Raw genomic sequence first — 62040 nt, 5'->3', positions numbered from 1 at the left:
ACAAAGGACTCAACAGAGATTTGCAAAGCACCACAAAAAGCATGTTCAAAGCAGATGACACAGGCTGTAAAAAAACTGCTGGAAAATGCCCAGGTGTTTGGAGGAACTGAAATGTCTTTCGGGTCCTTACATCTGAAAACACGCTCATATACTCAAACCAGCCAGGCACTTGCTCAGCAGAATGCCTTAGGAGAAGGAAATAACGGGAGCTATAAACCAAGCATCTCAGCACCCATTAGGGATGCAGCAGCTAGGGAGCAGGTGGACAAACTGCAGTAGACCCAAGAAACTTTAAACGAAGCCCTAGCAAGAATTTGCTACCAAATACCCACAGTTCAGTGAATACGTTTCACCTGGCAAAAAGGAGAATTTTCCCCATACTAAGAGCCAAAAAAAAAAAAAGAAAGTTGGCCACTGGTGCTGGAAGGAGAGCTGCTGTGGCCACGGAGGCTGACATGAATAATGCCGGGAAGCATTTCGGGAGGCAGCCATCCCTGCCTGGGTGGTCTCAGACAACCAGCCCTGGTTTATTCCTGCTGTCTTGCTGGCTGCAAAATTAACAGTATTTTGCTTGCCACCTTAGCAAACCTCAGTATTCTCAAAGCTTGGGTGATGTGCTTTCTGCCATAGCAGATTTGCTTTGCTGATCTAAGGATCTGTTCCAGCCCTGGGTCTAGTGTTTCAGTTTCACGTCATCACTCCCTCATCGCAAACCAGGAGGCAATGCTGAATCAGGAGTGCGCTCCACGAAAACTTCTTAAAGAAAGCTACAAAAAGCAAAGAAAATATGTGGCGTTCCATTCTTGAAATGATGCTATAAACTACCTTTCCAGTCTGCCGGTGCAATGCTTCCTGCCTGATGTCAGCAAACTCCTGTACTTTGGTGCTTACAGTCCCAACATCATTATACCTGCCAGTGTGGAAAGGAGTTGCAGGCATAAAGGAAGAAAAATGTGCAAAGGATGAAGGCTGCAGCAACTGGCAAGCAATAAACCTCGCTAAACTATAAGTGGGAAATTCTGCCAAGATTGGGCTATTTCTTATTTTTAGTTAAATAAAGTTTTCTCATATTATTTTTTTCTTCAGCTATACAAAATCTAGTATGGGGTATGAGGTCAAAGAGATGCACCTGAAATCAGATGGGATCCCACAAGTAATGCAATGCTTGGATTCCCACATATTAGCTGCAATATTTCCAGCACACTGATTTTTATTTCAGACATCAAAAGAAATGAACAGGCATTAAAAAAAAGAGAAGAGGGAAGGAATTCAAAGTCAAGGATGGTGATTTGCTATATAAGATAAAAGAAGGGATGGTGAAGTAACTCATGATTTTACCTTTTAAGTTGCATCTGAACCTCCATTAATCAATTCTGCCATGAACTCCAGTTTTAGTCGGGTTTGCTATATATTCTGTGAGATTTTGTCCTTTCCTGCCAGCATACCAGCCACTGGGAGAGAATTTACTATTAGAGTACTACAGAACTGGCTCTATTATAGTGTTTATCAGTGAGGGTCAAGCTAAGTTTGGGGATTTTACATTTGCCAGCGGTGAGGAGTGTTGGGCCAGTCACCTTGAAACTGTCACAGAGCCTTCTAGAAGAGGCCAGTGGCATTTTATGTATGTGCTGAAAAAATGGCAAAATGCACTGAGCCTTCACTTCATTAGTCAGTAAATTACAACAGATGGTTTTAAAATTACTTCATCAGCAGTGAGTTTTTGTTGTCTGCAGAGATCCATGCCATCACCTCGCTTCGAAGACAAAGCAGACAGTGAGTGTTTTATTATTATCACGTCTTTGCCGATTTCTGCCAGTCAGAGGGAATGAGGAGGGCGGGATGTAAAACGGGGAACTGGCCGTGGGAGAGGATTGTAGAAGATCATCACCTTTGGTTTCTAGGAAACTCATGTTTTTTTATTAAAGGCCCCTTGTTTCTGTGCAGGAGCTCGTGTATCATGTAGCTTTAAATGTGCAGGAGACCTGTGGCAGCTCGTCAGGAAGGGCTGTTGCTTTTTTGGGGTTATTCTCCTCCCTGTGTGTTCGTGAAACGTTCACCTCCTGCTGCAAAGAGCGGGGTTTGTTCCTGTCCCTGCGGCGTGCGTGTGCCGTTCCTTTGCGGATGGCTGTGCTGGAGGTTGCTGTGATACAAAGACAGCTCTGCTTTGCAATGCTCCTTTCTTTAAATCTGGGAAATAGCTCAACGGCCACGAGAAGCAGTTGTTTAGAAGGCAAGGGGAACGCCCCAGTTTTGCTATCTGACTGGGTTAATTACTGACGTTACAAGGAGAGGGTTGTGATCAGTTTGGAATGTCTAAGAATTGCCACTGACTGTTTAGAAAAGCAGATCATGGTGTGAGAAGCAAACGGACAGAACACTGCAGCTGGAATTAGCAGATTTAAGCTATTGAGGCTGCAAGAGGATTCATTGAAAGAGTTCGCTGATTTTATGGAATAAAGACCTCTGTCAGATATACATCCTGAAGACACATATTTTCTCATTAGGCAGTACTTGCAGTGTATTGCATGAGGTATTTATTATTTTGCTTTATATTGTTATTTGTCAGGGCTTTGGATCATGTAAAACATGCTCGAGTACCACATTCTCCTTGGCTCCTGGACTCTCAATATCCAGACAGCATTGGCTGGGCTGTATCTATTCCCCCAAAAGGCACACAGGAGACATTGTACTATATTAAAGCACTTAAATGTACAACCCAAATGAACATATTTTGGTTATCAGACAAGCTAACAGCTATAAAAGCAGAGTTAATGTAATTAAACAAAATGTCAGAGTTAAAATAATATATAAACTCACAGTGAATGTAGTAGAATGTGAAGACAACTTCTGCACAGGGCGGTGATGTACTGTGACTGTGTCTAGGACTTAGTCTCTACTGTCAAGAAGAAATAAATCCTGAATGTAGCTGCAGAGCTGCCAGGGAAATAGGAAAGAGATGCTAGAACAGTTTCCACAGGGTCTGGCAATAAATAGTAAGAGGGTTAGAGAAATTACAGAGAAGTCCAATATTTTACTGCAAGTTTAAGGGTGCAGGAGGGGAAGAGTACACATGACAGAAGGTCATGTCCCATGCACAGACAACATGGCAGGATGTCTCTGATTTGCTCAAGAGCTTTAAACAGTTGAGTCCCACTCAGCTCTTCCTCTTTTTCTGCATGAGCACCAAATCCAAGAGACATCACCATGGGAGGTTTTCAGTTTCATCCATTTCATAGTCTGGTTGATGCCCATATATGAAAATTATTAGGAATATGAGCTGTTGCTCTCCACATCCAGCTGGTGAGTAACAGTGGTGGGATTTTTATTTCGGGGAAGTATTAGCCTTTCCTCATGAGCCAGCTCAATTCCAGCCTGTGCCTCTAATGTTTTCATCAGAGGTTCAGATACGAGATGGATCTGGTGCCTTTGCCATTCCGGAGACGCTCGTTATGGTTTTAGGCAGCTGCTAGCAAGATAATGCATGTGCAGCAAAGGTTTTCATAGAGCTATCAGGGAAATACAGGGAAAACCTGATTTGTTAAAGAACCTGATTTAATCCAAGTCTTCTCTTTGTAAACCTCTCAGCAGTGCTGTCATTTGGAATAATAGTCTAAAGCAAGTCTTTCTCTGATGCCAGGAGGGAAACCAAAATGCATTTTTCCTAATGATAGAGTCATCTCCTTTGTGAATCAGTGAAGACAGGTTGTAGTTCCATCCCTTGGGAAGCAAAGACATAGCCTTTTTTTTTGGTCACTGAAATTGACAGCCTTGCCACACATTATTGTGTTTTTCCAATTTGGACTCAGGAAGACTAAAGTAAACCAGAATAAATCTGGAGAAGAACAACATTGTTTTTCCCTTTTTTTTTTTCCTCCATTTTTTTCCCCCTCATTCTTTCTTAGGAGCATTTCTCATGTTCTGTAGAAAAAGCAAGGTGTAGCAGAGAGCTAGCGTTGCTTCACCTTCAAACAGTTGAAGGCCTTTTTGTGGCCAGCCTGTACTGCTGTGCTGAGCACTCATACACAGCAGTTAGCTGCTTCTGAATGGCATTTGAGCATTGCAGAAGAGTTAGTTTATGGTATATTTCTTTAGATCAAATTTGAGCCCCCAAAGAGACTATTAAAAAACTTAAACCCCAAACATGCCAAGGTTTACAATAAATAATGGAAACAACTAAAAAGGAAAGCAGAACAACATGAAGGTTTCCCTTACATGTCTGTAAATTAATGCTCCCGAATCCCAAAGACTGACCAGATGTGCTGTCCAAAAGGCAGATCTCTGCAGTCTGACCCCAAATTTTGAACACATCAAAGCCTAAAGCTGTTGTACAACTGGCAATAAAAACAACTGACTTTGGTGTGGTCTCATTTTCAGGCCAACAGCAAAGAAAATAAACACTGAAGAGTAAAGGACAAATTTTAAACTGTCTTTGATTAATCTAAACTGGCTTCAAAAATATAAGCAAGCAACTACGCTAATTGGAAATATATGGCACTGAGTCGTCCATTAGGGTAAGCTGGCACAACTGCAAAACAATAGGATGCTGCTGCCACGTTTGACACCAGAAGGCAATGTGCTTGTGGTATTTTACCCTGGTGACACACGGAAGGTTGCGAGCCAGCCATGTTAAGGAGATATTCTGTGCTTCATATGGTGCAGGTTGCATCTGCTCCTGTTTTCACTTCTCGTGCACAATGTACAAACGCTGCAGATCCAGTCCCTGTTCAGTCACGTCGATGAGTCCATGGCCATGGTATGGAGGCACCGGCAGAGCTGCTGGCATTGGTGCTTGGAGAAGAAAATTACAGCTATGATTTTTATTATCGCTTTACCACAGCCTCTTTTCCTATGATTCATATTGCCTTAAGAGATTAGCTTTCTTTACCATTTAACCTTTCTCAATATTGCTGCCTGAACCAAATTTATGTCTAGGATAAAGCTATGTCCTCTTTTTATTGAATCCAGGTACTTTTCATAATGAAAGTAAGGTCATGTGATCTTTGATTGTGGTATTTTGAATTCTTTATTGAAAATGTATATTATATATTTTTATGACATTAATTGTCTCAAAATAAATGACAACATAAAAAATAATTATTGTCTCTGTTTGGCTCATTATCTCTCTGAATACGATTTGCTTTCAGAGAGCTGGAAACTCATCTGACTCATGTACATTTAGATATTTGGGAGTACTGCCTCATGGCAAAATTTAGGACTGAAGAGAGAGGGCTCATTTCATGAGTATGGTACTGTATTTTTTTTTTACTCGCTTGCAAGTTCCCTGGGTAAATTGGATTCTCATTTATATGGGATGTTATTCCACCTTCATCACCGGAGAGGATCTGAGTGCCTCCCAGCTAAGCGTTATGTGATCCAGCTAACATCTGCCATGTTCATTCTCTCTTTCATCCTTACCCAAGCGTGTGCATGTTTTGTTGTTGGTTTTAGATCTACATGCTGCCATGTGTCTGTGTTACAGAAAGTCAGATGTGCATCAAACAGTCTCCTAAATAACTTGCATATTGGTCCTGCAAGACCCCACTGGTTTATGGCCTGAGATTCAGAAAACTGCAATAGGGGTATGAAGCTATTGTGATCTTGCAAGACAGAAATAATTATAAAATCCATCAGGATTTCATTATCTTTATGTATATTTATATATCATCCCAGCATCTTGGAGATCTTTAACCATGAATTAGACCATTTGTACTAGAAGCTGTACAGTCTGTACTTTCAAATCATTTACAATCTAATTATAAGACAACAGATCTTGTCTTTTGATACATTAAACCATCCTATTATAGAAGAAGGATGCAATTGCCTATTCAATCTCATAGACAAGTTCTGAATGTCAGCAGAGCTACATTTCTGTTAGTTCTTACAACTAATTCCTATCTGGTTATTATTTTAGTATTGTTTTTATTATTCTGTAAAATAATAATGTGCTGTACAAACATACAGAGCTATGCTCAAAAGGTATTTTAAAACTCTTTCTGGTGCATGACAGGGAGTTCAGGTGCTGTTCAGATTCCAGGTCAAGCCCTATTTAGGGCTTCATGAAAGAAACCATCTGATGAGGTTTTTGCAGTGGAATATGGAAGCACTTGAAAGACAAGTCCAGTGTTAGAGGACGATTGACTTTTATTGACTTCCTGCACCATCTAGTGGGGATTAAAATTAATTGCTCTCATTTTATGAAGACTCTAAGCTGTTCAGGATGCCCCTGGCTTCCTTTCCCTGACAATGAGAAGAGCATTGGAGGAGCCAGTTCTCATCATCCTTTTCACAACAGGACCAGGCTTCATTGGGATCACCAGTGCCACCCAAGACAGTGGGTAGCTGGAGTACATTGCATCCAGTGACATGTAAAAGTAAATCCACTTAAATTAAGGCCAAGAGGACCACTGGGAAGGGCAGACCTCAGGAAGCGTTACTGCTGTGTCATTGAGCTGTGGGCGTATGCGGGACCTCACAGTCAGGCAGGTCCTCTGGTCATGGGAAGCAGGGCACAATGAAGTCGTAGAGGAAATAGTTGCACACTATTCAGAATGGCTCAGTTGTGGTTGGGGTGTTGGGATGAATTTCAAGAGGTCTGAGTGTGATTCCTCCCTCTCTTTCATGACCTGGTTGGAGTTACAGCTCTGAGGTTGTCCTGAGTAACTAGGACTTAGGAGTAACACAAACATCAAACATGAAGTTTTTCAGGTCGCTCAGCAAACCACAGAGGAGGAGCCAAGATCTGATCCTGTGGGTGGAAGCAAAAATCACTGCTGTAACCTTAATATAAGGCATTTCCTTGAACATAATTTGCTTAATTTTCAGTGAACAGGATGACATTAGGTGATTACACTCCTAATTTTCTGTTCAGGAAACAGCAGCCAGCTTTTTCTGTTGCTGGGCAACACAAGTATGCTTTGAAATTTGCTTAAATCAGTGAGTTATAAACATTTTTAAATAGACATTATATCACTACAGAGGCAACCCTAATTGCTATAAACAACCAGAAGGCTGGAAAATCCCTTGTAAGGAACATAGTTTATGAATTTAAAAATTGCCCAGGCTAACTGAAAAAAAGGAATTTACAGAAAAGCTTGGAGATGGCGAGAGAGATCTCCTCCCCTGAGAAAGAGTGCTGATTATTTTCACATGATTGTGTTCCTGGTGCAATCCTCATTCAGTCAACCCATTACACTTCCCTTCTTAGAGTCTGTTTGTTGGCTGTGGTCATCTGTGGACACGTGTATCATTAGAGCTGTGATGAAAAGCATACCATGCCTGGGCAATCGGTGTGTCATAGGCTGGAAATTGGTTTGTGGAAATTGTTCTTCACTGCAGATGTTCTCCCCTTCAAGACCAGGGCTTATCATGACCTGTCATTTTGACAGGTTTTAGTCTGAGTAATAGAGACCAAGTGGATTTGAAATGCTGCCCTTATGGTTTGACAGATCTTCCTTTGTGTTGACTTGAATAAGGTCCCAAGGAGTTAGTTGGTCCATGAGGAGCTGAGCCCTACAGAGGCATCTGCTCCAGATCTTCCTCCTCCTTCAGAAGGTCCCAGCTGCCACGCTCTTCGAACACCAACAATATGACCGTTTAAAAATAGTATTTTCTTTAAAGAGCTCACATGGCCATGTGCCAGAGCAAATTCCTTCCTTAAAGATGCTGCTGCATTCACACTGATAACTACAACATTGGTTAGCCCAAAATAATTCTCAAGCTGATCAAGAAAGCTGTATTGCTCTCCTACCCCAGAAGGCAAAGGGTCTCCCACTAGAGAAGGTACATTTCTCTGTGGCTGGGATGCTGGAGCTGCAATGCATGTTTTTGGAATGCCTGTCTCATGGGTCCTGCCAATAAAACCTAACGACACCTTCGCTGAGGGGGTCTTGCTCGTTTGGTATTGGCAGCTGTCTGTTAACACAACCCTAAGGCTGGTGTCCCCTGCCTGGCAAGGACGCATGGTTTCCTGGTCTCAGTAGTCTCCAAGTGTCTCAGAAAGCTGTCCTGCAACACCTCATCTTAGGACAAAGAATCTAGTTTTCATAGGCATTTGTGAACATTCATATTTGGATTTACTGAAAAGAAAAAAGGAATGTCAGCAGTTTTGGGTGAATCTTCTATGGTATTCACTTTTTTGTTTGTTTGTTTTTGTTTGCTGAAATATTCTTTAATTATGCATGCTATTTCAAAAGATCTGGCAGAATTGCAAACAGAAATGAATGCGGATACTGTGCTGAGCATGTAAAAATGGAAACTCCATGAATATCTCTGTTAAAAAATTGTTTTTAAAGACTTGGTTTACTCTTATTTATTTAATCAGTTAATCCAGGTGATGAGAGGCTGAAAGAGCTGGCTAGAAATGCCCCCTCTTGCTTTCCCTCACGCCTCAGCCCTGATCACCTTTTCTGATTAGATGTCTGAGCCTCTTTGAGGAATAATGTCATGTGGTTTATGCCAAACTCTCAGATGTTTTTGCTGCTAAGGCTGTTGACCACAAGGAGATGTGACAAAGCTCATCTCTAGGCATGATCCCAGTAAGCACTGTAACTACTTGCTAACCCAAAAAGTAATTAACATGAAAGATCCCAAACCTGCCCTGTTTATACTTTGTGCTTGAACTTGGGAGATTTCTTGGCATTTTTGTTGTTCATTGCTTTCCACAGTAACATTGTCTGTGTAGCCTTAATGTGTCTGTCCAGCTGATACCTACAGACTTTGCTTTCTTTGCTTCTCATTTTGATTCTGATCACAAATGCAGAAAAAAAAGCCATTCTGAAACTTGGATGGGTGTTAACAACTAATGGGACCCCAACAAATCGTCTGAAATACAAAGGTGGGTCAGATGAATGGTTCATATAAAAGTAACTCCCGGTGAACCATCAGGTGGGAATTAAAATTTAATTTAGAATGTACTATCACTGCTGCGGTGGTGGTGGTGGTGGTGGTGGTGATTTACTTGATTGACTGCTGGTTTCTTTCACCTTTGCAAGCCTTAGGTTTTTACTATCTGAGGAAATTAAGGCTGAATTGCAGCAGGAAATTCCTTGTACCCAGGTGTTTCTGGTTATCCGATGAATAAGTCAGCTAGTGGGGAGGCGAGGATTAGGATGGGATGGTTTGGAATCTAAATGATTCTCATTGCTTAGTCCCATACATTGACATTCTGGCAGCCGCTGTATTTGTTCTCAGCGAAGGATGGGAAAATCCTCCTGAGCTGAGTAACAGGTACTGCAAGCAGTGATAATTTCATTGTTCATTTTCAATTGTTAGGGTGAAAAGCTGTTTTTGTTGGGTGGTCCTGGTTTAATGGACTGAATTTTAAAAACACCATTTAATTCTGTTGGGTTGTGATTTGAGCTGCCTTAATAATACGGCTGCGTACTCTACTGCTTCCGTTCTCCAGCTCGACTTGTGCTAATTTTCCTTCCCAGAAGAAAGCATGAAGGGCCCAGCCTCAGTTCCACTGACTTGCTGGTGGATGGATTAGGCTGTAAGGCCTCTGAATGGCTGAGCTGCTCTTTTGTGAATGAACACAAGCAGTGTTCAGTGACTGATGAGCCGGTGATAGACCTAGGTGGTGGTGGTAGACTTGATCATTTAACTAAGTAGGTGAACAGAGGAACAAATACTCCTGGAGGACAGTATTAATAGTGCCTTCTGACCTTAAAATTCATGATGCAATGGACATGCCTTGCAGTTGTGGGCATGGAAAATATACACTAATTTCTCCAGTGCCACCGTGATCTGAGGGATCTGGTCCATTATCTAGTCCCATGGCTGCTGTGACCTCTGGGTATCTGCACTCTGCATGGCCCATTCCTGGGAGATGCAAAAGTTACCCCAAAATGGGCTTTGCCTTCTGCCCCAGGCTCCAGAGCCCTCCAAATTGTGACACCTTGGTCGAGACATCCCTCAGCAAGGATAGCAGAGTCGGGAATAAACCTCCCAAAGCCTTGATACACTTCTCAAAACCTAAATTATGCCCATTCCCACTTCAGCTGCTCTTAGTAAACAAAGGGATTAAAAGAGACAGAAATGTCTTTGCCCAAAGTTGAGGAAAATGTATTTCATTTACTGCAATGAAGCTGAGCAGTTGAATCAGCGAGACTGTTGTGGATGTGCAAGCTGGCAGCCTGGCTTGTAAAAGAAACAGAGAGACCAAGTGAGAGAATTATTTCCCCAAACCTTCAAAGCTCTAATTCCTACAGACCCCTGGGCTTGCTTGCATTGTCAAGGCTAAGTAGATGGAAACAGGACCATTTCCCTTAAGCAGTCATTAAGGAAAACGACTTCAGATTATTCAGGATTTCAGGTGCTGCTACAGCAGCCTAATGGAGTGATAGCCAGTTAGATCTTCCTGGACTGTACAAAGAGACACGACCTGAAGTTCTGTAAAACACCAAAGGTATCAGCTCTCCTTCCCAGTGCCACAAACTGCAGATGAAATAGCCCCAGAATAGAGTAATGCTATGCAAACTGGCTTTGGTACCAAATGGAAATGTAATTTGCAGGCATGTGTCAGCAGAGAAAGTCCTTTCCTACAGGAGAAGAAATTCAAGCAGCCACATGGAAATACTTTAATTTCAGCATTAACCATCAGAGGAGATGGCTGTTGCAGATCATGGGAACCAGGTAATTTAGTTCTGAACTTTAAATATGTGCAATGCCAAGAAATATTAGGGGTTGTGGAATGTAGAATGCAGCTTTGCACCATCAGGGCTGCAGAGTCGGGAGGAGAACCAGGGCAACGCTCTTGCTGAGCTGACTGATACCTTCATCAGAGCCACAGCACAATATTCCATCTGAGACCTGGCTTTGAAAAACCTGCCCTCGCTGGTGTTTACCTTTTAGTCATGACATATAAATCGAGCCTGAAGGTTGCCACCTCCATAGTGTGATTTTCTGTATCTGCCAGGGGGTGAAGGATGGAGCTGCTGCCTCCTTCCAGCCTTCAGCCCTCCCTCGCTCCAGCATCCCCACCCCCAAACCTGGGAATCCAAATAGCTCCAGGGTAGGTGGATTTTTCCACCCTGTTCCAGGTCTAATTTCTCTTTCAAACTAGTACCGTATATCTTTCCCCACCTCCTACTTGTCACTTTATGGCTTGCTGGATCTGTTTCCTTTAATGCTTGAAAATATACAGTTAAAATCGCCTTAAAATTTACTAATATGCCTTTTTATTTGAAAGGCTTATTTCTCTGAAAGGCTTTCCCAGTCTTATATGAGGGCATGCTCTCTAATATTAAACTTCTTTTTTAAAAAATGGGTGCACATCTGTTTGATATTTAACTCAAAACAAATGGAGAGAGTGGAGAACATGAGCAAAATTATGCTTTAGATAGCTATAAAAGGTAATTTTTGCTTTAAACTACAAAGGATGAATAGGGGCATATGACACACATAATAAAGGCAGAGATAGGTTTAAAATGCCCTCAGGCTGTGTTGAGGTCAGCTGCTAGCTTGCAAGAAAAGACACATTTTGTTCTCTTTTTTTTTGCCACCCAAAAGTGTGGAGTAGCAAGCTGGGATCTGTGTGCAAGGAAGGTCACTCAATCTCTGCTTTAAAACCCATCACATTTTTCCCTATCATTTTTCCAAGTGATACCGAGCTCTTAAGTCTAATAATTAAATAATTGGCCCCAAATGAACCCACTCCTTCTTCCCGGCTGAAAACCGGAGAAGGGTTTGGCTTGTCTTGCCAAAAAAGCCATTGCTTGTGCTCTGCCATACAGTGAAAAATTTCTCACTATCAAACATCTCTGATGATCCGCAAAAAAAGCTATAATAAAATTATGTGCACCTTTGTGGTGTGCACAGGAGAGTTTCTGGTGGAGATGCTGAAAACAAGCAAAGCTCAGTCTCCTGTACAGCAGTGCCAGTGCAGCAGTGATGGGCTAAATTAACTGGTTTTTGCTTCTGGTTGCAGATTTAGTCAGTGCTGGGTTTTTTGGGCAGGGCTTGATTTGAAAACCGCCAAGTACTCCCTGTGAGTTTTGAAGGGGAAATGAAGCGGGAAATGGGCCATTTCTCATTTAGAGCTGGCACGGGACCAAACCAATAGGAGCAGATGAGATTTCCAATAAAACTTTTCTGAAAGGCAAAGGAGTAGAGACAAGATGCTGGTCGTAATCTGCCTCCAGCCATCTGCTCCAGAAGCGCTGGAAATGCAGGGCAGGGTATGACTAGCACCTTGTCGATGAAAGTGGGATGGAAACATTGGCTCAGATTTGGTCATCAGGTGGCTTTTGTGTCTGCCTGAACATCTTTTCTGCCATTAGAGCCAGATTAGTAAAGAAATATGGAACAAGAAGGTCAAAACCTTACATGGGACTCCATCCCTCTAAGGCTTATTTGAAGCCTTGTACTCATTTCTGTACTGGAGGGTCATAATTTGAGTCTTACTATTTCTTTGCAAAGTCATGCAGCTTTTCAGTTAATTTCCCCCATTTTTGCCCCCAAACACAAGTAGGTTCTTTATTCTGGCGGGAGTTGTTCAAATCATGGGGTATTTCTAAACTTTAGACATGAGAGGTGCATGCACATTTAAAACATTTGGAGCAGAAACTCAGTGTATTTTCTGAGTATTCCTGAGCTTTGTACTCCAATCTGCAATCACTAGAAAGCAAATTGTCCATAGCTCCATCCTGTAACACATAGGTTACTAATGAGAACCAGGTATCCTCCTTCAAAGGAACAGGAACATCAAGAATCATATCTGTTTCTCATGTTCTAGAAAGCATTTCACATCTTTAATGATTATTCAAAGGGGGGAAAATGCTGGACAATAAATTCAGGAGCTAGCTTGAGGTACAAACACATCCTCTGTCTGAAATGCCTCTTATTAAAGCATGATACACTGTGCTTTATCATAGCGGGCACACGAGCTTTCAGCTGCCAACATGAGGGCACGCTGGCAAACAGCCGACCCAGCTGCTGTGGTTACGGTGCCATTGAAAACTTTATTTTTTATGCTCAGCGTGTATTGAGAGTGATCCCTTTGTTCCATATGGCTTCCATATAGTGACACTGCATCCTGTGTAGGAGAGGTCAAGGAGTGGATTATCAGCAAGTGTTTCAAGTCAAGAATGAAGGGAGCTGGCAGGGCAAATCTGCACAAAGCCTGTTCTGTGCTTCTCATCGGTGTGGTGACCTCTGGGTTTTAGTGCCTGTATGTTCCCCCCCTTCTCCCTTCGTGTGCTGAGCACAGCACTGGCTAACGTGTTAGCACAGCATTTCCCTGGCAGGTTTTTAGAGGCAAAAAGAGAACAAAGAGGCAAAAAGAGAGCTACAAGCAGGGAGCCCAGGAGCAGGGAAGGAGCAGTACAGGGAAAAACTGCTCCTATCCCTATCCCTATCCCTATCCCTATCCCTATCCCTATCCCTATCCCTATCCCTAGCCCTAGCCCTAGCCCTAGCCCTAGCCCTAGCCCTAGCCCTAGCCCCATCTCCACACCCACTGTCCCACTGCCCAGCACCCTTGGAGACAGACATCAAGCCGCATTTGCCAAATACTCCCATGGGCATATTAACCCTGCTCTGATTAGCAGTGAGAAGCAAAGGCTCGTAGTCCTCCGTGACACTTCATCCTCCTCTACTCAGAGCACCCCTGATCCTTGAGGTGGCATCAGGAATGACAGCTGCTCTGCAAGAAGAGCTTGGCTCATCTACCCACATCTCACACTCCAGGTCAGATCCCCAGCAAGGAGAGCATGCAGGGACAGCCATGCCAGCTCATCTGCATCAACCATGGTGCTGCTTCTGTCATAGAATTATTTTGGTTGGAAGAGACCCTCAAGATCATTGAGTCCAACCATTGGCCCAACAGTGCCGAGTCCACCACTAAATTGTGTCCCTGACAACCTCATCTACATGTCTTTTAAACCCCTCCAGGGATGGCGACTCTACAACCTCCCTGGACAGCCTGTTCCAGTGCCTGAAAACCCTTTCTGTGAAAATATTTTTCCCAATATCCAATCTAAACCTCCCCTGGTGGAACTTGAGGCCATTTCCTTTCATCCTGTCCCTGCCCCAGGCACAGCCATGGACAGGGGTGAGCACCAGCCAAGAACTCCCAGGTTTCCCTTTCCAGCCCAGCACGGCTGAGACCTTTCTCTGGATCCTGGGAACAAGTGGCAGGTCCTGGTCCTGCTCAGGTTCTGCTGAAATTAATGTTCTTTACCAAAAATCTCTATAGATAGTTTTGTGTCTATTTCTCTGTGACTTAGAACAGTTGGAACATGAAATGAAGAGCCAGTTCCTCTTTTCTCTGCCCAATGGTTGGGTGAAAAATTTGCAGAACACAAGCTTGCAGATGGCGTGAGAGAGGGGAGGGAGTTCCTGGGGCTATTCAGCCACCAGCTCTTGCCTACCCCTCCTGCTCCCAGCATCCCTGCTGCCCTTTCTGCCGCCTTGGACAACAGCTTTGATTTCTTGTCCAAGCACCAAAATGTTTGTCTCTCAGAGTATTACTCCAGACATCGGTAGGTATGCAAAATTAATAACTGCATTTTGAAAACTCATGACCTGTAAGACTTGAGAAATTATAAACCTCATTGGGTTATTACCGACCACGTAAAAATTATATTCCATTTATACATTCCTCATATAATATCCCCAGTGCAGTCAGGGTTTCAAGAAAAACAGTATTACCACTGCTGTTCCTCTGGTACCTAATGAGTTAGCTTTGGCTGCGGATCAGGAGCTTTTGACGGGTGTAGTTTACATTGACCACTCAAAGGCTTTAGATATTCTGGAGTGTGCCTTGTTGTTTAATGATATAACATTAAATTGGTGCTGGGGAGAGTGTAGTCAGCTGGTTACAGCAATGCTGGAGAAAGCACATGGAAACTCGGTGCTCAGCCCTTCTCTGGAGGAGCACCACATGTGCCTGAGGGAGGGACGGGGCTGTGTCCCCAGCAGTGACAGCACCCAAGGGGCAAGGACAGAGCCTCTGGCATGACCCAAGGTACCGGGTGCTTCAGGCATGCTTGTGGAGGACTGCACAGTGACACCCTCCCTCTTCACTCTCGCAGCATCTATCAACAGGGAAAGTAATTCCTCCTTCAGTCTGAAAATCCTCCAGAATTTGTTAAAAAGTATTTACAAAGATGCTTCGCCTCTCGAATGGGAGCCTGGGGGGGATGGGCAAGGAGAGGCTGTTGCACCCCTCATGTTTTAGCAGTTATGCCCAGATCTCGGGGCTGGCAATCCCTCTCGAAGGAGAGACTTCAGACTGGGAATAGTCTGAAGAGGAGTGGTCCAGAGAGTCGGGAATATGATTAGATGCTTAGGGGTCTGGAGCATCTTTCTTATGAGGAAACACTGAGAGAGCTGGGTCTGTTCAGCCTGGAGAAGGCTGAGAGGGATCTTATCAATGCTGCTAAATATCTCAAGGGTGGGTGTCAAGAGGATGGACCAGACTCTTCTCAGTGGTGCCCAGTGAGAGGATGAGGGCTAATGGGCACAGACTGAAGCACAGAACGTTCCGTCTGAACGTGAGGAGAAACTTTTTTACTTGTATGCAGGGATCAGTAAACTGCATGTGGACAGAGAAATTGAGTAGGAAATTATTATCCTTTTTTGTCATAAGGCAAAAGGAGTGAGCACTCAGTGAAATTACAGGGCAGTAGCTTCTGAATAAACCGAAGTACAACTAAATCCTGTAGAAGTCCTGCAGCTCAGCTGCTCGGTGGGAAACATGGCAGCCTGGGCTCGGACCCCAGCCTATGGAGCCCTGGTGTGTTGGCATGCCAGGAGCAGGGAGGATGCTGGGGGAGCATTGCACTGTATTTATGCTCTAACTCATTTTTTTTGCAAGCCTGAACACCAGCTACTGTCAGGTAGTTCATCTTTGGTATGCCCCATTATACACATTCCTATGTGTTTCTGATTTTATTTCTGTTTTACCATTAGTTCTTTGTTTGCCCATGAAAACCCATTATCATTCTCTGTGATTTTATGTGTCAGGAGGAACTGATGCCAGCAGTGAAAACAAATCCAGAAAGTTCTTCCCTTATGCTTTATTTACACTGCATCATATTCTGTCTGATTTGATTTCACTATCAATATTTTTTCCTTTTTACCCTTGTGCCATGCAAAAAAAGGAGATACTGAAAGAGATGGCATGATTATGTTCCTGTAAATAATGTTATGTTGACTCTACTGTGTAGTACAAATAATTCATTTGGGTTAAAAAGAAATATTGACTATTTCTGTCTGGTGAGCCTGCAGCTCATTTAGAATAATAAACCCCACTTTTCAGCTGAGTATCCTGCAGTGTTTAACATTTCAGTTTTAATGGTGTGGCAAATGGATCTCAGAAACTGCGGATACTTGGTGCCCAGGTGCTATAGAAAACCCTGTTAGTGGACTGTGCCTTTCCATGTGCCCGAGTGCCCAGGTGGCTTACACAGCATCCAGCTTGGCAAGAGAATTAAGAGCAGAGGAAAAATGTCTTTTCCTCCTTCCTGTACCTGCCTTGTTAGCTTCTTTTTAAGGAAAGATGGAAAAATCCTTAGCAGGTGGCATTTCACTCTGTTGCTGAAATATATCAAGTTGTTCTTCCATCCAGTGTTGGCTTCTTTGCTGTAGACAGTGACATACTGGGCTGGCTGAGGTTTGTTCCGTGTGAGAATATGCAGAACCAGTTCATCCCAGTAAATTAAGAGGAAAGGTTGGAAACCTCACACTGTGTGGGGGATTAGTACCTCACCACCCTGCAAATGCAGAAAAGCAAACACATAGGAGACATCTGACCTGCGCAAAGCATTTGATTTGCTTAATTTAAGCAAAGATCTCAGATATTTGATTTAGACTTCCTGGATGAAACTCATCATGGATTTTTTTTTCAGAGATTCATGGCATTGGAAGCTGGAAGCACATTAGATTAGGTACATCTCATCTGTCACTGGCCAATAAATGTTGCCCAGCTCATTTCTGTTTGGAACCTCGTAATTTCTCTTTTGCCAAAGCACATCTTCCAGGAAGGCAGCCTGCCTTCATTTGAAGACCTCAGGAGATAGAAAATCCAATTCTTCCTTTCGTAATGTGTTAATCACCTTCATCACTCAGCGCATGTGCTTTGTTTCCAGTTCAATTTAGCTGACATGCAAACAACCATTAGGTCTTGTTAGCACTTTATAACTAACAGGATTTTGTTCTGAACTCGGTGAGACCAGACTCTCATTTTCATGAAAGTGTTGCCCGTATTTTAGCATCTCAAGTTTGTGACTCTTCCGTGTGTGACCCTAAAAGGTTTGCAAACTTCTAAAGAATGCTTAAAATCTGCTGTTTTGTCTGGGAACATATGATTAGTTAATTTTGTTCAGACATACAACTTGTTTCTTGGTCATATTGTAACTGAATCATTAAAATTTGCAAATTTTTCTGTATCATGTCAGCATATTAAAATCTACAAGATCTGGAGCAATTCTTTATTATTTTTTATGATTATTTATTATTTAACCTAAACAGGCCATCTGGATCCTGATAATACTATTTCTTCTTGATTTAAAAAAACCTTGATGCTTGTTTGCTATGTAAACCTGTGATTGTAAAACATAAGAATAAAATGGGAGCAATTTATTTTCCAGATCAAATTTTCTCTCAGCAGGATTAAAACTGCCACAGCAGTAAAGAGTTTACAAACTCACTAAAGAACTGTAATAACTTCCTTCTCGCTGCTGGGTCAAGGAAAGGTAATACATGTTTCCAATCAGCTTTGAATTGAACTCAAATTGTAGGTTTTATTTCACTTTAATCCGTATGTGAGTTCATGTTAAAGGTAGGAGAAATCACAGGACTGCAAACATGGAGTAGTGTTAATGAAATTCTGCAGCTCCTTTTGGAAGAAGCCCTGGATCTCCTTATGCATGAAGGCTTCCAGAGTGTTTCTGAGGGCAAGACCAACTGGGAAATGGCTCTACTGGTGCAGCAAGGACAATTGCAAATGATGTTATAGCAACCAAATGAAGTACATCGAGAACCTTGCAACATTTGGGAAATATTGCTTTTATTTTCCTGAGCTATGCGCACACACACATACACAGAGGCAAAAAAAGCTCCTCTCCCCTTCTCCCTGCCCCAGAAAAAGAAGAAAATATAACCCCACCGCTGACAGGCACGGGGAGGACTCTAAGGAAACGACACGTTCCTGGCTCAGACCCAAGCGAGATTTTTCTCTAAGGCACTCCCTGCTGCAAACGTTGCTTTTAGAAATGCTAAATGCTTATTAGTCCTTCTCTGTTTCCCACTTATTGTGGGAATTAGTCTTTTTTTCTTGGATTTCTGTTTTTCTGTCCGACCTTGTTTTAAATGTGTACTGGAAAAAAGCTTCTACTAAGTGAGGGAGAGACTACTCACGTGCTTAAAGTTAAGTCTGCATTTCACTGACTTACAGAACCGGGACCTGAGCTCTGGCCACTTTACAGAATCAAGTGCACTAAGTTCCTGCTTATCCTTTGGCAGGTCTCGGTGCAGACCTCAGCCCCCGGCTGCATGCACCTGGGAGGAGATTCATCTTGAACCAATAAATTTTAATGTCTTTTTTTTTCTTTCCACAGCTGAGAGGTGTTCTTGGAGCATCTCCAATATTGACACCAGGGTCTGGTGATAGTTGTGGCTCACCCAAGATCTGCACATTACTGGAAACTCGGCTGGGGGACACATCAGTTGCACACAGCGGCAGGATCTGCTGATGAGAGATGCCTGGTTACTGCAGGGAAGGCAACACACATTTAATTCTGCTTCTTGGCATGAAGCCATGTCCATACCAGCACACCAGGCTGACCAGCAAGGTACAACCCTCAGGAAAAAGGTGTTTCGGACGTATTTTGTCGAATGGTGGATTGCACTCGTGAGTAGTTTGGAAATTTGAATGTTCATGAAACTACCCAACAGAGAGAGCTCTCTCGATGCACTCGTTTCTGGTTGCCAATGCTTCTATCTAGAGTAACAAAGTGGAGACTGCATCCAGGGAAACCAGTTTTTCTTCCCATGTGAAGTTGGCAGTGAAAGGGTTTTCTGTCTAGAAATGAGTTGTGTTCCAGAATGAATTACATGCAGTGTGTGACATTCTGGAAAAGGAAACCTTCCTCAAGCACTAAAATGTGACATTTTAAAAATCTGAATCTTAAAATAATGCCACATGCATTCATTTTGCCCCATGAAATAGGATAAAAATCTCCCTTAAACAAATTCATTATTCTTAAGCTTCCCACAGTCTATCAATGAAAATATGAGTCACTTAAGCATCAAATGCCAGATTCAGTGTCTTCTGAGGTGTTTCTTGGTAGCTTCAATAAGCCTGAAAGATCCTCTACTGGGATGCCAAAGGCAACTGGCCTTTCTGTGTAGGCTTGGAGCTTCACCTTCTGCAAAATCTCATCCACTCAACAAAGGAGCGCTTCAGACCTTGCTGAGAAGAGCTGAGTTCATGCCAGTGAGTTCTTCAGTTTGTCATAAAGATTTTAATGTCAAATTCTCATTTTCCTCTATTCCCCTGCTCAGATGCTTGCAAGAGTACTTGAAAGTTATTTGTCCTCAAGGCCACAGATACACGAAGAGGCTGTTTTCATAGATGTGCCTAACAGCTTTTCTTCTGTTTCTTACGCCAGCTACTTAATTTCCCCTCTATACAGAAATGTCCTTGCTGTTCTGAGGTTCTGTTCCCTGAAGATTCTTTGCTGCCAAAATCAAATGCTCAAGTGCTCTGTCCTCAGTGTTTAGAGGTGGTTTCAAAGTGGTTCACCGCAATTCTTCTTTTCTATACAAACACTTCAAAATTACTTCAGCAAACTGAAATACTTGCACATCAACAAAGCAAGTGTTGATGATCTTGTGTTCTGTGCATCCAAGTACCTCTAACTCAGGTGGTTTTCTTTTATATAATGAGCTTGTACCTCTTAATAGTTTCCCAACTGCAAATTCAAGCTTTTCTCTTGGGCAAATTTGGAGATATGAACACAGTCCTGTTTTCTCTGTTAACACTCAAGTGTGTGTTAAAACAACAGATCTTTTCTCATAAGCTTTCACCTTGGAATTAGCTTGGTAAGGTTTTTATGTTGCTTTGGTCTGTAGAATTGTCCACTCATTGAAACAAAGCTAATTCAGCTCTTGCTAGTTCAGCTTTTATCCACACATATAATTTGGGTTGGTTTTTTTGTTTTGTTTTGTTTTGTTTGTTTTTGGTTTTGTTTGTTTGTTTTTGTTGTTTTTGTTTTACATCTGTCATCTCTGTTTTAGCTGCATTTATCTCTCACTCTGGGTTTGAGGTAAATCAGTTTGAAGCAAGACTCTTTTGTGAAAACATCCATCATACTTGGACTCCACAAACATGCAGTCCATCACCTAATTGCAATCACAGTCTCTTCTCTTTGTGCTGATGACTTTGCTTGGTCACATTTCTGAGGTCAAATGCCAGGAGAAGGTTAATATCAAAAGGTTCAAGGTGACTAGGCTGACTCCACATCCTTTAGCCTGAATCTGTATGTGCTCTTGCAATGAACAGATCATAAACTTTGCAGTGCAGCTGCTGAGAAATGTCTTGAAATACTTCAGCTCTCCAGTCAGGGTGATAGCAGCTCATTAAAGCACAGTATCTGAGCCCTCTCTTCAGAGAGGGTTTGGAGATCACTGCTGTTTCTTCTTTCTGTGCCATCAGAAGCAGGAAGGAAATAGAGCTCGGCTGATATTTTATGTCCTTGTGCAGAATGTGGTGACCTCGGAGTTGAAGCACTTGCAGAGACATTCCTGTCCTGTGCAAAAGCAATCAAGATTCCATTACTCAACACAGGAATCTCAGTGCATATTGGGTTAAACTGGAAATGGACTTATTTTCTGGGAGCTAAATTAAGAAGATAAATCTATGTGAGCTAAAAGATTAAATTTAAACTAGCAAACTAGCAAAAACCATTATTTTATTTCCTTCTTCCTCACCCTTGCTGCATCCTCCTCTGGTACATGGCGATTGGAAGAGGTGACACCCAGGAAATCCATATGAACAGCTGATGAAAGTCCTCTTTATGAGCAGATTATAAGCTTTGCCATTACTCTGAGCTGAATATGTCCATATTTTTGGCATATGTTTAATCCGGGTTGGAGTTGAATATTTATAGATGAGGGTTTTGATATCTGTGGTGCTTGCTCCTGAGCCACCCCACTGGAAGGAGGAGACTTTCTCCCATCAGCAGTTCCATGGTTGTGCAGACAGTGGCTCATCCCTCTTACTGGTTGTGAACAACAGGCAGATGGTGGCTCCAGAGATTTGCCTAATGGTCACAACGGGGTTCCTGGAGGAAAAACCTAAGAGAGAAATCCAGCTATTCCACGAAGAAATATGGCAGGACTGTGTATATGTCCAATGAGCATAGGAAAGCTGTCAAGTGTGTTTCCCTGGGGCATCTACAGGTGATAAATTCAGCCTTGCTTCTTCTCAGGAGTGTATGAATTACCTGGGATATGTCAGGTGCATCTTGGACACAGCTTCCATCTCCATGCTTGGAGATGTGACTGTGGACCTTTGTCTCCAAAAGGTCCATGCTGCCGCTCCTGCTCACAATGCAGCTCACAATGCAGCTGCCGCCTCATTAAGCTGATTTTCACACCCACAGCCCATTAGACCAGAGCTTTGGGATCAGCGCAGCTGCCAGCAGGTTTCTGGGTGGAATTCCAGGTCTGGAGCAGAGCTTGCAAATCCTTAACCATTTTGTGACCTTGGTAATACAGGGAAGGAAGGGGAGAGGGAGCTTCTTCTCCCAGCATGGATCTGCAGCATCCACAGGTGTCTGAGAGACTCCGGCCAAAGTCCATGGTGAACAGGGGGAATAGCTGACAGAGCATCCTCATCGCAGCCCCCTCTTCCTGAAATGTGCTTCCTCACATTCGGTCCAGCAGATTTGTTAAACTCTCAGGTGAGCTGCAAGGACCATCTGTTTTTCAGGGACCTTAGGGATGAGTGAAGCAGGGAGGAGAAGTGGCTTAAGGGGTAATTGAAAGTCTTGCAAGTGTGTCTGGTTTTCTTTGAGGAGAGAGTGGTTTTAGGCCGGCTCTTTGTCTACAGCTACAGATTACAAGCAATGTGGTATATTTCAATGCATTATTGGGTGGCCGGATGACATGGTAAGTCCTGAGAAGGCTTATTTCACAGATCACACTAAGATGCAGTGCTGCTCCTGCAGCATGGGTCTATTAGAAACAGGAGGGAGAAGAACAATGAGGAAAACAGCACAAGGCTTGGCTGGGCATGGGGGAACTTGCCTTAAGTTGGACCTTTCCCTTAGGCAGGATTTTTCTGACTTTAGATTCCCTCCATTCCCTGCTCCCAAGCTGACATGTGGTCAAAAGGAAGCAGAGCAAAAGCAGTTTAAAAGCAAAAAGGGTGACATGATAGTGAATTGGAAGGTCCAAGAGGGAACCTAAGACCCAAAGAGATTATGACCTCAGAGGGTTAAAAACCATTTTTTCTGTCCAGTCTTCTGCCTCCAAAGATGACAGAGGAGCAGATTCTGAGCTGTACCTCTCTGATAAGACTGTTGCCTTACAGAAGGCTGAAAACATATATTGTATTAATTTTCATTTCATTTTGTCTGAAATTACTTGAAATATGTTTCTGTAGACAACCAAGCTTATTCTTAACTCTCCCTGTTACACATTCAGCAAGAATTTATAGGCAGTGTTAGAAGTATTCATATCCTTGCCTATTGTTCATGCTGAAAGCCTCTGTCCTGGAAAAAGAATTGCATTTCCTAATGCTCATCCACAGAGCTGTAAATCAGGAGCTGGGGAGAGTGTAAATGCATCCTCTCCTGCACTGGCCATAATGTCCTGGGAATGTTTCTCTTTATGAATAAGAGCTACTTCTCTTGCCTTGATCCCTTGATCATCTAGGGAAAGATCTGGTTTGGTGCCTAGCTGGAAAGATCTGCAGAATTGAGCAGATGCTGTGGGGTGTTTCCAGAGAGGGCAGAAGCAGCAATCACAAACCATAACCCTACCCACATAGATGGATCCATCCCTAGAACAAACATGCCACAGTCATGTCATGGGACTCCGGGCAGACACACGTGGTTCTGGGGGCTGGGGACCTGCTTTTGGTGGACCTTGCAGCCCTCCTGGCATGGTGCAGGAGCATGGGGAGAAGCTCTCAGCACAGCCCACAGTCTCCTCTGCAGCCCAACCTTGCACTTGCGCTGCCTTTTCTTCATTTGCTACAGTACTTCCCATCTAGGGAATGTGAAACGTAGCTGACAAGCTAATCAGAGAAGATCACAGCTAATGAAGTGAACTTAGGGATAAGTGAGAAGAGGAGGAGAACCAGTCTGTGAGGATATCAAAGCTGTGGTTCCCATTATTTTCATTTGATTGCACTGGGCAGAGAGAGGGCAATTCTGCTCTTGGGGAAAATGAAGCAGCTCCACTGAAGTCTGCTCATTCCAGATTTACCTTGAAGAATTTGAGAGCAGAAACTGGCCTGAAGTATGTATAAAAATTTATTAAAGCTTTGGGACAGATTGTGCTTTACTTGAGTATGTGTGTGCAGGAGGGAGGAGGAATTTCCCTCTTCCTTCCCACAGGAAAGTGCTATAGTCTCTGGCATTAAAAAATGCAGGACTTAGTATATTTATTTGCCCAAAATGACATCATCGGATGGCTCAGAGAAGGTCAATTTGAATGGGCCGGAAAAGGGAGAAGGCAGTGTTCAAACTCTGTTCTCCAGCCACTGCTTCCATGTGTCCCGGCATCCTGAGGACCATTTCACTGGGGGCCAAAAGGCGCAGAACCTCCACCACCCCATGCATGAGTGTCACATCTCTCCCAAGAAAGCCAACAGGTAGATGGCAAAAATGCACATCTTGCTTATTTGAACATTAGTTCATCCAGAATGTGATCCTGCCTCAGGCACAAGCACATTTCTCCCAACTCCAACATGAGCTACATCAGGTCCTTGGACTTCTCTGGCCAGGAGAATAATAAAAGCTCATGGTCCTCCAGCCCTAATGTCTCATCCCACAACAGGTAAATGGGAGAATGCTGCTTTTCCAGGTATATAGAAAAGAAGTAAGGCAGAGTACTGAAAAAAATGATATAAAGAGAAAATAAAATTATGGAGATGATGAATAATTCCCTTGGCATCACAGTACCCGGCCCTTCGGCTGATCCTTCTTTGCACCAGTGTCCCCATTGGGGTCACAGTTGCCAGGTCTGTTATCTGCTGGAGGTGCAATGCTGTATCTAGTGTCTTAAATATCTGCCTCCTCTGTGTTGAGCTTGGAGGCTCTTGCATGGGGAGATGTGGGGGAGCATCAGCCCGCAGCACCCGTAGGTGCTCAGGGGATGCTGCAATGGGATGCACGTGGCTCCAGAGATGCTTCAGGCAGCAGGATCTTCATTTTAGTGCAGCAGGTTTTGAAAACCATGACGATAAGCTGAGCTGTAAGATTGCAAGAAAACATTATCTGTCCACACAGGAAAGCCATCTGCATTCACACAGAGGGGCCTGCACACACTGCCTGCTGCTGAGGCATACTGTCTGACTAAAAATAGTCACTGAGTTAGTTTTACTAGGAGATTTAACATCTTCTGATTTACTTCCTGAGGAGTAAGTAACATAACACATGATACCCTCTTATTTCAAGGTAATCCTCGCCCTTTATTGTCAGAATGCAAGCCAAAGGTGCACATTTTTCAAGGAATTGTTTGAATTACTTTCCTCATCCTGATTACTTTTATTCACTTTTTCCTTCATCAACCGTCCTTTGGGTATTAACCTTGTATTTACGCTCACATTAACCAGGGTCAGCATCAGAAAATGTTCTTGCTCTTGCTTTTGCTCAGCCACCTGGAGAAACAGAGAAAGGAGACAGTACCAGACATACGCTAATTTCTAACATGTGTTTGCTGCCTCGGCAGCTCAACCACATAAGTCACTGCAGGAATAATTGCCATTTGAGTACAGTCTTTGGATGTGCACAAGCCTGAGAAAGTTCTGCCGTGGAGTGAGTGTCCTGTTGAATATCATCAGACTGAGAGCAAGAAGGAAGCCAGCTTTGGTACAGACTAGTAATTGGTGATACACGAAAGATTCAAAGTTTGGCTTCATCTGAACTACTTACGTAAGCCACTTGAATAATAAAAGGAAACAGCTATAAATTGGGATGAATATTTATATCTGTGATAAAAACACCCTCTGTTTGACTATTAGGAGAGAAGCCTGGGCTTCCTGCTGGCCACGCTATTTCCAAAAACATCCAGCAAGATCAGTTTGGGTTGCTTTCAGGGTTTCCTTTGCATCGAAAGGACACGTGAGGTTGGATCTGTGGGCTTGTGGCTCTTGCTGTGTTCTGGGGTGGCCTGGGGCTGCACAGTGTCCCTGGCCCTGGGCAGACGTGGCTTTTGATGCCAATAGCCTAGTTCAGCTCAAGTGATTAAGGCGTCTGACCCTCGGTGGGTGGCATCTACAGGTCAGGGGTTTGGTGGACTGGAACAGATGCTGCCAAGGAATAAGATAATTCTGATACTATTTATTTAGCCTTTGCCTGCAAGTGGATAAGTGATATCTCATCTAAGAAAGCCATACGTCTTACCCCTTCTCTGCACGTCTGTAATTTTCATAGCCATGTGTAATAATCCTAACGCTTTGATGGAGTTTCATTTTTCCAAAGTGTTTTGCTTTGGCCCAGCTTTTGCCCTCACTGGAGCAGTTGGGAGTTTTGCTGTTGACTTCAGTGTGAACATCATTAGGATTTGGAAAACCCAGCAGTCTCCTGTGGCAATTAGGTCAGGGTGTGTGTTGGAGGCTGTTTTCTGCCTGCGGAAGGAGGAACGTATTTGAGGATGTGCCCAGTTCAAACTCACTGAAAGTCCCAATGACTTCAGAGGTGAACCTGGCCAGGAACACCGCTCACAGATGAGACCATTTTTGTCATAATCTTGGAAAGGATTATGCTGTGGAAACTTTTCTGCCATTCACAGATGAAGGCAGAGCAGCCATAAGCCTGGTTTCTCATGGAAGGGAGTTTCCTAACGCTCGTATCCTTCCCTGTGCCTGCCCTCTCCCACCTCTTTTGCCCTGCTGTAACTTGTTAATCTATTGATCAATTTTATCCAAATTCACCAAACAGTAAGAAAGCTCATATATAGTTAAATTCTTAAAAGTTTACGGGAGTAGGAAGCAATGTATGTTTGTACTGACCAAGTAATGTTATAGCACCAGCTTATGCAGAAGATACTCTAGAGCATCCGTGTGTGAGCAACCCCAGAAAAGACTACTCCCGCTTCACTTTTAAGATCCATCACAAGTGTGGAGACATCCAGGCTTTACTAGTTTTGCTATTCACAGAATAAATTGTTGTGTTAAAACTCACAAGGAAGTTAATACTCTCATTTCCAGCTTCATTTTGTGTGTTGGGGGGCAAGATTTTAAGCAGTGGGAACCTGGTTTCTTCTAAAGGCTCTACCAGATGACTGGGGCTGTAATGTCAGAACCCCTTCCTATTGCCAAGCTAGAAAGCTGCTGTTTTCACACCCAGCCTGTGCAGGAATGACAACCCCTTGGGCAGGGATGCAGGACCTGATGTGCACCTGCCTGCTCTGAGATCTCTCCTCACACTGACATCTCCTTTTGGAAGCTTATTGTGTGGACCAGGAAAACCAAGGGCTGAAATTCTGCTACTCCCTAGGTGGAACCAGCCTTGCCAGGTTTTCCATTATGCAATTTGCTACATCTTGTCTTATTCCAGTAGATGTGAAACCTTTTTCCGGAGGTAAAAGTGTACTGTTGGAAATGTGGTATTGGAAGGAAGCCCTTCTCCACCCAACTCTGCTCCCCAACTCCCAGGGCAGAGAGGATCCCAAACCACTTCTGACTATTTCTTCCATGCAGTAATTCCTAAAGAAGTGACCCTTTTCTAAGCTGCCTTTCTTGTTTTTAGAGTTTCACTCCTCCTTGCTTCACTGCAGGGACTATGAAGCCGTTTTATTGGCTTTTCTTTTTTCTAAATTGAATTTTGGCCAGTGCTGCTCGTGTGGCTTTCCCAAGGCAGCTGAGCTCTGGACTGAGTTCTGCTGTGGCTCCATCCCAGCTGCTGTAACACCATTCCTTTGCTTGTCACTCCCTTTTTCTGAGATTGCGTGTTTGGAGGAGTGAAGGAATGAGGGACGTAGACTGGGAGGGGATCTCAAGCCCATCAGGTCTGCTCTGTCTTTCCATAAGCCAGCACAGCTCCCAGAACAGCTTTTTTCTTTCTCTGTTTCAATAAGCTGGCAGCTGTAGCCATTTTCTTCAGTTTTGTTGCAGTTATTGTATGTGCTGGATGCCTTACAGGTGTGTCACAATCCTAAAGGCTAATTTTTGTGCAGCAGTCTTCACCAGCAGATCTCTTTGCAAAAAGGGTTCACATATTTTCTCTGGTTCTTAGTGGGGAAACTGAGGCACGGAGCAAGTCTGTGTGAAGCAGAGGCTGAACTGGGGACAGAAGTAAGTTCACCTGCATGCCAACACTGTGTGTCTCTTAAGCCACAGGGCGCAGATCATACAATATAGTCCCTGCTCGAATGTGCAAGCCTCCTCTGTAGGTGGACATGGGCTGCTATTAGCCAAGGCTCGCTCTCAATTAACCCTGTGACCAAAGCTTGCTGCACACTGAAATCCTTGGCCATTTTTTAAGTGCTGTCTGTCAGTTATTCTTTATGGGCCACTGAGCAGGGCTTTCCCTTGTTGGGTCAGTTCTTAATTAGCAAGGTTTAATAGGACCTGGGTTTATCAGGCAGAAATAAAGCTTTGCTTCCAGCAGCAGCAGCCACCCTGCCCGTGACCGCTGCAATGAGGACACACAGGGCTAGCGCAGGCAGCGATGACCGGGGATGGCGGTGGGAGGCTGAGCAAAGGCAGCATCATTAAATACACTCAAAATCTTTTCTCTTTTCACCTGCAGGTCTTTTAGCATCCAGTCTGAGCCAGGGCTGTGCTGGTTCACCGGCCTGGGGAAGGGCTGGTACAGCCAAGCAGCTGCACATTCCTAGTGTAGGGTTAAGCAGGCACTGCTCAGGATTTTAAAGCCTTTTTCAAGGCATATTCAAATTTACAGTTACTCTTTTATGTCCCAGCATCTGCCTGCAATACAGAAATATCATTTATCACTTCCACAGTGCTCTGGTGCTGCTGTAAATCCCCAGCACTTCAGCTGAGCCTTTTTCAGAAGAACAGGTTGTCCTGCCCCAGCTGCCCCCCAAGGCAGTGATGGGCTCCATGGGGCAGCCCCACACTGCATGTCTTCAGTGATGGGGTTTTATTTCATTTGCATTCCTCCTACGACTCAGCCTTTAAAAACCTTCCTACTGCAATATGAATCGCTGAGATGATTATGTTTCACTCTAGTTCTCTTTTCAGGTTCCAGCCTGTTTTCATAACCAAATAAAATATCTGCCAACATGAGCATCTTGCTGCCTGCATCTTCTTTGAGGACACCAAGCTGCATCACCTCAATGATACCCACACTTGTTTCCCTGGGTGTGGACATACAACCTTGTTTTTGTCTCACCTCTTGATGCTGACCTCAGTAAGTTAATTATTCCCCGTGGCAAAATGTAGGGTCAAAAGCTGCGACTCTCCCCCAGCATGATGTGGACATGTCTGTTGCCCCGTGGCAGCCATGGATGCTGCCTGTAGAAAGGTCTGTGCAGGTGCTGCTTGTGCTGTTTAGTGATTTGCTCTTCCTAAAACCAATATATACATATATTCCTCAGTGTTTACCCTGGAGCAAGCGGATTTCCACTACTGGAAATTCAGCCCACGGATTCCTACTGCAGCAATTCACCTCTAGTCACAGAGGCAGTGGGAGAGAGATGTTTTTTGCTAAAAATAAATGCTCGGGAAAGCTGGCTTATCAAGACCATTTCTACCTTTCATCGCCAGCTTAAAAGGCTCCACCTCACATTGTCCTTTTCCCTCCAGGCGCGGGAGGCTGAGGGATGCTGCCCTGGCCAGGTCGCTGCTACCCTTGGTGGCGTGGTGCCATCCCCTGCCATCCCTCTTGCTTCAGTGATCCCCGACATCCTGCAGGGACTCAATCCTGCAGTGTGGCTGGTTGCGTTTCTTGGGCGAATGGAGACATGAGGCCATTCGCGTGTGTTTTTGTGCCGCGCTGCTCAGCACACGGCTCCAGGATCAGGAGCACCGAAGTGATGACACAAAACTGGCAGCTGAAACGTCCTCGCTCCAGAAGATCCAGGACCCCTGCACAGGCTGTCTGCACAACCCGGGGATTTTCATTTCATTTTTGCTGTAACTACCTTCTATGGTCCATAAACTATATTGTTTTCATTTAATTCTGGGAACATAATGAATTTCTGTGGGCTTGTTTCCTGTTCGGTGTAATATCTTCGCTAGATGTGAGGTTTATTTCACAAGCTAGTTATAAATTTACTCAAACTCCCAATTGTTTCATCTTGGGAGCAATCAATAAAAAGAAACATGAGGGAGATTTTAGACCCTTCGCATCCACTGAAATTCAGGGATGTAAATCTGTCGTCTGATTTTTTTTTCCCTGAGTGCTGAGTAACGTTGGAAAAATGTTAAACCTCATGCTAGTGCTTCAGTATGCCTATGTAATGGCCAAAGTGTGAAATTCTCCCCCAAAAAAGTGTTCAGCCTAAGAAAGCACACTGGATGTTGCAAAGAGGCAAGTAAAAACTGCAAAAATGGAGGGTGCATCGGGGTCTGGGTCCATTCCCTATGCAACTATCCATGCCCTTACCTCAGCCCAATCTACTCTGCCTCATCACAATATCATACGGATAACATCTATTTTTTCCTCAGTTTCCTGAAAACTTGATGAAGGCCATAAGACAAAAGCTAACCTTCCTGTAGCTAATCTGTAGCTGGCCCTTTTGTGCCTCCTGTCTGAAATACCCAGATTAAAGCTAACATCTGGCTATCAGCAACTAGATTTAGAGCAGCAGATATATATTTAATTTTCTAGATTTATCCCCTTTATTTTTTTGCCAATAGTGAGAACCCTAGGAGCTGCTGAGCGCTCTTTTGAAAAGCTTGCCAAAAAAATGCCTAATTCTCTTCTCACTTGTGCAGGCCAGTTGGAGATTGCTGGCAGTGTCAGTCTGGCATAAATAAAAGGAAAATCAGGCACAGACTCCCCAGGTCACCAAGAGCTTCCTGGGAGACTCCGCAGCATCCTGGTGGTTTTACACTCAGCATGGGGTTGCTGCTTGTCCATCAGGTGCTGCTCAAGGGTGGGGGGAAAATATCATAATTAATCCCACTTCTCCTCTTACAGCCACATTTATTTGTTTTTCTCTTCAGTATTGTGTTTCTAAATAAGTTTGCAGGCCTTTTATCAGTGCAAGTGTGTGTGTGTGTTTTTGTTTAAGTGAGCTGGGCTGATGCTCGAGTACTGGGGATGAAGGCACAGGGGCTGGGGTGCGGCAGGAGCAGCCCCATGGAGCCTCTGCAGGTTTCCAGCAGCCCAGTTGCTGCCCGTAAGACCCACCATGGTGCTCAGAGCCAGCTGGTCACTTCTTCTGTCCCACTTTTCTTGCTGCCTTCGTGCAGAGCCACTAATAAATAAGAACTGCATTGTACCCAGGCTGAATTTTATTCTGCTTGAATGCAGTTCCCAGAAAACTTGCGCTTTTTTTAAATGTCTTTTTTTTTTTCTCGAGATTATTTTGTTCTGTCTGTTGTCTCCTTTTTCTGACTTTGAGCACTTCTCTTTCCCTTTATTGCTGTGGGCTAAATGCAGAATCTTAGGTCGTGCTCATGAGATGCAAAAGGCCAGCAGTGGCTTATGAAACAGCAACAGAAGCTTGAAAAGTCCCTGTTCCCACTTTCTTGACATGTTGTGATGACTGTGCAGGCACTCTTCATCCCTTCCAGTGCAGAGTGAACTAAACTCACATGCGCCATTAGTGAAGCAAACTATTGGGTGGGCAAGGAATTAATTTGCAAGAGCAAATTCTGCATCAAGGGTGGTTGCCAGCCCTGTGATGCTTTAATAATAAACCAGGTGTTGCCACTGAATTGAGGCATAATTTAGGGCACAGTGTTAGTTAAAAGTAGAGAAGGCTTTTATTGTATCCCTACACAGCAGGTGAACCTATTTGTATTGATTTTGTACAGTTTTTCTATCTGCTTCTCAACTCGATTTAAACCCTCCACCCCTAACACTTTGTGATGGAGCAGCAATCTGAAGTTGCAGGAGCTGGATGAAACGATGAAACGTGGACGTTCAGGATCCAATGTCTGTAAAATTTCCCAGTGCATTTGCATCAGCAGCCTTAGGCCGTTTATCTGGGACACAAAAAGAAAGGCCAGAGAGCAGTTAGTGTTGGCTTTTGACCTCTTCAAGACATAGATCCTCTGTGCTTACTCCCTTGGTGAGATGCTGGGATGGGGTGAGGTGGGACAAGGCAGAGTGTGATCCGGTGCTCTGGGGATGGTGTGGGTGCAGGTGGGAAGATGGAAATAGTCCATTCATAATGGAGTTTAACTGTTCTTTGCCCCCGACATGTGCTCCCATCTCCCATGCAGCTCTCCAGCACTCGCTCAACTTGGGAAGGGGATGAGGGATGTCGGTGATGTCAACTGCTTGTGCCCGTGCAAAGTTCAGCATGCGGATTTATACATCTGGTCTGGAGAGCTGTGGAGCAGACAGCCCACTGAAATGTAGATCCAGAATAACTGGGGAGTGAGCCTGGGTGTGAGCACAGATGTGCAAGCATTTCATTCTCATTTTCCTTTTCAAGTTTAGTTTGAAGCACTTGTTGTCTCAAGGTGGGGGAAAAACCAACAACAGACTCTCTCCTTCTTATTTTGTGTTTTAGGAGATGTCCCAGCTTGCAAGCTGTCATGGAAACGTGAGGAGTGTGAAGCAGAGCTGGCTGCTGGGCTGCATCCCCAGCATCATCCCCACGGGTGTGAGTGGCTCTTGCTGCGGACCTGCCCTGCGATGTTGCGGCTGCAGGTCCCGCATCCCACCCAGCCATGCAGAGGGGCCCCGCTCAGCTGCACCAGCCTCCCCTCAGAGCTGCTTCTGCCAGAGAGGTGACAGATTTGTTCATTTGCTTTAAAAATCCCGTGGATCCCGTGTGCCAGGCACATGCAGGCAGAATTTGTTCCATAGTAATTTCTGCTCAAATTAAAATCACCAAGTACACAACCTAATGGCAAATCCAAGGAAACCAAAACCTACAGGAAGCGCATTTGGAGGATGATTCAAACCCACCTTGGTGCTGGGCTCCAACTTTGCCATCTCACGCTGCTCAATCAGCCAAAACGAGCCAGAAACACAAAATGGTTCCCAGGGCTTTGCTCTTCCCAGCACTCAATGAAACTCCATGGAGAAGCTTTTTGCCTGTCTCACTGTCCTTTCCTGCACACCAGGGTCACGTCCTGGCCCTACTGATATCAGTGGCAAAAGCTCATACCCTGGGTATGATTCACTCTGCTTTATTTCTTACTATACCTCATCCAATCCACTAATTTCTTAATCCTTTTTATTCACCTCAACTGCATTCTCTTCTGAGAGTCAGTATGTTCATTTGTGCATTTAAACCCACGATCTGGTTGTGCAAATGCCTCTGTTTATAGTGGGTCCCCAGTAAATCCAGCCTCCAGCTGCGAACATGGGGAACTTTGTGTGGCAGAGGGAAATTCGGGTCCTTTCTCGCTCCCCCAGCCTCATTTATATCTGCAAATCTGTGATCTTGCCTTGAAAGAATCTGTAATGACTCATTGCCTCTATTGGACCTACTGCCAATATCACAGTTAGTTATAACCAGTTAATTAACTGGAAAGTCTAATTACTTAAAATTCAGCCTTTTCCTGGGTTTTTGCTGTTGCAGGAGAATGCCAAATAATAACAGTGCTTTTCAATATAACCTCATTTTATTTTTCTTGGGGAACATACAAAAGTTATGTGTAAATATTTCTTTCTCCAGTGAGCACACTTTATTATCCCTTTTCCTTTAGCTTTCATTAAAAACTGCTCCCACCCCTTCTTTAACTTGAACATATAAATAAATAACGCCTGATTCAAACAACCTCAGCCATAAAAACCTGCTTGAAAAGAATCTCAGGCAACTACCACATCTGGAATAATAGTCAACATATTTTAGAAAGAGACTTCATTTTTCTCACACAGGATACTAAATCATGATGGCTCCATGTGCCAAAAATAACAGTGGGATATGACTATGGGAGGACGTGAACCTATAATGAGGTTCAATAAAGTACTAATCTTATGGGGTAATGCAATCTGGTTTGCTTTTGCTTAAAAAAATGCGTTCGTGTGTGTGTATGTGTGTGCGTGCGTGCGTTCATAGACTCTGGTGTGTTTTTTAAACAGGATTCTGGTACCTTCTCTCAAACTCACTTTGCTGTTTTGCAATGCAAATAACTGTTTCAAAGCTCATTAGCTTTGTCCCAAATTAGCCTCACTGCAGGCAGGATGATGGATTCCACCTGCCCTATCATTTCAATGCAGGACAATCTAATGGGACAATCTGCTGTTGTGACAGAGGAAGAGCTTTACCATTTACTGAGCATCTTCAGAGATGATCGGTGGTGCAGCACAATTTCTTCAGGTTTGACATGATCCCTTCTGCTCCAGTTCATCCCCAGTTAGAAAATGAACCTCTAATTACAGGGCCAGCAATTAAAATCATTCCTGAACTTGGGGAAATAAAAGATTATTCTCTTTTTGCTCTGTACAACACCATGGAGCTGGAGCGGAGAAGAAAGGTGACAACAAGAATGAGAAATATGGGATAAAACTAACCAAAGGGCAACACTGAATTGCAGAAAACTCTTTCTAATGCCGAAATTTGAAAGTCTAGGTTTGCTAGAAGGAAAGGAAAAAACCCATATACCTTCAGATATTTTTCTCTCTGTAGTGGAGGAAGACTGGAAGGGGTGTTGGACTTTTTCACCATTTTTCTGGAAACCCATTTTCTTGGGAATATCCTCCACCATCCTCCGTTGGGATGCTCAGCTGTGCAGCTGTCAGGATCTCTGGCCTGGGAGGATGGTGCCGAGGTGGTTGTGCACAAACCCAGGGTGGAGGATCCCACCTTCCTTTTCCTCCCCTTCCCTCGCAGGTCTTGCAGTCTCCATGGAGGGGGGCACTTTGCTTCCAGCTGAGGTGAAAACAGGGAAATAGCTTGGCCAGGTCACCCCACTGTGCAAGGGCAGAAATGAGAATGAATCTCAAATCTCTGGAGCCCCGTTTAATGCTTTACAGGACATTTTTAGCCCACAACATTCTTCATTCCTTTCTCCGACTTGATCCCTGGGAGGCTGGTGCAAATATTATCCAGCACTTTAGCTTGTTGTGATACAAGAAGACATGACACATGGATGCTTTGGCTTGGGGAATGTTGTCCCAGGCGGATTTTGTCAAACATAACTCAACATTTCCCCAGACATCTTGATCACCAATATAGTGCCAGCCCTTCTGAGCAGCCTATTTACTACACTGTAAATAAATCTAGCTTCAACCGATATATTTTTTGCCATGTAATCAGTCTGCTTTCATAAAAATTCACCTCTCTTGGCATTAATTCACATGTGCCTCACAAATGTGCACACTGTATTGAATCAGATGTGTGGGAAATATATATTTTTTCCATATGGATACCAATATACCATAAATGGTTTTCCCCTGACCCCGTCTCCCCTCCTTGCAGTCTCTCGAGGGCATATATCATAACAATTGAAATCTGATGAGAAAATGAAAAAACACTTGGTGTTCATATCTTCCAAGTAGTTTTCCAGAGTCCTGCTGCTGAAAGGGACATAAATCATTAGCAGCACTCAAGCAATGCTGTTACCTGAATATACAAAACAAAACATGCTGAGTTTCTTGCTACTGGAAAGAGGAAAATGTTGCAGCCACACGTATATCTTGAAATTGTTTATCATTCAGGTTATGTTTAACCGAAGGAGTTGTGCATGCTAGAAGAGATGGTAGTCGAAAAAGGGGGTGCAGGCCCTTGCAGGCATTACGCGGCATGAGGAAGGATAACTGGAATATTTTGGTGCTTTGCTACCCTGGGTGATGTCCAAATTGGTGCTCACCCCACATGGCATTGCCCAGCCCTGGACACGCTCACAGAGATGTCAGTGCCCTGGCAGCATCCCATGGGATAAAGCAGGGGCAAGCCCCCTGTTAGAGGTGCAGAGGACCCTCACTGTGGTCTGCCTGCCCGCTGCTGACAGGTGCTTTCTCTGGACCCTGGCACCAAGGGGAAGGGGACAGAGTAGCCAGCAAGAGCCATCTTCAGCTTAATGGAGCCTCGCAGGTCACAGCACTGAAGCTTTCCTGCAAGTATCTTCCAAGCACGTGGCCTGGTCTAACCTGTCCTCTTGATAAAATGAAAATTTAAAAAAAGTAAACCCAAAAGAAGTAAAACAGTAAGAAGTCTGTCACAAAAATGTCACCTTATTTTTTTTAGTGTTATTTTTGTAAGTAAGACATCTAAAAATGACAAATCCAAAGACCTCTGGATAGTTCGCAGACAGTCAAAAAATAGGTGATAACCATTCTGAAAATATTCTCCAAATCATTCACTTCCTGCTCCAAATTTTGAAGTTATATATTAACCAAAAAAAGCCCAAGTGCCTTGAAAATATCCATCAGGTTATTGTGTGTGATGAATACATTCCCAGAAACCACGCTCTGGTCCAGGATGTGCCATCAGCCAGAAAAGAGGCTGAAACCTGCGACCAAGTTACAAATAGTGAGTGACCGCAGTGCACTCTGTGCAGTGCTGCTGCTTTCCATCACAGGCAGGTTCAGCATCCCATGGTCCCCAGTCTGTCCTCTCCAGCAAACACAGGGACACCAGTTGATTCAGGGTCTTGCCTGGAGGAAACTAACAGCAGGACTGGGAGTAAAACCTGCGTATCCCCATTCCATCCTGCTAACTGGCAAGCCCACCCTTCCTCTGACATTGTACAGGGGGTCATGGAGAAGAAAACAAGAAAACTAGTCTCCGTGGTACCCCATGGCATCTGTTCTCCCCATGGTGTGGCAACATCACCACTTAGGACAGCTCTTGAGAAGGAACAGGGTTTGTTCATGAGCAGGAGGATAAGGTGACTTTCCCACACTGCAGCAGCTACTCTCGGCTTTCTGGCTCCATCTTCTGGAAATGAGACAAAATATAGATTTATCAGAGCCTGAGCTTTTAGAACGAGTTTCTAAAACGCCTCCTGGTTCTGTGGGCTCTGCAGTATGTCTGAGGCAAACAAATCCCTTTCATTATTCACAAAACTTATAATTAACTTTTGTAAAGTGCCTTCACAAGAAAAAAAAATAAATGGAAAGAGGACATCACAGTTGTTAAATGAAACCCAAGCCGCAGGTAAGGAGCAGAAGGTTGAGCATTTCACAACTAGACCATGCAGGGTGACCATGGGTTTTTTGATGGAGCAGGCAATAGGGCCATGGAAACAGCATTTTCTATCTCCTTTTCAAGTCATCCCCATTCGGTATGGGAGAACTGATGGATCCAATGCATAAAAGCACTCTGGGCACTCGACAGCCTTTCAGTTAGAAAAATAAAGCTGAGAAAGGATTTCAGAGCTTGAAGGAGCACAGTTTAGTGCTGGGACCCAGTACTAGTGGGACAGGACTCTAACACATCATCTCTAAATGGGCCAGTTCAGAAATCCCACCTTTCCCAACGGCCCTGGGCTGCTCTGCCTCAGCACATGAAGGATGGGGCATCCCAAGTGCACAAATCATCTCCCCAGGCTTTTTCGTGGCATTTCCCCACCCAGTGCAAAGATGCTGCCATACTGGGGTGTGCAGAGCATGGGGGCCAGAGATCCTGACCCTGAAATGATGCTGTCAGTGTTGTCATAGGGCTTGGAGAGAAGAGACAAAACCTTTTATCCTCTGTTTAACCCAGAGAACTGCCCTTTTAGGGTAACAGAGCAGGGATGGGGGAGAACAGAGGGACACGGGGAGTGATGGGGCAAACATGCTGCTTGCCAGCCTGGTGCCCTGGGCTGCACACATCCCAGGAGCAGCTCTGCCTGCTGAAAACCATTTAGGATACAGCACATTTCCCACTGCTTTATGCTCACTGTTTGCCAAGCAGACTCCTCCCCACTACTTGCTTTTGGGTTTATGCCACCCAGCTTAGGTTCCCAGGCACTGAGATCCCTTTGGCCATGGGTGCTGCTGCTGCAGCTGTGCTGGGCAGACGCTTGCCTGAGATGCTCCAGCTCTGCTGCGACACCACGGGCAGCCAAAAACCAGCCCCAGGAGCACAGGTTTAAAAGATTCAAATCTCTCTTGTGTTCTTGGAGGTGCATCTTGCCTGAAAAACCTAAGCCCTACAGATCCTCTTAGAGGTACTAATTAATTTAATGTGGCCACTATAATTGCATAAGGGCATCTTTCCCCCTCGCAGGGCTGCAGTGCCACGTACAACCCGGCCACCCAGCAAAGAGTTTTGTTCATTTTCATGGAGCAAAAGCCTTTCTCCTTTGCCCCTCCTGTTTCGCTTTGTGCCAGAGGGTGGTGCTCGATCCATGCTTTGCTGACCTTCCTGCTGCTGAGCTTTTTGGGTGGTACCCGGGTGAGGAGGCGGAGCGGTGGGGGTGTTTGCACGCCCGGGGGGTGCAGCCAGTTTCAAAGCGGCAGCAATAGCTTGGGATGGAACATTTGGGGAATATTCAACCTCAGCTACCTCTGAAGAACTTGCTTTTGAAAGGCCACCGTGTGCCTCTAAAAAGCCAGCTCTTGAGGTGGAGTCTGCAAAAAAATAAGGCATAAACAACCTCAAATGTGGGAGTCTATTAATTTCCTTTATGCCACCTGTAAGGAGCTACTTACTCCAAGTGGAGATCACTGAGTTTGGCCTGTAAAGTGTTTCTAAAGTTTTTACTTAACTTTCTATAGTTTACTTGTCATGATCTTCTGGCTCACAGTAATAAAAACTAAATTTGAGGATAATTTAGATATTAAATTCCCCGTCTCCTTACAGCCCAGCAGCACACACTGCTTCTATAGGGTCAAAGTCTTGAGCAAACCAGAATAACTTCAGATGCAGAAACACTTTTCCAAATTTCAATTGAGATAAACGAAGACAGGCAGGGGGTCTGACTTTTGGGGCCGGGAGCCATTTATTTACCTCACCAGCAGCACTTCAGGGACTCTGAGGATATCCTCATCTCTCTCCAGCATAGGCAGAAGCTGCTACATTGGTCATGCATCCTTATTATAGCCATCAGAGTAATGAAGTAGATTATTTACGGTTATCCTATTTAAAAAGTGATTCTTACAGTGGAATGATTGACACCCCAGGCAAGTAGCAGTAGATTTCCATGGCCATGCAACTGCTGCCACAAGAGACATGGGAGCAAAGTGAAGCACGTGAGCGCTGGTGCTCACCAGGTAAGTTTCAAAATGAAATGCTGAAATTCCCAGAGATGCCCCAAAAATGTGCATGTTGAGTTCCCAACTGTTTTAAATGGCTATGGAAATCTAATCCAGCAGACATCTTGAGAGTCTCACCTCCTTTCCCCTCTTCCTTGCCTCTCTGCATATAAATCTTTGTCTCTTGGTTGCTGGAGTGTGACTTATGATGCTTATTTTGGCAATGGGCAGTAGTGGGATGTTTCAGCTTTGGCTAAAGGCTGGAGCAGGACTCTCTCCTTGGAGATAGGTTTAAATGTGAGGGATTTGGCCAAGAACTTCCTGGTAGAAATAACTATTCTCCAAAGCAGGACTCTTAAGGAAAAAGCCAGGAGGCCAATTTGGACATCTGTATGGTTTTTGACTGAGATAATAGTAAACCATGGGATAGTGACCTGAGCAAACAGCAAAGCAAACCACAGATGATCTGATTAGTTTTCTGCCATGGACATTTTATCTGTATGTTCAACACTGAATGAAAGACCATTCTTCAAAGCCCCAAGCGTCTTTGGGGAAATCTTCTGTCATTACTATCCATGGTGATGTCAGTCAAGCCATACTTTGGCTCCGGGGCAGAGAAATCCATACCATCGATGCCAGTGAGCAGCTTTCTGCGGGATGCTCACAGCAGATATGATTATATTGCTGAGCAAACATTTGCTTGCTGCTGGGAGACACTTTGAAAGCCTCTCTCTATCTCTTTCCCTCCTCAGGGGTATGTAAGCTTCCTTTTTCTTCTTCTAATGGCATTCCTAGGCAGATTTGGGAGTCTTGTAGTCTTGGAGGGAGACAGTTTTTTGTTGATTTTAAAATGCAAGTGTATTTAAACATAAATTCTGGTCATTACGAATAATGAAGTGAGGCAGTGAAGAATGAATATTGCATGTCTTTTCAGTGCCTAGGAATCTAAGTTTGACTACAGCAAAGGGTTTTTCATGTCTTTTAGGCATGATAACGCAACCCAACCCAAGGTGACATGGTCAGGCTGCAGCAAGGTTTGTGCATCACATGGTTACGGCGATTGAATGTTAGGCTTTTCAAGGCCATCAAGGGATGGTAACAATTCCATTTAGCATTTAATTAATTAAAACAGCTTTCTAAATTTCCAGAAATCCTTTGGCCATGTAATAGTGGGCTTGTACTATATTCAACATGGGCAGCATTTGCAACATTTGAATGGTTTCAGCATTCAGGATCTTAAAATGACTTGGGATTATTTTGCTTCCCTGACCAGCCCTGCTTTTCATCCACAAACTGTGACTGCAGGGAAGGACAAGAGAGAAGGGAAAAGGCTGGGCTTTACAGGCTGGTAGTCACAGACTGCCTAGTCTTCTTCTAGCGTGGGCAGGTCCTTCTCTGGATGGGTTTGCTCTCTCTTGAAGGGCATTATTTTGCTCTTTATTGGCACCAGCTTAACTTTTTCTTTCTTAGTTTGACTTCAGAGGCAGTTATTACCAAATATTCAGGTTGCTGCGTTTAACAGCATATTGCATGATAGCAGCCTAAGGACACCAGCTTACTTCCAGCAGTTTTCCACTCCAACTTTGCTCCCTTCACTAGTGCCTGTCGTGAAGCACAGCTTCTGGAGCTGGATGAGAAATAAATTATAGACTCAAATTTCAGTGCCTTGAGAAGTCACTTGGTTCAAACTCAGCTCCAAAACCATGAGCCCGTTTCCTTTGTATGTGAGGGAAGGCTGGAGCTTGGTGTGGCCCCAGGAAGATCCCATTCTGACAGGCACCATGACAATAAACACGTTAATTAAATTAATTAATTTAAAGGGGCAAAGGTTCAGTGGGCGGGTGGTGCTTTTGTATTTCCAAACCAGTTAACTCAGCTCAAATTCAAACCTGACCAAGACAGATATGCTTGGACTAGCAAAACCCAGCATAGTGCAGAGACTAAGACAGGCTCTTTGTATGAGACAAGCCTTGGTGGCTGGGATGAGGCATGTCCTTAGGTTAACAGAAACCCAATAAGATATCAAATTAGTTGGGGCTCTCTGTTCTTTTTTGAAACCATTAGGAGAATTGTGATGCACCAGGACACAGGGTGCTATTCTTCCTATCTCTTGGCTTCATTGTGCGGGGGTGAACAACGCCAAGAGGTGTAATTTAAAGGTGCTGTGACCTCCCATGAGCAGCTCTCCCCATTGTGCTGCCGGTTTTGTTTTCTGTATGTGTTTTTTTTCTCCACTGAGATCTACTGATCATAAATATGCATGAATAAAAGAGCCAGGGGAGAGGAGGGGAGGGGGAGAAGTGGGCTCATAACCAGCTTGGATAAAGTCCTTTTCTGAATTTTCCACTCTCGGCTTCCTGACGTCGAATGAAATAAGGGACCACACTGCTGGATTAGCTCAGCCGGAGTTCCTATTTCCAATTGTAAAAGCAGAACCCTGGCATCATAACAATCATTATAATTATCACTTACAGAGGGGTCTTATCATATAACAGCTTCTTTTTATTGGGGATGGAGGGGGACCGAAGGGGGCTGGGGGAGATAATTCCAACCGCAGGGGTTTGCGTCTCCATTCATCACTTTCCAAACAAGCCACTGGAAAATTGAAGTCCCTGAGCAATTTACAGATTACAGCTCTCTCCTGGTACAGGGACACGTGTGTGCGCACACACACGCACACACACACACACTCGGTCCAGACATCAGACCCAAACCAGGTATGCCTTGGGTGACCATCAGAAAGAATGAAAAAAAAAAAGACAAGAAAAAAACCCACCTCCCCCCGTCCTTCTTTTCTGCTCCAAACTCAGGCAGAAACGGACGTAACCTTCCCTTTTAAGCCTAGCAACTCCAGCCTGGCCGCACAGCTCCTCCTGGATTAATCTTTCTTTTTTTTGGCTCAGTGAATTGTGGTCAAGGCCATTGTAACGTGAGTGCTGCCGGGGCACGGATTGGCTGGAGGAGGCTCAGAGAGGCCCCTTTTCACAGGGGACTAATTGCTTTAGACCACCAGTATTTGGGAGCTACAGATGTCTTCCTTAATTTGCCTAGAGAGCACAATCGGCCCCATCTGTTGCATTTTTTTCCCCCCTCTGTCTCTCAAGTCGCCTTCTTCCCCCTGTCTGCAAAGGCCTAAATTGAAAACTCATCAAAAAGTAATACAAGAGCAGTTTGGCTGGGAAGCTGCTGCCGTGGGGCTTTGCCTTTAATAAAGGCCCCCCTGCTACTTTTACACATGGGCTGGGGAGAAGAGAAAGGAGGAGGAGGAAAGCAGAAACAACCTAGAAGGAAGCGGGGGGAGGAAAAAGAAGCTAAAAACTAACAGCCAGATGGGATATTTGGAGGCAGGATAATTTGATGTGTCATGGCTGGAGGAGAACAAGGGGCAGCCCCTTGTTTTCTCTGTGTACACACAACAAAATAGATGACTTCTGGAGAGGGGAAGGGAGAGGAGCCGGGGGCCGGCTGGGGGCTGCCCATCCCGACATCTCAGTGTCGGTGGCGGGGAAGTGGTCGCTGCCCTGTGGTTGATGGCTTCCCCGGCACACACCTTTGAGTGTGGAGGAAGATGGAGAGGAGTCAGAAGAAGGGAAGAGGGAAGAGAGAGGAGAAGAGCCTTTGCCCTTCTGCAGGGCTGGGACGTTGTCCTGGCCCGAAGCTATCATGTGGAGGTACTATACGTAGGGTCTGGACAGAGGATGCTGCTCTGCACCTGCCCATACCCAAGAAATCAGAAGAGTGTGTTGCTTTCTCCTTGCTGGGACAGTGCTTTGACTCCGGAACATATAATGGACCTGCATCACCCACAGGATCTTCCTCGTGTGCAGGCACTGCTTCATCTCAAATTCAGTTCTGAGCAAAAAGAGAGGGCAAGCCCAAATAATCACTTAAAATATTAATTGGGAAGGTTGTAGGGGAAAATATGCCTCATCTTTGTTCAAAAGCCCCATTATGGCCCAACATCAGCACGCACTGCTGACAAGAGGATCATAAACCCCCATATTGTTTAAAGCAGGTAGAAATGGCTTTTCCTTATGACAAATCTGGTGCTGGTGTTGGGCTGGGATATGGTGAAGGCACCAGGCATCCCTGGCTTGGTGTGCATGCTTGGTCTGTGCCCCTGCAAAAAGCAGTGGATGTCCTCACAGCCCACCTGGGAGACAATAAATATTATCCCATCCCATGCAGCCCAGTGTTTGTTTGACCCCACTTTGGAAGCCACGCGTAAGACAGGAATGAATTCCCAGCCCTGCGGTGCAGCCACAGGGACATCTCCTTCCAACAGTGACCGCCTGCGCCAGGCCAGTATGAAGAAATAGCCTGTTGCACCTCATTTGTGATTTATTTGGCACCAAGGGTTTTTGTCTTGCCTTAAAATAATCCTGTTTTGTGCAGGAAGTCGAAGGGTGTGTAGTCAGTGTTGCTGTCCTTTATGCTAAAAGAGAAGGAGGCTCAAGTGATAGGGAGAGCCGCACGCATCCTTCTCCCACCCAGCCGCCAGTCACCCTGGCTCCTGCCTTGCCAGGAATGGGTGCTGCGGTGGCAGGAATCTTTCTGGTTGCCCACTGCAGAGGAAGGCAGGGAGCTGCCTGTTCAGGCAGCACAAATGAGAGTTGATTCATTATCTTGTTCTGTCCCGAAACCTGAGCCCAGGTGCCAGCACCACGACCGTCAGCGCTTGATGGATCATTCCCATTTCCTGGCTGTCCATCAGGCAGGATGAAGTCCTTGGAAAGATTTTGTTTAGTTTTTCAGTTACGGAGAAAGGAAAAAAAAGTCCATCTATCTTGAAGTACTGTCTCGAAACAATGTGAAAGAAATCACTGCAGCAATTTAGTGCTACTGCTGGGAGTCCCATGAGGCTTGGGACCTGCGGGATTGAGCCAGTGGCTCTCACATCTGCTGAAGGACAGCTTCCAGCTATTGCCACCATCAATTCCCACATTGCTGACAACATCAACAGCTGCTTTTTAGCATAGGTTTCCTAAAAAGAAGGGAAAACGGTGCCAGGCTTGCACCTCTGCCAGCTGAGATGGGGGCACAGGGACAAGATGCTTTCAGTGCTGGATGGCGGGTTCCACCAGCGCACCCTGCAGCCACGCAGCCCCTGGGCTGGGTAGAGCCACAAGGGTGCTAAAAAGTGATTTCTGCATTTCATATACTGCCACTCTGCTTGGGAGTGGGGAAATTCTCCCTCCTGGGAAATACCAAAGGTTTATCAGTCTCAGAGGAGCTAAATGAGGTCCTAGGCCCCCTCCAGTGCCAGCAAAGTTTTGGAGAAATACCCCACCTCAAACAGCCTTACTGCTGTCTTTGCTTTTTTGCTTATTACTGATTACTTTGTTTATTACTTTTTGCTTTTCCTTGGGTACCACTAGTTAAAAAACACATAATTATTGCTTCTACTAGGAAAAAAAAAAAAAAATGACAAAAAGATATTTTATCAAGCTGTGAAGATCTCAAAAGCACTGGTGGAGAACAAAGGCTGCAGGACCGAGGCTTCACCATCCAGGCTGTGTCCTGGGAGCGCTCCAGTGACCTGCTCGGATGGAAAGCCCACAAGCACATTTCTGTGCTGGGCCAGTTGCTTCCCAAAACAGCCGTCTCCTTGGGGAGAAGATGTGAATGGCTTCCTTGAATAAGTCACTGGATAGCCTTGGCCAAGGACAGGCTGGCTGCTGCTTCCCGTAGGTCTCTGTCTCACTACTCCAAAACCGGATACTCTGTTGTGACATTTATTTTTCCTCCAGCAGATTTCAGAAAAGAAAGCGACTGGGTGCAGGATAGCGGTGCCGATGGGGAACAGTGATGCTGCAAGCTGTGGGGTGAGAGGAGACTGGGTCAGGGTGATGGGCACCCATCTTGTCTGCTTGTGTTTCTTGTGAGTGTTAAATTACACATCAGCAGTGGAAAACTTTTAGAAGAATATGGCAATCAAAAAAATGCAGATACAGTTCTTAGTGTTGAAACAACACAGAAAACATTGAAGAGCCACTGGCAAAGCCATTGAGCTTTTGTCTAATAACTCCTGTGATAATAATTGGCTAAGCCAAGGCAGATTTTAAAGGGGCTTTAAAATTCTTGTTCAGTGGCTTGAAAGACAAAAGGCAGAGGCTCCCTCCTCTCATGTGAACATCGATGTGAATCCCACAAAATCCCATTATTCCTCTTTTAGATCAGCAGTTTGATCAGTTCAGCCTTTTCTCTCCCCAAGGCGACAACTTTCCCCCTTTGTGCATGTTTCCCCCCTCAAGATCTGAGCACCTCACCGTGCACACACATGATGCTGCAGAGCCTGGTCCCCTTCTCCTTTGAACCCTTGCAAGTGGCCGTGACTTGCTGTCCCCACCATGACAGTAAGGGTGACAGAAAATGAACGGGTGGAAGTAGAGGAGGGAAGTCTTTTTGCAAGAGCACCCACATTCACCGGGCTACTTTTCTTAAGAATAAGCAGTTTGTTGCATTTCAAAACCTGCTGATGCTCTCAGGCTTTGCTTTCAAGATGCTAGTGAAGCTTTAGCACCTGGCAGCTTGAGGCAAAACTTGATGGTTTAAAACTCACATCCTCATTCAGAGCTAGGTAAAGCTGCAGCAGAAGGTAAAATACTCCTAAAAATCAATGGTTTGGTTGATTTTTTTGAGTGAGTAAACCACACAGAAGAAGAAATGCTGACACCAGCCCAGGTCTATTAAGCAGGGAGCTTGCTGCACTTGGCCTCTGCTTGAGACCTTCCATATGTCCCCCTTCCCAGGTTCACTGACATTTAGACCAGCTCATGGGCAGCTCTAAATTGTGATGACTGGGATTAAGCAGCTCTGGCTACAGGACTCCTTCACGCTTGTAGTCAGCGCACTGGAGATGCTAGCTCACAGGGACATGTATCTGGGAACATCCCAAGTTGGATGCACTTACGGACAAAGACTTAGAGGGAGCTGCTGCTCTTTTTGCACTCCCAGGGGCTACTAAGTCACCTTTCTCAGGAAAAATCTGTGAATCTGCAAAAATCCACAATCAACAAAAGTTCTATCACCGCAGCTAGGTGCTCAGGGGTATTTCAGCAAGATTTGATGTAAGAGAAGGGATGGGGAAAGGAGGCTGACTTTTATTTGGGAGATGGAGGCACAACGCCTAGATAACTGTTTCTTCTCTTGGCTGAGTACCAGATGAATACATCCATCCCTTGCATATTTTACACCAGACCCTCATTCTAGTTTGACACAGCTTTGGGCAAGAATTATAGAGGCAAAAAAGGTCATGAAGCAGTTAGAGGGGGGTGACACTGCAGTGTTGACAGTCTCACAAGGTGAGCCTGTAAAGTCTTTCCAGTTTGGGAACTGGTGCTCCAGGTTCCCTAGTGTCTGTACAGCCCTGGACAAGCCACGGTCCTGCTCACCAAGGAGCTTCCCACATTTAATACCGACAGAAATAACAACAGTTTGGAGCTGAGCAATAACCCCTCCAGCAGTAAATGCAAACCCTTCCCCGGGCTGGAGCAACTTGGGTTGCAACACCACAAGAAATGGTGAGTTCAAATACAAAAAATTCCCATTTTCTTTGCAAAATTTTCTCTTTTGAGAGGACTAGAAGTGACGTTGAGCTGAAAGCAAGTTTTACACTAATAAACTACTTTGGACTCTCATGAACTGTTGTTTTTTTAATGGCAAATAATAAAAGAATCTAATAAACTGATGGGTTTTTTTTTAATGGCAAATTTTAAGTGGCTGGAGCAGAGATCAGGAGTTCAGCCTCTTTCCTTGTTCTGTTTGTGGTATATTTATCTTCATGAAGAGAATGGTAGCAGGGGGATTTATTTTTCTGAATGAATGTTTCTAAGCCCCCCATACCTCCAGGGCTTATAGTAAGGTTGGATCCAATGACAGGAGAGTCAACATTATAAGCCCTTAGAGAGGGCTGAGTGCCTTGTAGATAGTCTCAAGTGGATGCGCTTTCAGTGCGCCGTTACCCCGGCTTACATTAGCGGCTGAAGGGACTTTGTCTGTCCCTGATGCCCTCGGGTGACCCGCGACCCCTGCGACTTCGCTCCGCCGAGATCTGACGCTCGCGTGAGCCCCCGGCCGAGGAAATGGAGAGGGGCATTGTGCCGCGGAGAAAGAGCAACACAAACACGGGGTGTTCTCAAAGGAAACAAAAACCCAGTTGAAAAAAAATCCTCCCCAAGCTGGCAGTGAGGGGCAGCCAGGGAGAAAGAGCAGGCACACGCGTTGTCGGGCAAAGCTGCCCCAGAAACTCGTTGCTGGGGGGTTTCTGGAGCTCCTTGGGCTTCTTCTGCAGCAGGGTCTCTGCTGGCTTTAGCTGTGGCTGAGCAAGATGCAGGGAGTGATGGAAAGTGGGTTTCCCTGTAGGTTCTGCATTTCTAAATATAAAACCAAATTAGGCTTGTTTTGTTTTTGGGGAGTGCTTGATGAATGTGGTGGCAAAGGTACAGTGTGGAGATAAGATGCTGTATCCATGTGTCCCAAAGGAAAAACACAGAGCTACATCCCACTCATGTCTCTGCAGAAAAAGCTGAAACTTCATTTGAAATTTCAAATGTCAAAAAGGTGCTGGAGCAGCCTAAGCCCTGCACCACGAAGCACACCAAGCCCTGACCTGAATCCCCCATGGTGTGTGATCACCCACATTGGTCAGACAGCCAGGCTGGCACTGTCCCCAGGGCTGGCACCCTTGCTTGGGGCAGGGAGTGGTGGTGGGGGCGGGTAGAATGGTGCAGGGGTCTGTAAGCGAGCTAGATCATTACCATTGTTGTTCTGCACAGCCAGTACCTCACTTTGAACAGTTCTTAATGCCCAAGAGAGACCACCTGGTCCTGGTCAGTGGCTCCCTGTGGGGACGAGTGCTTGTGCAAACAGCTGCATTCCCCCTGGGAAGCTTTGGGCTGATTTAGGGTGTTGAGGGTCACCACCCTGCCTGGCTCTGCTTGTCCCCAAACCCATGCCCAGCTGCTGCTTTCTGCCTAACCGAGACAGCGACACCTTCATATAGCCTCCAGCCACTGCACAGAGAGACCCAAAGAGTGCAGGATCTGCCCTAAATCACAAGCTGGCAGAGATGGCATCATGTTCCCACCTCCTCTCTTGAAACCTGGGCTTTCCCCACCTGTGTCCTCCATCCCCGCTTGGCTTCAGGCCTTGCTGTTTGTCTTTAGGCTCAGATTCTGCACTTTGGAACAGCTCTGGGAGAGAACAGGACATGCCCCCCCCCTCTTTAAATAGGTGCTGCAGTGGGATGGGTGCAACTGTGGTACCAAACAGGGCAGGGAGGTGACAGCGCAGCATCTTCTCCATCACCTTGGAAAAGTGGGACTTGCCCCCTCTCAGCCCACCCAGCACATGGCCAGTGCGTGGGAGCATTTTCCAGGTGCCAGTGTGAGTTTAAAGGTTAGAAAGATGAGTGGAAAAGCCCATGTCATGGGTGCCTGAGGTAGCAGAAGAATTTCACTGGCATAGGGGAGTGTATTGACCCCAGAGCCAGTGAGTGGATTTGCATGCTTAATTCCTGCTAAGCATTTTTGGAGGAGTAATCTGATAAAATCTTCAACCTGCTGATAGCATAACCCTCATAAAAAGCCTGTGGGCCTTCCAGCTCCCAGGGGTGCAGCACAGGGCCAAGGGAAGGGAACTGAAAACCCCATGTGCTGGTGGGGAAAGAGCAGCTCAGCTCCTCTGCGGCCCAGGACAGACGGAGGAGAAGAAGACTTTTATCCCATTGTTTTTCCCTGTGATTAATCCATCTAAAGTGCTCCTCTGAGCGTAGCCAAGGGCAATATAAGAAAGAAGCAGTTTGAGCTTTGTGGGGCTTTTTTTTTCCTTTTATTTTCCCCCTCCTTTCCAAGTGTGCTTTACAAACATCCTCTCCACTCGCCCTCTGTATTTGCAAAACCGTCTCCTTCTGCCCATGGCTCCTGATGAAGTCCTTGCAGAGCTCCTTGTCCACCTCCAGTCTTTTCAGCACGTATTCAAATTAACCCTTTTGTCCCATTCACACCCCCTTTCTTTGGCGGATATTGTGGCTTTGCCAGCAGCGATCCAGCAGCGGCTATTCTAATGTAATTGCATTCTGGCAATGCCTTGAGAACCTGATCAAGATCATCCCGCAAGTTTAATCCCTCCAAATTACAAAATGTTTACTATCAATCACCTTTATGCAGCTTTATTTTGTGTGCTTTCTTCAAGGAGCAAGCGAGACGTGTGTTTTGCCAGAGATGCCCCTTCACATCTCCAGCTGATCACCTCAATGGGACCAGAGTCAAATGGTCAAGGCCATATGCGTATGAAAGCCTGGGCTGCTCTGCCACCTATTCTCTCTAGCTCTGCATGGATTTCACACTTTCTATCCTGTTAGGATGCCTACCATTTACTTGAGGGTTGATTTTTTTTCTTTTCCATTTCTGCATCCTGTGTCATCTGGATTTAATCTAGTTAGCAGATTTTATGCCTAAAATTGCATTGTTAAAGTGAATTGTTTAAATGGGGACCGGTGGAGAACCCTGAAACCCTTGGAGCTGAGGTGTCCCCCCGCCCAGCTCTGGCCGCACATACCTCGACTGCTGCAGCCCTGGGCTTGGAGGTGGCTTTGCTTCCTTCGAAGCATCCATTGCTATTTTCAGCAGCACAAACAGATGCAAATGTCTCTGCAAACATCGCACAATGAGATGCAGGGAGAGGACAGCCTTTCAAAATCTCTGAATAGCCCTTCAAAGCAAGTCTAATTAGGGTAAGTAGAGGTAATAGGCCCACTTGCGTTTTTTACACTCGCATTTTTCCCCCCTCAAAGCCTGCAAGGCTCTTTTTCCCCTATGGCTGGGTCGGGGTGGGGGGCGTATATACCCTCTCTCGTTTGTTTGCGCTAACAAATGTGGGGATGGAAAGAAGGGGGAGAAGTAGAGGGTGGGGGAATAAAAATCAATCATTTGAAAAGTCTCCTCTGTTAGTTTTTTTGTGTGACTTTTCCTGGTGAGATAGATAGCGGCGGAGACAGCAGCATCCCGGCTGGGGCTGGGCTGTGGGGCAGGCACCAAAGCAGAGGCTGCAGCTCGTGTCATGTGGAACTTCAGTAAGTGAAAAAGAAAAGCAGAAGGTATGGGCTGAATACTTGGGTAAATCAGTAATAGAGCTAAAGGGCATATGCCTGTAGGGAATATGTTGGCATAAAAGAGCTTTAAGAGGGGCCATTCATACTGACAAAAGGAGATTTGAATTGCTGCCTTCACAATAGCATGAAAGGATGGGCTTGGGGTGTTCTGAAACAAAGTGGAAATCATACTGCCCTGAACGGCTCTAATAAGCTTTTAACTATTTTACATTATGGCATTACCTCTTTTTTTTTTTTTTTTTTTCCCCTTCTTCTTGTGAGACAAGTGCCAGGCCCACTTAAAAGTGTGATTTATACTTTTTTTGCGTCATGGTAACTTTGGAAGAAAATAGATGGGGACTCAAAGGCAGTAATTCAACTTTTTTCAAGACGAGGAGGGGGAAATGCCATCATTTCTGAATGGCCCAGAAAGCACAACGGTGCGCTGAGCTCCGCAACCACAGCACCCTCACCACCTCGCACAAGCTTGGGCCAGGGTTGTCATCTCGTTGCACCTACCACCCATCCAACACCTCCCGTTTAATTGTGCTTGCTAGCAGCCATGCAATCAGGCTAATATCACTGTTCACTGCCACTTGTGTTACTTCACTGTGCAATTCAGGTGGGCTTCGACATGCGCCTCCAAAAACATGGAAATTGCTTGGCCAAATGTCCCACCTTTCACCCTCAGCAGAGGTTCAGCTCTCAGCCTGTATTTGGGGGTCTTGGGGACTGCTGCTCCCACTGCCCGCCTGGGAAGGAGGCAGTTGCCTGGCCTGCATGTTGGAAAACGCACGCTGGCTTTGTGTGTGCTGGGGCTCCCTCCCCGAGCTCCCCCCAGATGGTGCGATCGCACGACTGCACTGTTAAAATAGGGCTCATATAGACAATTAGCCAATTACTCACTCTGTCATTGCACTTTCTTCTTGTAACTGAGATGCAAACTGGACTATGTCTTCTTTGGTAGCTTCATTCATTGGCAGCATTATTTAATGACACTTTTGTCAGCTTTCGGTCGGCCCAAAGATTTCTGAACGTAGCTTTATGAACCTAGAAAGGGTGCCCCGCAGAGTGAAAGCGGACTTTGAACCTACAGACGATGCCAAAGACAATGTATTTCCCAAAGTCAGGGAAAGAAATCCAGAGCATGGCTACCACAGGGCATGCGGCTCAGCCCCTCATTGTCAGCAGCACTGGCTACAGAGAGAATAGGCCAGTAGCCAAAAGGGTTTGAGCCTATTGATGCACAGGCCACTTTCTCTGCTTAAATATCTCAGAAAAAAATATTATTACAAGTGCTGTTAGGCCTGTTTTAACATGGCAAGGCTGGGTAGTTGAAACAGCTGTCCTGGACCAGTGTCTCACCCAAGATCTTCTCTAAGAGTGGCCAAAATTAACTTTCCTTTGCTTTGGTGGGTGTTGGTCTCAGCCATGGTTCAGCCTCGGTACAGCTGTGCGGAGCTGCAGGACCAATGTAGTGGAAATGGTGACAGAGTGAAGTTCAGTTTTGCTTTCGGCATTTTTCAGGGAAGAACAAAACCTCAATTCCTGCCTAATGAAGGAAGCTCCATCCTACATATGTTTCTCTGAAATGGGCTAATGCTTTTATTTTCTATAACTTTTGGCACCAAGCATCATTAGCGTCTTTTATTTACCTCTGAAGTTCAGCCCCATACAGGTGCAAGGATGGCTCCCAAGTTATCTTCAAATACATTTAAAAAAAAAAAAAGGAAAGAAATCCTCTCTGTTTCCTTCTGGAGGGTAGTTTCCATGAGATTTATCTCCTGGCTTCTCTGGGCTTGGTTAGCGTAAACCATGCACTGGGCACACACATACACACCCCAATTTGGATTTGCACAGCCACTACCACCTTCCCTTAGCTGACAGTTCCTTTCTCTGCATCCCATATGGCTCTGTACATCTCCCAGCACAACAGCAAGTGCTTCCTGGGAGAGCGGTGCAGGTGACGGGGACACTGGTGACAGCCACGAAGGGTCAGGTATCCGGGACCCTCCTTCCCTGGGACCACAGACCTCATTAGCTGCCACTTGATTTATCAAGAGGGCATTATGGCTTTGGAAGCTGACATCTTTTTGGATTGCAAATAGGAGAGGAGGAAACTGTACCCTGTGAAAAGATTGATTAAATACTAATTAACCTCTTTTCTTAGATAATGAAAGCACTTCAGTGAGCTGGATAAACACGATGCGCATCAGTTGCTCTCCTGGTGAAGCAAGGGGTAATTGAGAGAGCAATATCCATTACTGGTGTTGTGACAGGAAAGGTTTTCCTTTCAGACTACAAAAGACTTGCTGCAGGAGAGATGGCACTCAAATAGGAAGGAAAAAAATGCCATATTCTTTTATCTCAGGAGTGGAATCCCTTAGGTTTGAATACACATACCAGTGAATTGTGAGAAAACAAACAAACAAACAACAAAACAACCAAAAAAAACCCCACAACCTTGTGCATGTATATCTACAGATAGCCAAGTATAAAACTATAATAAGTGTAAATCAAGTTACTTGGACTTTGGAGGGAGAGAACGACTCAGCTGCCTACAGTTGCTGATCTTTCCTGGTAAGGTCTCTAACTTTTCTAGGTTCCAGGCAAAATAGCCTGTTTCCTGTGAATCGCAGAGACGAAACTGGAAAATCACAGGGGAAGAAGAGATGCTTTTTCTGGTCCATGTTCAGATTTGCATCCTAAGGCCGTGTGCTGTACTTCCACAAGGAGAGCAGCCTTGCCAGGGAGGACATCTGCTTTCTCAAAAGCGAACATTTTCAAGGAGAAATTCAAGTGGGAAAGGACTATTTAATGCAGTTCGTTCGACTTTTACCTGTCATTAGTGATTTTCATTCTTTCTGATCCTGCCTTGAGGTTCTCTTTTTAGTACATTATCCTGAAGGTCAACATGGGAAATCCAACAGGAATATGACCACGCTGGGAATTTAGTCTTCCTCCCTTTGCTTTTTAACACTTGCCTTCCCTCTTTGGCCTCATTTATCTCAGCTGAATTGTTTACCAAGGACCCCTTAATCCTCTTGGTCCCCATGGTAGGGATGGGGACAAACTACTGAGTCCATGGTGTCCCTTGGGCTATATGTCCCCTCTTCTGCCACCTTTAAAAGTGGACTAATACCATCTTCTGTACAGGATTTCATATTAGCATCTTTCAAACATGCAAATGTTGTGTTTCTTCAGGCTTCTAATCTCAACGGAAACCTGCAAGTTGGACAAACATGATGATCTGCCAGGTTTGCTGCTGTAGGCAGTCCTGCTGGAGGTACCCTTGGGTATGATTTTATGAAGATTACTGACATCTGCCATACAGAGAGGAGCAGAACAAGTTGTTTGTTTGTAGAAAAAAGTCAAATTAACTCCTACAGATGGAACTTAATCCATTATTTGTGCAACAAACCATTATGGTCCGTAATCTCCTTGGACTCCCATTAGACAGCTTTAAATGCTTTCCTAGAAGGCAATTCTGTGAAATCTTCAGGTTAAAAGAAAAAATCCTGGAATGTGCAGAATGTAATAATCCAAGAAAGAGACAGTGAAGTCCTGAGGACTCTGCCAAATCCCTGTTTGGGAAATAGAGGCATCAGTCCCCTCACATGCTGCAATTTGTAATTAAGTACATCTCATGGGCATGAAGCAAGAGTGGAACAGGGGCTGTGCACAGACACAGGCTGGTCTTTCCCTGAAGCACAACAAATCTCCTGGGTGGAAAGCAAAGGAGTAGGGGACTGAATAGTGAAACCAAATGTGTGAGATCAGGGCAGGGATGTCAGTGAGACACTAATCTTTTTCTTTCCAGTTACAGCACTAGAATACTCACTTTCTGAACTCAATAACAACGCTTCCATTGGCACAATGCATGCAAGACCGTGTCAGTGGACCCTTATTCACTATTGCTCAAAGAAAAAAACTAAGCTCTTCTCTGAAAGTCTCGCTTCAGCAAGTTTTTACTTTATGTAGAAGTATGCGGTGTGTTCCATCCTATCAACAGTTGCCAAAGTCCTACTGACGGTCACTGAGTCAAATGAACAGGGTAGGAGCTGAGTGAGAACCATTTCTTGGATCTGCAAAGGTGTGCATATGGCATGGAGAAGGGTGGCATCTCTGTCCCAGCCTCTCTAATCTGATATTTATTTTTCTTTTTCAATCCATCAGAGTTTCCTAAGATTTTCAAACAGTGAAATGGGAGGTACTAACAGATGCTGCTGCAGAGACAGTCCAAGAGGGACAAAAGTGGGACCTGTGAATAACAATCACCATTTCCACGCTAACAGAGAAGAGCATTATCCATTGGGAAGAGTCTATTCACTCTTGTCTAATGGATCTTAAACTGGAAGACTGACAACAAAAAGATAATAATATCATTAATAATGATAACAGAGGAGCATTGCTTGGTGTGTGGAGCCTTGGTCTGGCACCAGCAATGCCTCACATGAACCTTTTGCCATCTCTCCTGAGAGGACAGAAACCCCAGTAGAGAGGTGGTGGGGAGGAAAACCCTGTTTCCAGTGGCCACAGCTATTTCACATCCTCAGCTTGACCTTATATTCCTCATTGCCCTGGTGATTAATAGTGGGACTGGGTCCCACCGACCTTTTAAAAGGATGTGTTACTTCATCATGGCTCTATGACATCTGTGGTATCTTCAATATTTTTTCATATTGACCATTGTGGCTTTTGGTAGAGGAGGAAGAGAGAAAAGGGATTAGTTCATAATGGGCAGTATTACCATGCTACTGGTTATAAAACTGGTTTTAATAAATCAGTTAATTCGTTAATCTAGATGAACAAGTGCTTCAAAAATGTCCTTGAAGACTACAAAAGTAAAAGTTCAGCAAAGTAGCAGCTGAAAGTATTTTATGCAGCATTTTGGCATCTCTATTCTGCAGCGCTCATGTGCAGTATGGTCTGTAAATCTGCTTGGTCCTTAGCAGCTCTGCTCCCCCAGATGATTTCTTTTAATGGCATATGCCACCAATAAAAAAGCTGAAAATGAGTTCTCACCTGCTTCTGTTCTGATAATCTCTACCTACTATACAAACCAGTCTTAATGGAGTATTTGAGCCCCAGAGATGTATAATTATAGTATTAAGTTTCATGCGCTCACAGGTAGTAGTGCAGGCTGTATTTTACACACCATGTACAGAGTAAAATCAAAATCTACAACAGATTGACATCCAATAATGAAAATCCTTCTGAGGATGCCCTTGTTAATAACTAAACCCCAAGCATTGTTTGAGCCTCACTCTGGCAGGGATGACAGTAAGTAGGGCACCACATGGCAGCAAAATCACAGAAAATACTTGTTATCTAAAGCCCGTAGAGAATTTTGGATTTGTGACTATTTGCTTACTTTTTGAGCATAGATAATTCACAGAGGCTCGCTAGAGCTTCAAATCAGTAGGAAAATGCTGGGACAGAGCATTTCCAGTGCTGTCAGGCTGCTGTGGGCCCTGTTCCTGGAACACATGAGCACCTTGTAGATGGCAGCAGATTGTAAATCTCAGCAGAGAGAAAGTGGGATAATCTCAGTTGTGTTTTGAGAAAGTCTGTGCTGGAAGCGCATTTCCCAGCTAGCAAGGATGCCCTGTCTATGGGGAAATCTCAGAATTTCCTAGCTAAAAGGGAATTAAGTGAGACCTAAGGACTTGCAGAACCCCCTGGTAGAGGGTCCCTAATGCTTGCATGCCCTGGAGGTGGTTGTTTGGATCCAGCAAAGATAAAGGATTACCAACACCTATTAGCAGACATATGAAAAAATGCAAATACATACATGTAACGTGGTGCCAAGATCCAAATTCATGCTATTTCAGTTATTTCTGAAGTCAGTAAGGGTCTTGCCACTGGTTTCGGTGGGACTGAGATTGCTGCCTGTTTATGGAAATCTTCTACCATGTAACTATCTGGTATTTCCAAATATTTTTCCAAGGATTTCATCAGCCCTAGCATTTAATTCACCTATTTGTTTTCCTGTCCTACTTGTGCAAGGAGATGATTTCAGTGCAATTAAAAAAAGCCACCTGTTTGCAATCTGGGAAACCTGTTCCAGCTCTCTGCCAATTCACCAAACTACTCTTTTCAAAAAAAACAAATACAAACCCTGTTGTTGTAAACGGGAGTGCAGGTTGGTGCCGTAGCCTCTGAATATAGCCATTCCATCTGTCCCAGCGGCAGATTTGTTCAACTATGTCTGAACCTATCACCGCTCGGGGGAAAAACTGTTCTTTGACTCATGTTAATGTATGAATCTAATTGTATCCTCAACGCAGTTCGCAGCTTTCATTGCCCATTAGGAACATTAACATCATACACTGAGTCCTGGTAGATGTATGGTCTTTATATGCTGCATAATGTCCACAGATCTCTGCTCACAGCTAAGAAAACACAAAAGAATTGAGGATATTTTGAAGTTTTGTGAAGTTTTTTTTTCCTTTGAGATTGAAGTCCAGTGTCTTGGGACCCAGTGACTTTAGATGACCTTCCGTCTCCACGGACTGTACTAAATTTCAGCCCCTGGAGGCTACTCCATACAAAACCTCCTGGCTTTCAAGGGCAGGTGCAAGCAAAGCTTCACTGCGTCACAGATCAAGACCTGTTACTGCCAGAATTAGATTTCACAAATCTCTTTTATTTAACAGGACATCATTAAAGAACTGGACTATACTGCTTGATGGTGTCTTTAATTAATATAGTCATTATGCTGCTATTAGGATTTCCAAACAATAACATTTCTTTTTCAGCATTTGTACTTACTGAGAAACAGAGCTGGATGTGTGTGTGTGTGTATAGACAACCATATGAAAACTCTGTTAAAGAAATATAAAGAATGCAGACTCAGGCACTCGAAAAGGAGGAAATGCTGGCATTGCAAGGTCTGTGCAAACTTAATTCAGCTCCTCTCCTAATTTTTGTGGCAACTATATTATCCCATGTTTTATTTTTTATAACATCTCCACCTTCTTAATTACATAGCAGGGCTGACTTTCAGGCAGAGATTTTGCCTGTGTGATGAACAGCTTCTCAGTGCTTTGCCCAATGCTGTCCATGTTTGCCCTCTGCTTTTTTTCCTGGACAGTATATGATTTTGTCCTGAAGACTGAATGTCTCCTTGGACTTGTACATCAGTCCTGAGCACCTGAATACTCTGAAAACTCTGCTTAGTGAAATAATTAAATGCATTGATGATGTGAGGGGACTGTGGTACCCCAATTTTACAGATGGGAACTCAGTTTCCCATCTGTAAAATTGGGGTACCACAGTCTCCATAGAAAAAATGAAAACCAATTCATTCCACTAACCCTGGGCTGTCCTGTCTGAGATGTGTAGGAGCTGACTAACTTGGGCTTGTACAACACCATATATCCAAGCATCCACCTCCGTTCCCCACAAACACCCTGTTAACTGCCCATGCAGCTCTGATTCACCTGTGTTTTGGAGACAGCTGGAAGGGTATGGCTGAGCTGCCTCATTTCCCCCCCCCCCCATAAAACAGGACAAAGAGGATAAACTGTTGCTTTTAAGGGTGTTTGTGTGTCTAGCAAAATACAGGAGTGTTGACCAATGAGGAAGAGAGGGAGGATGAAGACATGAAGAGCAGAAGCCCTTCAGCAAGGTAGGATTTGGGGACTCAGAGGGTTATGCCATTGCACACAAATTCAGGAGAAAGGAAAAGCTGGGGGTTCCCAATAGTGGAACCAGATTTCCTGAAGGCAAGGGCCACTCTTAACAACCCCCATCTCTGGCCAAGGGCCACAGCTGTGCCAGGGCTTTTGCCAAGCCCAAGCAATGCACCCCTGGCCACCCTTTCCCCTCACCCTGCGTGGGAGCAAGCAGTGAAAGCCTCCATCTCACCACATGACTTGGGGAAAAGGGGCAGCTCATGCCAGCCAGATTCTCCCAGTGTTGCAGGTTTAGGCAAAGCTATGAGCTCTGGCCCCTGTCCAGCATCGTGTCCTTGCCCCAAATCCCCCAACACCTTCCAGCTCTTCTTCCTACCCATGACAAGGACAGCCCTGAACCCCAACACTGCTACCTGCACCGCTGCACTCCTGCTCTCTGCCCGCTCTCTAATCCGTTCTCTGTGAGTCAGGGGCCAGCTGATGTTTGCAGGTAGCCGCACGTGTCTGTAGGCAGCGTGGTGTGAGAAATGACGGCTTAGCCCGTGCTGCCTGTCGCCTTGGGGCAAACGCTCTGCATCTACCCCAGGCTCCTTCTGAGGAGCAAAACCCCTGAGCTTAAGAAACAAAACTCCAGAAGCACTGCTGAAATTCAGTAGAAAAGTTAAAAATTTTATTTACAGGACAAAGTACAATTTCTTTAAAAAAAAAAAAAAAATGAACCCACTTTGATAAGAGGCATAATAATAGAATAAAGCTCTTTATGTACAAAAATACAATTTTCATATGAATGAACATCTTGAATAAATTAAACCCCTATCTAGCCCAGTCGCTGAATACCCCTGCTCTAAAGCAAGACCGCCGCGCTGGGGGTCAGCATCTATAATGCATGAGCCTCTCTCCTTGTCCGTCGGACACCAGGTCCTATCGAGACCGGTGCTGGGCCCCCCCCCCGTGAGGGGCTGAGCCGCCCCGGGCGCAGGGCAGGGGGGACGCGCTGAGCCCCGTGCTGCGCCCCGGGCCGCATCGGCCCCCTAAGCCTTTTCATGGCATTGTCAGGGCGTTCAAACCAAATTTTCATGCTCGTTTTTCTTCGCTGGAGAGCTACAAATTGTAAAATTGACTTTTCACCTCGTCTGCGGCAGCAAATCTGTCGCTTTTCTTCCCGGTTTTCGTTGTCGTAGGGGATGTGAGGCGGGGGTCGGGGACTGGGGGGCGCGGGGCAACGGGAGGCGACATCGTCCCCCCCGCCACCCTCGGCCCTCGGGCGGGGGAGCCGGGCGCGCTGCGCGTAGCGGCGCAGAGCGGTGCGCCCTAGCGGCAGGGAGCGCCGGGGGGCGCGGTGGCAGACAGCCCGCGGAAGGTGCGCAGGTCGTCGGCGGGCGCGTAAGCGCAGTCCTCGGAGGTGGCGGGGCTGCTGGGGCCGGAGGCGGAGGCGCAGAAAGAGGGGGCGGACGGGGAAGCGCTGGACAACCAGGAGCCGGCGTCGCTGCCGGGGCTGGGGGGCGCAGCGGCCCCACGGAAGGTTTGGGGTGGCGGGAGGCACTGCTCGGCCAGGCGGAGGGTCTCGGAGAGCGCCCAGATGTAGTTGTAGGCGAAACGCAGAGTCTCGATCTTGGTGAGCTTGGTGTCGTCGGGGAAAGTGGGCAGGACGCTGCGGAGCTCGTCTAGAGCGGCGTTGAGGTGGTGCATGCGGTTCCGCTCCCGATCGTTGGCCTTCACTCGCCGGCTGCGTTTCAGCGTGTGCAGCAGCGCTTCGGTACGCGCCCGCGCACGGCCGCGCCGTCTCCGCCGTTCCCGCGGAGCGCCGGGCGGATCCGCACCGCCGCCGCTGCTGGCCGCCTCCGCGGGCATCCTGCGGGGAGAGAAGACGGAGCCGCCGTCACTGCGCGGCCCGGGCGGGGCAGGGAAGGGGTGGCGAGGGTTAGGGGGTGGGAGCGAGGGAGGAAGGTGCGAAGTGGCCGGGGAAGAGGTGGAGGGAAAAAGAAAAGAAAACAAAACCAAACCACCAAACTATAGGGGGGTGGGGTGGAGGTGGGGGAGTGTTTGGCACGGCGGCACTGCGCCGCGCAGGTGCCTGCGCCTCCGTACTCACATGGAAAACTCCCAGGGATGCAGTTAAGCAATAACGGTATAAAAATCTAGACAAGCAAAAGCAACGCTTCCCGCTGCAGGGGGAGGCAGGGCGGACTGAGCGCTGAGGGAAGAGGAGAAAAAAAAAAACAGAAGAAAAAAAAAAAACAAACGAGCGGCAGGGAAAGGCGGGGCGGGGGGGACACGCGACCGCTCTTGTCTTTGAAGTGCTGCGGGCTGCGATCCGCTCGTGTGAGCGGCGGCTTTGGCACACGACGGCGCGGCCGCCCGTACTTATAGCGGCGGGGGGACAATGGCCCCGTGGCCGCCCCGCGGGGCCGCGCCGAGGCGGCAGGTCGGCCCCGTGCGCCGCGCCCTCCGGAGCGTGCCCGCAATTACCGCGGGCAGCCGCGCATCTGCCGCGCCCCCGGGGGAGGAGGGGGTGAGGGGGGTCCCGAGGGGGCCGCGCTGCCCCCCCCTCTCCGCAGCGCTTTTGTCCCCCGTGTGCGGAGAGCGGCGGAGGAGGGACAAAGAGGGGCAGGGGGGGTCACCGGTCCGCTCCGGCCGAAGGGTCTCCGGTGTGAGTTTAAACCGCTGCGAACAGGGCTTTGGAAGAAAGTGGTTAGTCCGGACTTGAAGAAGATAAGCCGAGGTTTTTTTCCCCCAGCGAGACCCAGCCGGAGGATTTCTTCCGCTTTTCTTTGCACCTTACAGTTTTTCCTACACGTTGTAGTCGAAGTGAAAGTATTCTGAAATGATAACTCAAAGCAGGTCTTTTCCCTCCTGCATTTCAGAGGCGAATATCCACACGTGCTTTGGCTTTTGCATGCTTCGCTTTGAAAGGAGTTTTGCAGGTGCTCAGAAATTTAAAAATTACAGGTTCTGTTTGTCTTACAAACTTCAGTGGCTGTGAAAGTATATTTTGTAATTTGTAAGTGAAGTTTGTCTCTAGATAAAAAACAAGAAATGTGCTGGTTTCATTGTAAAGTTCTTGCTGCTGCTGCTAATCCCCGTTAAGTGCTCAAGTATCAGTATTTAACACTTTGAGAAGCCAATTTTAAAAGTGGCTAAAAAGTTCCCGAATTCTGACATCTGTCTTTTTACATCCCGCCTCTCTCTGCTGTAAGGAAGCCCCATTGTCAGCACTCAGGTACTTGCCCCTCTGGAAGGTTTTCAGTTTCACCCTCCATCAATAGCCATTTTTAGACTTCTGTGCCTAAACTCAAATTTATTTGTGTGATTTTTCCCCTAATGTTAATGTAGATTCATCCCTGTGATTTTCTTCCATGCCTTTGATAAATAGGGAAAACTGACAGCATAAGTTATTGTCTTTATCTTTGTATTTTAAATTCATAGCAACCATTCTTTACTTGAACTTGAGGAATTTGTTATTAGGAGTATTCCTTCTGGTTTTCACTTCTTTCACTTTGAGATGATCCACAAACCAGCCAACTGCCACAACCAACTTGCTTTGTGCCAAAAAGAACACGCGCAGAAGTGAGCAATCCAAGAAGCCCTGAGTGATGAATATTAACGAGTCTCAAACTAGAAATAGTTTTCCAGTGGTCAAGCTTGCTGAATCAGTTTGCTTTCTTCTTTTTAACATCTTTATATGACTACAGACCTTCGATGTGCAACATAACCACTGAAGACCAGGCAAGGGACTGTTCTGCAGGAGGGACTGAGCCCTCTCAATCACCGAACCTGCAATTAGGCTGATGTTTTTAGGGCCTGTGCATACGTAAATGACTTTGTCCACTAAGTAGTTCCACTTCACTGGGTTACTCATGTCCTTAAGTGATGGCACAATTAGTGGCCTCGGTTGCCAGGCTGAGATAGGCAGTGGAGTTTCCAGCATGAACCAAAAGAAAATCGGAAAGGGCCAAAATTTAAAGGAAGCATATGGAAAAAAATGTTAAACTTTTGTTAAGTGCACTTTGTATACAGTGGTATAAACTCTGGTGTTGTCTGCAACACTTTTACTGTCTTTTGTTTAGGTGTCTTTGAGTAGTCAATAGTTTATTCATTAAAATGTTTATGATTCCCTAGAGTTTCACAGACTTTGGCACAACTGATCACTTGTCTGAAAGTTTGCAGTGAAAGCGCATTATTCATTAGTCCTTATCCATCATTTGCAGTTTGTCATTTGTTATTCTCTTGTTTTAGAAGTTTGTGCTCCAATCAAGGAGGGGAGAGAGCACCATGTGTCTCTATGATCAGTCACAGCCATGAATAGCCCGAATGAAGTGAATGTTTCACAAACAACCCATAGGCTGAAATTTGTTTGCATAATCTATTCACCGCGTACTTATGAATAACGAATGCATTCACAAAACCAGAATTGTTTCAGGAAGCCTTCGCAAACAGAAGTGCTAAATATCTTGGATAATTTATTCCCAATGAATAATTCAACCAGTTCTATCACAGACAGTCTACTAATTTTGCAGATAAATTATTCAGCCAACAGAGATAATAGCACTTACACCTTATGGGCCTGCTTCTACAGCAGTCAGCTGCTGAAGTTTCATGAAGTTTTCTGTGATCAGGAAAGAAAACAAATCCCAAAATGAAACAGGACCTTTGATTTCAAGCAACACAGAATGTGTTTCCAGCATCTCTCTTGATGGCTTTATTCTGATTTTTAGCCTTGGATATTAACTTCTTCACCTTACAGTGCCGCTGGGCTCAGATGGACTCACGGATGTTATTAGTTTTGTAGTTGGAACTCTAAGGAAGCTTGCCATAAATAACATTTATTTTGAAATGCTATATAGGACTTTAACAAGGAGAAAAAATTTTAAAATGGCATTTTTGACTATGGAAACTGTAAAATCACAGC

General features: G+C 45.2%; 1 protein-coding gene and 1 long non-coding RNA gene across 2 annotated transcripts; one reads left to right on the top strand and one right to left on the bottom strand.

The window, feature by feature from the left end:
- Positions 1-1345: 1345 nt before the first annotated feature.
- LOC135575385 (uncharacterized) lies at positions 1346-33412 on the top strand. Its single transcript, XR_010466007.1, has 3 exons — positions 1346-1773; positions 18561-18794; positions 31834-33412. It is a non-coding gene; the product is annotated as an uncharacterized LOC135575385 (long non-coding RNA).
- A 24367-nt stretch (positions 33413-57779) lies between these two features.
- NEUROG1 (neurogenin 1) lies at positions 57780-59809 on the bottom strand. Its single transcript, XM_065029949.1, has 2 exons — positions 59224-59809; positions 57780-58983 (listed from the first exon to the last, which is right to left on the bottom strand). Coding segments are annotated over exons 1-2 (543 nt in total). The 5' UTR covers positions 59226-59809; the 3' UTR covers positions 57780-58442.
- Between the last annotated feature and the right edge of the window lie 2231 nt (positions 59810-62040).

The sequence above is a fragment of the Columba livia genome, chromosome 14 (assembly GCF_036013475.1).
Source record: "Columba livia isolate bColLiv1 breed racing homer chromosome 14, bColLiv1.pat.W.v2, whole genome shotgun sequence".
In the NCBI taxonomy this organism is placed as follows: Eukaryota; Metazoa; Chordata; class Aves; order Columbiformes; family Columbidae; genus Columba; species Columba livia.
This window is presented reverse-complemented; position numbering and strand designations above follow the sequence as displayed.